General features: G+C 35.0%; 2 protein-coding genes across 2 annotated transcripts in view; one reads left to right on the top strand and one right to left on the bottom strand.

The window, feature by feature from the left end:
* Window positions 1-42866: 42866 nt before the first annotated feature.
* Window positions 42867-54147, bottom strand: LOC112019370 (protein transport protein SEC24 A). The gene is made up of 14 exons (XM_065772136.1): window positions 54017-54147; window positions 51611-52709; window positions 51386-51524; window positions 50512-50702; window positions 49652-49759; window positions 49354-49557; window positions 48939-49170; window positions 47637-47786; window positions 46960-47116; window positions 45803-45930; window positions 44852-45174; window positions 44575-44763; window positions 43562-43828; window positions 42867-43336 (listed from the first exon to the last, which is right to left on the bottom strand). Exons 2-13 carry the CDS (start codon window positions 52646-52648, stop codon window positions 43595-43597), a joined length of 3093 nt encoding a protein of 1030 aa, XP_065628208.1. The 5' UTR covers window positions 52649-52709; window positions 54017-54147; the 3' UTR covers window positions 42867-43336; window positions 43562-43594.
* Window positions 54148-62148: 8001 nt separating this feature from the next.
* LOC112010834 (protein ACCUMULATION AND REPLICATION OF CHLOROPLASTS 3, chloroplastic) overlaps window positions 62149-72089 on the top strand; it is a 27312-nt gene continuing 17371 nt past the window's right edge. Inside the window, exons 1-6 of the mRNA XM_065772161.1 lie at window positions 62149-62284; window positions 66486-66550; window positions 66704-66838; window positions 67324-67416; window positions 67570-67704; window positions 69146-69194. Of these exons, the coding sequence (XP_065628233.1) occupies window positions 62149-62284; window positions 66486-66550; window positions 66704-66838; window positions 67324-67416; window positions 67570-67704; window positions 69146-69194 (613 nt within the window). The remainder of the gene's footprint in view (window positions 62285-66485; window positions 66551-66703; window positions 66839-67323; window positions 67417-67569; window positions 67705-69145; window positions 69195-72089) is intronic.

Genomic DNA, 72089 nt, shown 5'->3' with positions numbered 1-72089 from the left:
ATGTGCCATTTTATTAGGTTTGGGATGGTATATAATCTGTTAGAAATTGACATGTCACATATATGTCTATTTTATAGAAAGGATTTGATAATCAATATATTGCTTGGCTTTAGGTTTGTAATTTATAAATAACGTCATGTTACATTATTGGATGACATTTTTCAAAAAAAAGTAGGTGAAGTATATTGAGCTAAGTGTAAATTTGTCTTTGACAATATTTAAACGTCAAACAATTATATAAGTTTTGATTGTCGTCTAATGTGTAAAATGACCAATAATGCTATATAGTCTCAACCTTTAAATGAATAAAATGACTTTGTTAGAGAGTGAAGACAAATAAATGTACCGAATATTAAGTAAAGGTTGCTTTAGTCATCTGGCTTAAATAGTAGAATTATTTAAAAAAAAATTCAAATAGTAAGGCAATGTGCTAACTTTGGCAATCATGCGTTGTCAAAGATGGGTTTGAAAATGTTGCTGATAAAAGGGGTTGGTATGTTACTAGGGATAGAGTTTAAAATTTCATTGATAGTATTTCCCCTCCCCCCGATACTGAGTCCATTTTTAAGGCCTTTTCTACTAGAATAAGCATTAAGTTATGTTTTTATATTAAGGTATATTTTTATTCTTTTTGGTATCATTTTGTTATTTAGCATTGGAGTATTTTTTGTTAAGATAGAAGTGGGATTAATTTATGATTGTGTACGAAATTTGTGAGGACTTTCTTAGTGACTTCTCCTCCACTATAGAGTTATGTACATTTTTTGTATGTACCCTTGGTCTATCTGATTGGAAGCCTTTTATTCTGGTTTTTCTTGGGTTTGAAAGGTGGTTTGGTTTGGTAATAGACACATTGTTAATTGGCTTATAGTATGCATCTTAGAGTTTGATAGGCTTCGTATTTCGGATGATGTATGTCACATTGTTGGGCTTTTCTACTTTAATGAAGATTAGGAATTTTTTTAGGGAGAATACTAAAAAAAATTAAGTATCTGCAATATTTCATTATGCGGCATTGATGCTTGAGGTGGTAGATAATTTGCAGTTGGTTCATTGTGATAATTTTTTTTTTCCCTCCAATCTTTCTCTTATCAATTATTTTTTCTTCCTCAGGTCAAAGTTGATTGATTGTGTTATGTGGAATCTACAACTGTATAGGAACCTTGCTCTTCTATAGTTTTAGAGTTAAGACGAGGACAGGTTCTATGTCTTTTTCCATCTTACAAGTTCCTAGATGCAGAATCCCCACCTTAGCTACTTTTTGGAGGGAAAGCTTCCACAGTTTGAGTAGGACTAACAAAAACAGTTCTAGCTTACAGCTACTTGGTAATAATATCTATGGACTTGAGAGAGGTTACAATAGAAAATGGACTCGAAGTCCTGTATATTTACAAACACAAAGGGAGGAAATAAAACCAACTAGCAAAGCAAACCAAGCAACATTGGGCATGAAATTTTAGATTGAGTGGTTTCAAAAAGTTATACATTTACCATAAATAAGGCAGAGATTAGTCAATTCCACAATACTGAATATTGTGAATCATAAGATTCACTTCCTATAGATTATTGAAATAAAACAAAAAATATATATGACTACCTTCAAAAGAATAATCTACGGTATGATTGTTTTTATTGTGTATGTCTTTGTGTTTTGGATTTGAGTACTTATAGATGATTTACTTTTATTTATTTATTTTATGAATAGATGATTACATAATAATGGGTGAAAAGTTTCATGAATTTCATAACTTGGGTGTGTGTATAATCTAATATATTTGTTTTTTTTATCACTACGAGGGTTGTTGCTAACAAATTATCTCTGTATCATTGCAGCTTTTTCGGAATTGTGAGCTTTTTCTTTTTCTTTTTTTGTTTTGCAATTGAAATTTAGGGTCAAGATTAAGATTCGATGTTGTTTTTATGGGTTATGACTTATGAATTGGTTTGGTTTTAGAATTTGAGATTCCCATATACTCTTGATTATGCATTTTATTTGTTGCAGGTGGAATTCTGTTTTGTTTATATATTGTGGCTTGATTATGCACTACAGCTTTTTCTTTTTTCTTTTGCGATTAAAAAGTTGGATTCAATGTCCCTTTTAAGGGTTATATATTGGTTTGGTTTCAGAATTTGAGATTCCAATGTACTATTGATTATGCATTATTATTTGACTAATATTTTTCTGACTTTCTGTTTCACAAACCAGTAGCCATTTTTCTCTTTTAAACTTTTTGATTGTAAAATTTTCTAATCTCATGGTTTAATTCATTGTGGTTCCTAGTAATGGTAGATTTGGTATTTGAAATTATCTTGCAAGTTTTAGTTCGGTGTGATTAATTGTAGTTCCTAGGAAAAGCATATTTGCTATTTGAAATTGTCATGTAAGTTTTAATTGCATAAAGTCAAATTCTTTTTTTTAGTCTCTCATAACAAGGAAGTACACACATGAGTGATTTGAAGAAACTAATTTTTAAAAATTTTAGGGGATATTGGACACTATATGCTTAAATATACTACGTTATTTAAGTTTGAATAAATGTAGTAGAAGTATGATAACTAAGTTTATGTTGGATGCAAAGTTCGTTAATATGTAAAACGATCCTGCGCATTGCGCGAGTTAAACACTAGTTAGTATAAAATCCAATCTTAGGTGAATAGTGCATAATAGAAAGCTATATTTGAAAGTGTAGATTTAATATTCTAATAAATGTAGAATCATTATCTTTTGCCAATTGAGAAGATGAGGGAACCAAGGAAGACAAAGGTAGACTCATGTAATTTTCAATTCACTATTATAGAGGAAATGACAAATGATAAAAATGATAATATTAGATATTACACGGCCTAAGGCTTTACCTGGTGGCCATGTAGTCAAATTGTGCCTAGGTTGTTTCACACTTTAGGGCAACAGCAACAACCTATTAAGGATTATTCAAAAAAATCAGGAATTAAATGCTCAAACAACAAAAATTAGACAATAGAATAAGAGGAAATTGTGATTTTCATAACTGTTCTATCTAATTAGTTAAATGGATGCAAAGAGAAAATGATTGTACCCAAGATCCAAGTTGTTTTCTCGCTTGTGTGCATAACACACTCTGCCATCCAACACCTGAAGTGGTTGAACATAAGTTTAGTTATTCACATTATTTTTATTTAAGATTAGGCGCTTAACAGAGCTATTTGTAAGGGAAAAAGAGAACACACACACATATATACATATATATAATATCATGCCGAAGTAAATTTAACTGATCATCCATTTCTTTTAGAGTTGTGGTCACATAGTTTTAGAAGTGAACTGCACAAGCCAATACCCTTTTGATCTCCCACTAATGTGATCACATATAATTTTAATTGCCAAATATGATAACATAATACCCTCAAGTAAATCTAAGGTCATCTAAACCTAAAAGTACCAGTTACAAAACCTAAATAACCTAAACCTAAATAATCTACTACATTACCTTCAATTAGCTCACCACATCGTCCAAAAGCATCCTTTAGAATAACTTCATCAGTATCAGAAGAAAGCCCTATAATCCAAAACACAACAAATAAATCCAGTCTATCATTATGACAGCAAGGTCGGAAATGTTTTTCTAGGATGTTCATGCTAGGTCCTTTCAGTCACTATTATCACAAAAACGTTAACATAAGGGAAACAACTATCAGCATATATAACATTAGAGAACTTGATAAATAATTGAGACTAAAGCCTCATATTTCGTATGATATGACTTAATTGAACTATGCCCATAACATGACCAAGTAAGAAAGTTAATTTGGAAAAACAATTGTGGGACAGGAGGCTATAACCACTATGAAATCAATACATCTTTAGTAAGACCTAATGACCAAGCATTTAGTCAAACATGTAGAGGACACTTTAATTCACCCAAATAAATAAGTGGAGCATGATCCAATATTCCATGAGATGTATCCAACTGATCATGTAATTGAATTAACAATATGTGGTTTAGAATTTTTTATTTTTTGGAGAGGAATGTGATTTAGGAATTAAATGCATAAAGTAAAATACAAAAACTAAGCTAAACAGTTAAATAACCGTATATAATAACACTTCATATAGAATCCTGTTTCATAGTTTTTTAAGAAAACAATGAACAAAATCCAAAGCAACCAACTTGTTTCATTGTTTCGCATCAGTGTTACTACTCTCAATATTTTAATAAAATGGATGCTTTAAGTTTATTGTTTAAAGATACCTGTATCAGCAGTGGTTTAGGCAGTATATATTGGTGCCAAGAGGCTGGGTTGAAGGTGGGAGATGGTCTGACATGGTGGTGGTCCTCAATCTCTCCTTCACAGTGCCTTACAACTCTCTCCCTCCCCCGTCTCTTGTGAAATCAGTGATTTCATCGAGTATAAAAATAGCCTCTTTGGTTTTCACGTTTGACAGCAGAATCAAGAAAAAACTTAATTAGCATAGTAAGAGCAACCGCATCAGCATGTCTAAAAAATTCCGTCTATTTTACACACAAAAAACCTACTTTTTCTATTTTACACTATCACTTTTACAAAACACCCACATCAGTTTATCTATTATACACATTTTTTTATTAAAATAATATTTTTCCTCACTTTTTTTTATTATTTCCCACCTACCCTCACCTAACACTTAACTTTTTTTCGCTGAATACACTCCTTCTTCTTCTTGTCCTTATCTCTATCTCTGCCTCTCTTTCTTCTCCTTCCTTTTCTTTTCTTTTTTTTTGAGAATATTTTTATTTTCTCTTCTTCTTTTACAATTTGGGTTTTATACTTTTATTATAGATGATGATTTTGGGTTGGGATTGATTAAGGGCAGTGATTTTGGGTAGAGAAAGCAAAAATTTTGGGTGGAGAAAATGGTGATTTTGGCATCTTCTTCAACATCTTCTTCTTTCTTTCTTCTTCTTCTCCTTCTTCTTTTTTCAATTTCGGTTTGATTATTTATATGAATTTGTATATGGGTTTGATAAATTTGGATCTAGATTTAGAACGATTTTGATGATTTTGTGGTGTGTCCGTGTTGTTGTGGTGGTTGTTGGCGTTACTGGGTTGCAGTGGTGGTGGTTAACGGTGCTAGGTTGTTATGATGGTCGACTGCTTCTTCTTCTTCTTCTTCTTCTTCTTCTTCTTCTTGGCATTGAAGAGTGGGTGAGAGAAGGTCTGACAAGGCAAGAAAGAGGAGAGAGAAAAAAAATATAAAATAATAGATAGAAGAGCTACAATAACCGTGCATATATCCATGGTTACTATAGCAATTTTGCATAAATGCACAATTTTACACCCACTGATGTGGGTGTTTTTTTGCCCAAAATGTGTAAAATGATCAACTTTTTCTATTTTGCAAGACTTTGCACATGTTGATGCAGTTGCTCTATCTCATTTGACCCGATACATAAATATGGTTTTAATGGGAATGGGCCCACATACATTCAACCACATGGAGAAAAATTGGGCTTCAAGTTCATATTCTAATTGAACAATTGGAAGGATAATTATGATGTGGTCCCCACATAGATGTAGACACATGACACAAAATTAGCACTCTAATTTGGAATTCTAATTTAAGTTTCTCTCAGCTTCACTTATTATTATTATTATTATTATTATTATTATTATTATTATTATAGATTTGTGGTTTTCAAAAGTTAAGTTATACACACACGCGGCCATGTGTATATATATATATTTTTTTTTTGTGTATGAGTGGAATGTCATTTCATGTTAAGTAATTAGACTATGTTTTGGGTTAAGAGCCTCGTAGCTCAACTAGCACCTCTTGGTATTTCCAACGGAGATATCCCGGGTTTAAATTCCCCCTCCTCCATTATAAGTATTGAATTGAAATAAAAATGTAATTTAGACTATATTTTTGGTTCACTTGTTTGTCCTCCTCCACTTTGTTCTTATAGAAGTTCTTAAGCAATCAAAACCCTAGCTTTTTAATTCTTGTTATATATGTTTTTGCCTAAAAATGTGTTTTTCTAATGGCAAACGGAGAGATGGGTTATGGAAGGCTAATGGGACTAACCTCAGGTGGGCAAAGTGTAAATGATTGAACCACGGGTAGGCAAAGTGAAAACGGGTCATACCACAGGTGGGTTTACTGTAATTATCCCAAACAAAAATAATAATTCATTATCAATATGTTTCATATCAACCTTAAGAATTTCCACAACAATGATGGGCCAAATAAAATTGCGTTGACAATTCTAAGTCAGTTAAGAATAACAAAAGTAAATATCATTAAAAATTGGGGAAAGAAAACAACAAAATCACTTCATAAAAACGAAATGCAAGAATACCAAAAGGAAAAAAAAAGAAAAAAAGAAAAAAAAAAGAGAGAGATCATTTCTAATTGTGTGTTTTGTTTATCTCAATGACCATCTGATTGCCGACTTAACTTTGAAAATCTCTGACAAAAACAATCGATGTCTTCTCAAAATTGTGAAAACTAAAGCTTGATAGGGGTGATTGTGTTGAGTTAATTTTTTGTTGTTGTAGATGATGGGGTGATCGTATCTAGAATGTACATTGGTAGATATAACATTGCAAAGCTTAAATAAATAATTGATGTGTGAGTGAGAGAGATATAAGGTTGTGAAAAACTAAAAATTTGGAATAGGAAACTGTTGGGATTAGTGCCCTTAAATCCTATTGTATGATGCTATGTATGATATTATGTATGACATTATGTATGACTTGATATTGTAATTAATAAAGTTGTTTTAGAATTACCTAAAATAATAGTAACATGAATATTCGGACATTATCATTTAGTCCATGAGATGCATTGTATGTGATTTATGTGATTTAGTCACAGAAGATATAAGTCACAAGTTCTTTGTAAACTCAGAATTTTAGTTCATAGTCGGTGATGAAATTGGGCATTTCATTTGTGAAGACTATAACATATCAACTAAGATGATTTGTCTTGATCATGGAAGTAGAGACTTCTAGTTAATGTGTTAATATGTTTTAAGAGTTAAGACATATTGAACTGGACCGCTGTGAAATTTATTATTCTCCTAACGACTGTCAATTGAATAATAAATCTCACAACTTATATTTGCATGAACTCTTAATCCTGAGAGAATAATGGACCTAATCATGAAGTGTAGGTTACTTTGATATATCAAGAGTGAGATCTAAAGTAACGGTCAAAACCTCAGTATGTTGGGCAGCCACATTTCGTGTTGATGGAACATATATTCTTAAGATGGAATTCATAGTCTCTTAACAGAGATTTAAAATATTCCCTTGAGATAAGTTTAATGAGTTTAGCTATTCAGAAAGTTAGGCCTAACCACTTTGGTAAGAAATTACTAAAGTATATATTTATGAAATTGGATTTCATAAATATATAATGAATAACTTAAAAAGATTAAACCGGGTACTCAAGGATTAAGATATAGTAATCTTCAAAGTGATAGTCTATATTTATGACTTTGAATTACTACGAATATTTTATGAAGGGGTTGCATGTATAATAAAGTTTTGGGATATAATTTATTAATAAGGCCTAGAGTGCAATTATATTTATATAGTGGTATTAAATATAATTAATGGTAACTTTAGATGACCGGTTTCAGACTTGTGTTTGTTACTCTTTTTTTTTTTTTTTTTTAATCTATAAAGAAATAAAGTGGGACTGTGGGACCAGGACAGTAGGATGTGAGGACTGAATTGTGAGAGTAGTTTGTGAAGGCTAGTCTTTGACTAAGTCTTTGGTCTAATTGTTTTGGTTTTATCAAAAATTTTGTCTTTGTCCCTTAGTATGATGTGGCTAATATTAGTAATATATATATGAACTTGTGAACTTTGTCTTTGTCACTTTGTGTGATGTGGCTAATATTAGTAATATATATAAACATGTGCTTGTTTGTTTGTGATTATTTTGGTTTTAGATTTTCTTTTTTTGGTTGAGAAGTCCCTTTTTTTAATGGACTCTATGATTTTGTACATTGAGAAGGGGATTGCTACAAAATTTGGTACAGAATCAATTATAGACAACTTTCGAGACTTAAAAGAGCATCGAGTTCCATTTTGATAAATGTGTTGAATGTTTAAAAAACACTTATTTTGTATGTTATACTTTGTCGACATTTTTATAATATCAAACGTTTAAGAAATACTTGTTTTATACGTAGTATTTTGTTGAATATTAAACAGGTATTAGTTTTTATTTTCATTAAAAAAAAAAATTTGTTTTAAGCTTTGGCTCCCAGGTTCAAATCTTTGTTCCGTTCTTGCCGACAAGCACTAGTTAATGGCCAAGCCCGCCCACGTGATGCCCTCTGTTTTGCCTTTTTATCTCCTCTCATCTGTTTTGCTTATTCAAGTTTATTTTTCTAGTCTTCATTTCCCATTCACTTTTCCATTATTTTACATTTCATTGTACATGATGTCGCTTTAGTTTTGTCTAATCACTCAGTCAGTAGAGGGGACAGCAAAGTTCCTATCATTCAACCCAAAGATGGCGACCTGAACTATGTGAATCATGCGCTAACAACCTTTGGCATTGTCGCATAAAAAATAAAGTAAAATTCAATTCTTATATCCTCAACTGATATAAGGGAATTGTATAACAATTATCGACCTTTTTTTTTTTTTCTTTTTTTGGTGTGTGGGAACGATTTTTTTTTTAATCATTCTTCATTAACAGAACAACTTGCGTGACGCGTAAGGCCAAAATTCAATAGCGATATATAACAAATAGAAATTGAAATATGATGGCATGGAATTTTCCTTAAAAGAATGGGGCGGACCTTCACCCTCGCGGAAAGCCTGATTAAAATGGAAATGAATTTTTATTTTGAAGAAAGACATCAATTTCATTTTTAATCAAAGAGGACCGTTGGCGGCTCTAGAAATTTTTTTGAGAGTGGTCATTAAAAAACTTAAATTATACAAAATCTAATAAAAATAAAACTTCATATATTGACAAAAAAAACACACACACACACACACACACACATGCAAACACATAAAGTCTTACAATTTTCTTCTACAAATTTTCTTATTTTGAAATCGTTATATGATAGTTTCATTATTAATATTGTAAACTACATATCTTTCAAAATTTTAGTTAAATAAATTTTTTTTTTGGACTTTTTCTTTTTGTTTGTTAGCAACTAATATATTGTTAAAGGGACTTAAGTTTAAGAACAAAGTTTAACTGCAAACTTAGTTGTAGCTTAAAGCTACAAATATCACTAAACAAATTAACAGTGCTACATATTTTGAAAATCTAACCATTGAATTGTATGTTCTCTATATTCTTAAAACACATGTCAAATTTCATACCAATCGAATGTTATTTACTATTCAATCTATAAACTTATTTTATATGTATAATTTTAGACTACAAAAATTCAAAATTTAAACATTTGATTGATGACATAGCTATTGATCTTTGATATTCTTGAAATTTTAATTTTACAAGTATGGAAAATATAAAAAGAAAATTTAATTAAATGGTGGATTTGTCAAAATTCACATCCAATAAAAAAAATTTGATTGGAGTTGTAGCCTTAGTCTACAACTAAGTTTATTGCCAAAGTTTAATTATGTTGGGCCTAAAAAAATTTAGGACGGTCACAATTTTTTTAGGATAAAAAAAAAAATCATAAATTTTTAAAATTTATACATAATTTTTTTTTTCCCCAAGTTAGGGTGGTCCTATGACCACCCTAGACTCTATGTGGAGCCACCCTTGAAAAGGCCAAATCAGCTTAAACAACATGAAGAATGTTTGGTGGCACATCTTTCATCCAGACAAGTAAATTGGGTGAAATAATTGCCCCTCTAGCAAGAAATGCGATACAATGTTCCGTTGTCGGCAAACATGGGAAAAACTAATACCAGAAAAGTGAAAAGCTAGAAGTTTTACATCATGAATTAAACCCTAGTTCTGGCTCGATTTAATGATGTCTCGTTTGTTTTGCCTTTGATTGAGAAACATACATTGTTTTTAAACCTGGACCAGGTCAACCGGTCTGGTGCCAGGTTAATCGGGAACCGGTCCTTGGATTGGTTTTATAAGAACTCGATTCACCCATGTCTTTATTTTGGTAAAATTGATGAAAATATGCTGCTGGCAGGACTTGAACATGTTCTCAGCAAGTGAAATAGCATCTCTAGCATGCAAATTAAATGACACATCACGGTTTGACCTCGGTTGAACCTTGGTCTAACCTCAAAAACCTTGAATCTCTCCCTTTCTTGGTTCATTAAAGGATTTGGGTTTCAAAACCATGGAAACACTGTTGGATCTAAATGTTATTGGAAGATAATTCATGTGGGTGAAAAATCATTAAAATCCAATGGTTGGATCTTGTAGTCAAGGTAGTCAAAGTTATTTGAGTTACAAGTGCGGAGATTAATGTTTAGCTAATGATTTTCAGGCAGTCTTCGATTCATGAACTGACCATTTGGTTGAAATAATGTGGTCAAATTGGACATGGCGATAAAATTGGACATAAGTAAGGCCTATGATAGAGTTGAGTGGTGTTTTTTGGAGGAAGTGATGAGAAAATTGAGGTTTAGTGAAAGTTGGATTGCCCTCATGATGATTGTGTCAAAATAGTTTTATATTTGGTGTTAGTGAATGGCGAACCAAAAGGATTGATTCATCCTACAAGGGGAATTCACCAAGGCGATCTCCTATCTCCCTTCCTATTCCTATTATGTACAGAAGGTCTCAACAGTCTTATCTTGAAGGCAGAAAGTGAGGGCTCTATACACAGCATTGCCTTGAGTAGAAGAAGTCCAAAACTAACCCATCTGCTCTTTGCAAATTATATATATATATATATATATATATTAATGCTAGGATTAAAGTATTCATTTAATGAAATTTATTCCTAATGAGATTAGGATTATGTAGAACTAGCTTCGGACATTATGCTCAGTCTGAAGGAGATGTTTGGTGAGCAAGGCCGTTCTGCAAGGCAAGAAACTATGAGGCAGATTTATAATACCAAAATGGCTGAAGGTACTTCAGTGAGGGAGCATTATCTTAGGATGATCTCTAATCTGAATACATTGGAAGTTTTAGGTGCCGATATTGATGGAGAATCCCAAGTGGATATGATACTCCAGTCACTACTAGAATCATTCAAGGAATTCAGACTTAACTATAATATGAACAAAAAGATTTATACATTGTCTGAATTGATGAATGAGTTGGTAGCGGCGGAAGGCATCTTTGGTACTTCTAGTGTTGAAGCCAATGTTAGTGAAGCTTCTACTTCTCAACCTAAGTCGAAAGGCAAAGGTAAGAAGAAGAAGAAGAAGAACTTCACTAAGAAAGATGGTAAACAAGTTGCCTTAGGAGTTGCCAACAAAGGAAAGAAAATCAAAGGAAAGTATTTCCATTGTGGTAAGAAAAGACATTGGAAGAGGAATTGTCCAATATTTAAGGCTGCCAAGAATAGAGGTATGAAAAGTACATTCCTTCTTGAAACATGTTTGGTACAGAATCCCACAAATTCCTCGTGTATGGATTCAGGTTGTACTAATCATATCTGCAAATCCTTGCAGGGGTTTCAGGAGACCAGAAAGCTGAATGAAGGGGAAATGTTTCTTACCTTGGCTGATGGGAGCAGGATTCCAGTTGTAGCTATTGGAGTGTTTAATTTATGTTTTGAATCTAGAGTTTTAATATTGGAAGACTGTTTGTATGTACCTAATGTTCGTAGGAATTTAATTTCTGCAACTTATTTAGGTAAACATGGATATTATGTTATCCTAAAAAACAATGTTGTAATAAAGAAGGATAAAGTGTTTATCTGTTCTGGCAATATTGTGGATGATCTTTATATTTTAACTTCTGATGAGCATGAATTATATAATTCTGAATTAGATCATAACTCTCATGTAAAATCATTAAAGAGAAAGTTTCCTTTTACTAATGAAGCATATCTTTGGCACTTGTGTTTGGGTCATATTAATCCAAATAGAATTCAAAGCCTGATCAAAGATGAACTTTTAGAGCCATTGGACTTTGATGAATTTCCAGTTTGTGAATCTTATTTAGAAGGCAAAATGACCAAACGACCTTTTAATGCAAAAGGTAGAAGAGCCCAAGAGTTGCTTGAATTAGTTCATATAGATGTATGTGGTCCTATGTCAACCCAAGCAAAAGGAGTTTATGAGTACTTCATCACTTTTACCGATGATTACTCAAGATATGGTTATGTGTACCTAATGAGACGAAAGTCCGAAGCCTTTGAAAAGTTCAAAGAGTTTAGGGCTGAAGTTGAGAATCAATTAGGTAAACGCATAAAAGCTATTCGATCTGATCGTGGTGGCGAATACCTTCTTGGGGATTTCAAGGATTACTTAACTCAAAATGGGATTATATCCCAATTGACTACACCTGGAACTCCCCAACAGAATGGTGTACCAGAAAGAAAGAATAGGACTCTTTTGGAAATGGTTAGGTCCATGATGAGTTACTCAACTTTACCAGTTTCTTTTTGGGGATATGCACTAAAAACTGCAATGCATATTTTGAATTTAGTTCCATCAAAATCTGTTCCCAACACACCTAAGGAATTATGGAGTGGGCGTAAGCCTAGTATGAAATATCTCCACATTTGGGGATGTCCAACACATGTGTTGAAAAGGAAGTCTGATAAGTTGGAATCTAAAACCGAAGTATGTATGTTTTTAGGGTATTCAAAAGAAACAAAGGGTTATTTATTCTATAATCATAAAGATAACAAAGTGTTTGTTAGCACACATGCCAAATTTTTGGAAGATGATTATATGAATAATTTTGATCCTAGAAATAAAGTTGTTTTGGCTTAAATGAATGAACCTTTAGTTGAACAACCAATAGATGAAACTAGGGATGATGTGGTTGTATTGGATACACCACAAGATACTACTCATGAGATGTCTAGTAGATAGGTGCCTCGTCGTAGTGGGAGAATTGTTCAGCCTCCCATAAGATTCATAGGTTTGGGAGAAACTTATGAAGCTATCTCAGAAGAGGCTGAATCGGATCCCTACACTTATGAAGAGGCAATGAATGATATAGATGCACATCATTGGATCAAAGCTATGAAATCTAAATTAGATTCCATGTATTCCAATCAAGTTTGGGATCTTGTAAAGGCGCCTAATGGCATTAAACCTGTTGGTTGCAAATGGGTTTACAAAAGTAAGAGAGGGGTAGATGGAAATGTTGAAACCTTTAAAGCAAGACTAGTGGCGAAAGGGTATACACAAAAAGAAGTATTGACTATGATGAAACTTTTTCACCAGTAGTCATGCTTAAATCTATCAAAATTCTCTTATCCATTGCTACTCATTATGATTATGAGATTTGGCAAATAGATGTGAAGATTGCATTTCTTAATGGCAATCTTGAAGAAGAAATCTATATGATGCAACCGGAAGGTTTCATAGCAAAGAACCAAGAGCATATGGTATGCAAGTTAAAAAGGTCCATTTATGGACTTAAACAAGCATCTAGATCATGGAACATCAGATTTGATCAAGCAATCAAGTCATTTGGTTTTGAACAAAATCTTGATGAACCATGTGTGTACAAAAGACATCGAGATAAAGTAGTAATGTTCCTAGTGCTTTATGTTGATGACATTCTACTCATTGGAAATGATGTAGGGGTAATGTCATCGGTAAAGGTGTGGTTGTCAAACCAATTTAATATGAAGGATTTGGTTGAGGCTAACTTTATTCTGGGGATCAAGCTTTGGCGAGATCACAAGAATAGGATGTTAGGCCTATCACAGGCTGGATATATAGATAAGGTTCTAGAACGGTTTAGCATGCAAAACTCCAAGAAGGGATTACTTCCTTTCAGACATGGAGTTCCTCTGTCTGATAACCAAAGGCCTAAGACTCAAGAGGAAGAATATATGATGAGACAAGTTCCTTATGCTTCTGCAGTAGGAAGTCTCATGTATGCCATGCTTTGTACTAGACTAGATATTTGTTATCCAGTTGGCATGGTCAGCCGATATCAATCAAATCCAAGACCAAAACATTGGCAAGCTGTAAAGCATATTCTCAAGTATCTACAGAGAACGAGAGATTATATGCTTGTTTATCGATGTGAGGATTTGATACCCATTGGCTATACAAATTCAAATTTTCAGTCGGATCTAGATTTCAGAAAGTCCACATCAGGATGTGTATTCACCTTGGGAGGTGGAACCATAACATGGAGGAGTGTCAAACAATCTTGTATTGCGGACTCCACCATGGAAGTAGAATATGTTCCTGCTTGTGAAGCAGCAAAAGAAGCTGTATGGCTCAAGAAATTCCTTTCTGACCTTGGTGTAATGAGAATGGAACAAGTTCCCATCACATTGTTTTGCGACAATAATGGTGCAGTTGCACAATCAAAAGATCCAATGAATCACAAGAAAGGAAAGCACATTGAGAGAAAGTACCACATCATTAGAGATATTATTACTCGTGGAGATGTGATGGTGGCAAAGATTGAAAGTGCAAATAATCTAGCAGATCCCTTTACCAAAACCTTGCCTCAAAGGACCTTCGAGTCACATTTGGAGGGAATGAGAGTTAAATTAGTGCACAATAGTCTTTAGGGCAAGTAGGAGATATGTTGGGATTAGTGCCCTTAAATCCTATTGTATGATGCTATGTATGATATTATGTATGACATTATGTATGACATGATGTATAACTTAATATCGTAATTAATAAAGTTGTTTTATTATTATCTAAAATAATGGTAATATGAATATTCGGACATTATCATTTAGTCCATGAGATGCATAGTATGTGATTTAGTCACAGAAAATATAAGTCACAAGTTATTTGTAAACTTAGAATTTTAGTTCATAGTCAGTGATGAAATTGGGCATTTCATCTGCAAAGACTATAACATATGAACTAAGATGGTTTGTCTTGATCATGGAAGTGGAGACTTCTAGTTGATGTGTTAATATGTTTTAAGAGTTAAGAAATATTGAACTGGACTGCTGTGAGATTTATTATTCTCCTAACGACTGTCAATTGAATAATAAATCTCATAACTTATATTTACATGAACTCTTAATCCTGAGAGAATAATAGACCTAATCATGAAGTGTAGGTTGCTTTGATATATCAGGAGTGAGATCTAAAGTAACGGTCAAAATCTTAGTATATTGGGCAGCCACATTTCGTGTTGATGAAACATATATTCTTAAGATGGAATTCATAGTCTCTTAACAGAGATATAAAATATTCCCTTGAGATAAGTTTAATAGGTTTAGTTATTCAGAGATTTAAACCGGGTACTCAAGGATTAAGACGTAGTAATCTTCAAAGTGACAGTTTATATTTATGACTTTGAATTACTACGAATATTTTACGAAGGGGTTGCACGTATAATAAATTTTTGAGATATAATTTATTAATAAGGCCTAGAGTGCAATTATATTTATATAGTGGTATTAAATATAATTAATGGTAACTTTGGACTTGTCAAGAGTTGACAGAAAAGCCCAAGACCCATTGGAGCTAGTGTCTTATTGGTCCTTTTGGTCCCACTCCAAGCCACACATTAAAGCCCAATTGGAAAGGTCCGATAAGCCGACCCAATTAGATAAACAATTATATATAAAGGGAGAGACATACAGAATTTTTATTAGAGAAAAAGTGAGACACCATTGTGAAGTGGTGTATATGTGCGAGTGAAACCACTCAATTATTCTCCCTTGGAAATTGATTGAGAGACCACACTTCTTGGGCGTAAAGTGGATTTGGAGTGAAGATTAAAAGTGTTCTCAAGTACTTATAATCTTTTGTTTTGAATTTCACCACACCAAGGTACGCTATCTTGTTCTTAAATTCTGAAATTTACATAATGCAAGTTATCTATCATGAATGAAATAGATCTTTGTTTATTGCTTCCGCTATGTGTTTTGTATGAGATACAAAACCATATTTAACCAACAGTTCTTAGGGTTCATGTTGTCCCAGAGGGAAATAGAAGCAAACCCAAAGAAGGTACAAGCCATACTGGAGATGACGTCACCCAAGACCATGAAAGAAGTCCAGAAGCTCACAGGAATAATAGCAGTGCTCAATAGGTTCATCTCGAAAGCAACAGAAAAATGCTTACCTTTCTTCAAGACACTGAAGCGAGCCTTCGTTTGGATGAACGAGTGTGAAAGAACCTTCCAGGAACTCAAGCAATACCTGAGCAATCCACCCCCCTGAGTTTGTCTAATGAAGGAGAAAACCTGTATTTATACTTGGCAGTGCCAGCTACAGCTGTAAGTGCCGCCTTGATTCAGGAAGAGGATAGAAGACAGCTCCCAGTCTACTATGTCAGCCAGGCTTTCCAAGGGGCAGAAGCCAAATACCCACAGATAGAAAAGATTGCATTCGCTTTGATTGTCGCTTCACGCAAGTTGTGCCCTTATTTCCAAGCGAATCCTATCTTGGTGATGACAAAAAAACCTATAAAGAAGGCAATGAACAAGCCTGAGGCTGCGGGAAGGATGATCTAGTGGGCTATAGAGCTCAGCCAATTCGACATAGAATACCACCCCAGGACAGCTATTAAGGCACAGGCACTGGTAGATTTCATCGCTGAACTTACAATCCCCGATAAGGAGGGGGATACGGATGAGGTGGAATGATGGACGATTCAGATTGACAGTTCGTCAGTCCAAAAAAGGGGTGGAGTAGGGGTCATTATCATTACCCTCGAAGGAGAGACGCTCAAGTACGGAGTTCAGTTAGCATTCTCGGCCATAAACAATGAAGTTGAATACGAAGGAGTACTGATGGGATTAAGGGTTGGAAAAGCACTAGGAGTGAAAAACTTGCTCCTCTAAAGCGACTCAAAGCTCGTCATAGGCCAAATAAAAGGGGAATTTGAAGCGAAAGAGGAGAGGATGCAAAAAATACCTGAATTTGACAAGGCTTTTAACACAAGAGTTTGACCAAGTGGAGTTCACATAGATTCCCAAAGGCCAGAATGTAGGGGTAGATAAGTTGGCGAAACAGTCATCGTCAGAAGCAGGACCAACGAGTAAAGACCTAGAGATTGAAGTCCAAAGACGCTCCAGTATCGAAGAAGTACAAACCTTCACAATCCAAAGCGACAGCTGCTGGATGACCCCAATCTTATCCTTCCTTCAGGATGAACGGCTCTCACAGGATGTCTAAGAAGCAAGGAAGGTCAGGAAGAAGGCAGCAAGGTTCATGATCTTGAACGATACCTTGTACAAGAGAGGCTTCTCCATGCCCTACCTGAGGTGTGTCAACGAGGAGGAGGCCAAATATGTTTTGGAGGAGATTCACGAAGGAATTTGTGGAGATCATGTAGGTCCGAGATCCCTGATTAGCAAAGTTATCCAAATGGGTTACTTTTGGCCTACCCTATAGAAGGACTCAAAGGAGTTCATCAAGAAATTTGTGTGTGTGTTCAATATATTACTTACTTGCCTCTCCTGGCTTTACATAGCATTTGTGTCAGTAAATGCCCAATCTGTTGGCCTCTCTAACGTTATACCACAGCTAGAGGACTTATAGCTCAATAATGACCACTTAATCCCAGCCCTTTAATGTTCGTAATAGCCATTAAATACATATCATTGGACGGTAGTAATGGCTTTGTGCTGATTTATCATTTGGCCATTAAACGCTGTCTAGAATTAATGCGTTTATGCTCGTCCATACTTTTACTTGTCATTAACATGGATGGTTTGCAATATGGTTGAGCATTTTATTGCTATCTATCATAAATGGTTTGTGCATTTATCTTCTGAGGCACTATGGTTGAGCTAAAGGGTTAAATGTCTCATTTAATTGCCATTTAACGTCCTTATTCAATGCCCTGTAACAGCTATGTAACAGTCAATTTGAGGTGGCTATAATAGTTGTGAGCTAGTGGCTGGAAAGGTTGTACGTCCGTTATACTTGTGCCATTTAAGTGAGGAATTTAAATCTGAGCATTAATGTGTGCTTACGATCATCCTTAGTAATGACAGTCGTCCTTAGTAATGACGATCATCTTTAGTAATGACAGTCATCCTTTGTAATGACGGTCACTTTATGGATTACCATTTTGCAATACTCGTCAGTAGTCAAGATTGGTTCCTTCTAAACCAAATAGTCCGCAAAATCAAGGAGAAAAGCTCAAAGTTCTTACTCGATTCCATGACATGTTGGACCAGAGATGAGAAGCAAGGGAAACTCCAAGAGGTTTTAATTAAATCCCAGGTTTTAAAATCCCACTATGGATCATCACTCCAAATTTAAGATAGTTTCGAATAGAGCCATAAGGAATGTAGAACATTTCGTACTCTCTATTTGCATAGGTCACAGGTCGAATCCTCAATCACAGTTCTGTGTAAAAGGTTCAACTTAGTTGGGATGGCATTTTTGCAGGCTCTCCCCAAGAAATTCCTGACATTCCTTGGTACCAATAGGCCCCAAATTTTCTTCCATGCACCATGGTTTTAAACTTTTAATTGGAGTTCACCAAATTTTCTTACAACACAAATCTTCATTCTTTAGACCTTTAACCCATGTTTAATTCAAAACACAATGTAATTTAACTTAAATAGGTGACCTTTAATTTGTCACTTAGGGTTTAATTTGTTATTTTTAAAAATATAAAATTTAATTTGTTACTTTTTGAACATTAAGCTAATTATAAGGTTTCTAAAAAAAGAAGATAAGGTTTAAATTGTTAAGCCTCTTTGTGGGTTCTAGTTCGCATAACTGGTTAAGTCTTTTATCGTCGAATAAGAAACCTCGTCTCTCTAATTGGATATAGCAGGGATGGGGGTGAGATGGTCCTCATCTACGAATACATGCCAAATGGGACCCTTAGTGAGCATCTCTTCAACACCAAAAACGATCCTCTCACGTGGAAACAAAGGCTCGATATATGCGTAGGGGCGACAAGTGGTTTGCACTACCTCCACACGTGTATGAAGAACCCTATCATCCACCGTGATGTGAAGGCCACCAATATCCTATTGGATGACAAAATGGGGTCTAAGGTTTCGGATTTTGGGTTGTCTAAAATGGGTTTGAATCAAACTCCTGTTAGTACCGTAGTTAAAGGTACATTTGGATATTTGGATCCAGATTATGCAAGGCGTCAGCAAGTGACCGATAAATCTGATGTGTACTCATTTGGCGTGGTATTGTTTGAATAGGGACCATTTATGAGATCATTGATCCATATCTAAAGGGGAAGATTGCTCCAGATTGTTTCAAGGTCTACGTGGAGGTCGCAGAGAATTGTGTTCGTGATCAGGGGATTGAACGGCCTACAATGAATGATGTGATGGAAAGGCTCGAGTTTGCATTGGAGTTGCAACAGAATGCGGACGCAGCACAGGAGGAAATCAATCCTAGTGGTGATTTTACCTATCAAGAGGTGTTATCATTTCGTGTTTCTGATCGTACTATTGGACCCGTGTTGGAATCGGATACTAGCTATCCAAGTCTTGATTCTGAAAGTGTCACTGGCACAAGTCGAGATGTCTTCACAGAGAAATCGAACATCACAACTTAAGTTTCTTATACGTATTTTTAGAGTGTGGGATAGTCCTAGGACAAAGCTATGACTAAGAAAAAATAATCTTAAAGGAATTACTTTCTCAGGTGCTTTGTAAGATGTGCGTGATCCAAGTCGTTTGTCTATCAGGTTTTGCCTTTTCAGGCTTTGTTTGAGTATTGCAATTTTGCTTTGTACGCATGACAATGTATTTAGTGATAATCTAATGCATTATGTGGGTTGTGGAATGTGGAATACATCAATTCTGCATATTTTATGCTGTAAGTGGTACTCCTTAATTATATTCTTGGCCTTAGAGAAGAACTTTGTTGCTGAGTATGACATACGGCACAACTGCAATATTACTTGTATAAAAGCACTAAAACATGGAAGAAAACACGAGACACGTATGTGGTAGTTCCTAAGGCAATTATTATTCAATATAATTGTGCATAGAAGGAAGATAAGTAACATCGAAATAGTTTGAAGAAATAATTTGGTATATTCTAAAGTGTGAGATGTAGAATAATTCACGGACTTAATTCTTATAAGGGGTTTAAAGCAGAACTCTCAATCAGTAACAAAACAATTACAACACTTACAGCCTATTTGGATTGAAAGAGAGGGAAGGGAAGTAGAGTAGAGTTGGCAAAAAATTATGCTAATTTTTAGTAAATTCTACTATACTCCCCTCCACTCCTTCTCCATCTCCTTCAAAAGTAGATTCTTCAACCAAAAAAATGATCCATTAGTTGGTGGGTAACTCTTTTTTTTTTTCTTTTTCTTTTTCTTTTTTCTAAATAAGTAAAATTTTTTATCTTTACAGGCTTGCCTACAATGGATCATCCTCCCTGCTCTCCGGGAAAATAGGCTCCTATTTCTATGATGCGTTCAGAATTCAGATTCTCAGCTCATCACGATAGTGGGATGATAAAGCAAAAGTTACAAGCAAGGATGCCCCTCTACCGCCCCCCCCCCCCCCCCCCAAAAAAACTAAAATATTAATTTTCGTCCTAATAGGCCCCCCCCCCCCCCAAATTATTAAAAAAAAAAAAAACTGGTATACGAATCAATTTGAAAAAAAAAATCACCGACTAACTCTCATACAAAAATTAAAAAAAAATTAACCGACAAACTAAAAACTACAAAATAAAAAATAAATATGGACTGAAAACCTAAATTTAATTCTCAAAATTTTATCCTAATCTCACTCTTCTTTCACTCAACCTCATTAAGCATCAACGCCTCCTCCATCACTATTGCTACTGTTGCCTGCTACTCTTTCCTTAGATCAAATCCGGACTATTGCTGCTGCTGCTCCTCCTCAAATTTTTGTTTCTTTGTCTTTGCTATATTGCTCTGCCAACTGATTAGCCTCTACATTTTTTTATGAACTGTGTTGACTGTTATTTGTGAGTTGTGGTTTTTAATTTTATTTTATGGATTGGTATGTTGTGTCATGTGTGGACAGTGGACCGTAGACTAGTTTGTGTTTGTGGCTTTGTATTTTTTGGCTTTTTTGTGATTGTGTGGACCGGTTTCAGACTGTGTTTGTTACTCTTTTTTTTTTTTTTTTTAATCTATAAAGAAATAAAGTGGGACTGTGGGACCAGGACAGTAGGATGTGAGGACTGAATTGTGAGAGTAGTTTGTGAAGGCTAGTCTTTGACTAAGTCTTTGGTTTAATTGTTTTGGTTTTATCAAAAATTTTGTCTTTGTCCCTTAGTATGATGTAGCTAATATTAGTAATATATATATATGAACTTGTGAACTTTGTCTTTGTCACTTTGTGTGATGTGGCTAATATTCGTAATATATATAAACTTGTGCTTGTTTGTTTGTGATTATTATGGTTTTAGATTTTCTTTTTTTGGTTGAGAAGTCCCTTTTTTTAATGGACTCTATGATTTTGTACATTGAGAAGGGGATTGCTGCAAAATTTGGTACAGAATCAATCATAGACAACTTTCGAGACTTAAAAGAGCATCGAGTTCCATTTTGATAAATGTGTTGAATGTTTAAAAAACACTTATTTTGTATGTTATACTTTGTCGACATTTTTATAATATCAAATGTTTAAAAAATACTTGTTTTATATGTAGTATTTTGTTGAATATTAAATAGGTATTAGTTTTTATTTTCATAAAAAAAATAAAAAATAAAAAAATAAAAAATCAATTTGTTTTAAGCTTTGGCTCCCAGGTTCAAATCTTGGTTCCGTTACTGACGACAAGCACTAGTTAATGGCCAAGCCCGCCCACGTGATGCCCTCTGTTTTGCCTTTTTATCTCCTCTCATCTGTTTTGCTTATTCAAGTTTATTTTTCTAGTCTTCATTTCCCATCCACTTTTCCATTATTTTACATTTCATTGTACATGATGTCGGTTTAGTTTTGTCTAATCACTCAGTCAGTAGAGGGGACAGCAAAGTTCCTATCATTCAACCCAAAGATGGCGACCTGAACTATGTGAATCATGCGCTAACAACCTTTGGCATTGTCGCATAAAAAATAAAGTAAAATTCAATTCTTATATCCTCAACTGATATAAGGGAATTGTATAACAATTATCTACCTTTTTTTTTTCATTTTTTGGTGTGTGGGAACCAATTTTTTTTTTAATCATTCTTCATTAACAGAACATCTTGCGTGACGCGTAAGGCCAAAATTCAATAGCGAGATATAACAAATAGAAATTGAAACATGATGGCATGGAATTTTCCTTAAAAGAATGGGGCGGACCTTCACCCTCGCAGAAAGCCTGATTAAAAAGAAAATGAATGTTTATTTTGAAGAAAGACATCAATTTCATTTTTAATCAAAGAGGATCATTGGCGGCTCTAGAAATTTTTTTGAGAGTGGTCATTAAAAAACTTAAATTATACAAAATCTAATAAAAATAAAACTTCATATATTGACAAAACACACACACACACACACATGCAAACACATAAAGTCTTACAATTTTCTTCTACGAATTTTCTTATTTTGAAATCGTTATATGATAGTTTCATTATTAATATTGTAAACTACATATCTTTCAAAATTTTAGTTAAATAAATTTTTTTTTTTTTTGGACTTTTTCTTTTTGTTTGTTAGCAACTAATATATTGTTAAAGGGACTTAAGTTTAAGAACAAAGTTTAACTGCAAACTTAGTTGTAGCTTAAAGCTACAAATATCACTAAACAAATTAACATTGCTACATATTTTGAAAATCTAACCATTGGATTGTATGTTCTTTATATTCTTAAAACACATGTCAAATTTCATACCAATCGAATGTTATTTACTATTCAATCTATAAACTTATTTTATATGTATAATTTTAGACTACAAAAATTCAAAATTTAAACATTTGATTGATGACATAGCCAAGGAAGTCAATACCGTACCGGAGGCTGTACCGGTTTGGCCACCGGTACGATATATTTCGGATACCGGTCAATATCGGTGTACCGTTTCGGGTTTACCGCTATTTTATATATTTGATATATGTGTATACACACACACACCCACACAAACACATCCACACAAATAAATCAATACAGAGATATACAAATACACCCACCCAATTAATAGTAAAAATAAACTAAATAATAATAAAAAATTAGTTTTTTAAGCCAATGCCAAACAGTAAAAATAGTTAGTTTTTTAAGCCTGCCAAACAAGGAAAATAAGCTAGCCAATACCAATTACCAAACGCAACATGAGTAAACCCAAAAAAAAAAGAAAAAAAAGAAAAGAAAAGGGGAACGACGTCGTTCCCCTTTTCCCTTGAAATCAAATATATCTAATACCCTAACCACCCGAGCATCTGAGTGTTTTGGCCTTTGGGGAGAAAGAAAGATGGGGAAAGAGAGAGACTTAGAGATCGTTAGAGGGAGAGTGAGAGACTGCAAGATCGGACCGTGGGAGAAAGAGAGTTTGAGACAGAGAGAGAAAGCGAGATCGAGACAGAGAGAGAAAGCAAGATCGAAATCGAGATAGAGGGATGTCGAGAGAGGGCGAAGACAGATCGAGAACGAGAAGAGGTTTCCCGGCAGGCTAGCGTCAGCTCCGACTCCGGCCAAGTGCAACAGCTTTGCGTAAGTTCTGAAAATTTGAGAATTTTTCTTTGGGATTTCTCTATCTTTACCGGTATCCATTTACCGGCCGAAACGGCCGGATTTTGCCGGTACGGCCGGTATTTTTTCCGGTACGAAATAAGGGGGTAATCTGTACCGGTGCACTGGCCGGTACGGTATATTCCGGCGGTACCGGCCGGAACGGTACGAAATTGACTTCCCTGGACATAGCTATTGATCTTTGATATTCTTGAAATTTTAATTTTACAAGTATGGAAAATATAAAAAGAAAATTTAATTAAATGGTGGATTTGTCAAAATTCACATCCAATAAAAAAAATATTGATTGGAGTTGTAGCCTTAGTCTACAACCAAGTTTATTGCCAAAGTTTAATTATGTTAGGCCTAAAAAAATTTAGGACGGTCACAATTTTTTTAGGATAAAAAAAAAATCATAAATTTTTAAAATTTATACATAATTTTTTTTTTTCCCAAGTTAGGGTGGTCCTATGACCACCCTAGACTCTATGTGGAGCCACCCTTGAAAAGGCCAAATCAGCTTAAACAACATGAAGAATGTTTGGTGGCACATCTTTCATCCAGACAAGTAAATTGGGTGAAATAATTGCCCTTCTAGCAAGAAATGCGATACAATGTTCCGTTGTCGGCAAACATGGGAAAATCTAACACCAGAAAAGTGAAAAGCTAGAAGTTTTACATCATGAATTAAACCATAGTTCTGGCTCGATTTAATGATGTCTCGTTTGTTTTGCCTTTGATTGAGAAACATACATTGTTTTTAAACCTGGACCAGGTCAACCGGTCTGGTGCCAGGTTAATTGGGAACCGGTCCTTGGACTGGTTTTATAAGAACTCGATTCACCCATGTCTTTATTTTGGTAAAATTGATGAAAATATGCTGCTGGCAGGACTTGAACATGTTCTTAGCAAGTGAAATAGCATCTCTAGCATGCAAATTAAATGACACATCACGGTTTGACCTCGGTTGAACCTTGGTCTGACCTCAAAAACCTTGAATCTCTCCCTTTCTTGGTTCATTAAAGGATGTGGGTTTCAAAACCATGGAAACACTGTTGGATCTAAACGTTATGGGAAGATAATTCATGTGGGTGAAAAATCATTAAAATCCGATGGTTGGATCTTGTAGTCAAGGTAGTCAAAGTTATTTGAGTTACAAGTGCGGAGATTAATGTTTAGCTAATGATTTTCAGGCAGTCTTCGATTCATGAACTGACCATTTGGTTGAAATAATGTGGTCAAATTGGACATGGCGATAAAATTGGACATAAGTAAGGCCTATGATAGAGTTGAGTGGTGTTTTTTTGAGGAAGTGATGAGAAAATTGAGGTTTAGTGAAAGTTGGATTGCCCTCATGATGATTGTGTCAAAATAGTTTTATATTTGGTGTTAGTGAATGGCGAACCAAAAGGATTGATTCATCCTACAAGGGGAATTCACCAAGGCGATCTCCTATCTCCCTTCCTATTCCTATTATTTACAGAAGGTCTCAACAGTCTTATCTTGAAGGCAGAAAGTGAGGGCTCTATACACGGCATTGCCTTGAGTAGAAGAAGTACAAAACTAACCCATCTGCTTTTTGCGAATGATAGCTTACTATTTTGCAGGTCTACTAGAAATGAATGCCAAAAAGTGTTGGATATCTTAGCCTCCTATGAAAGTATGTCGGGGCAAAAAATAAACTAAGGCAAAACATCCATCGTTTTTAGTAAGTCCACCACTGCTGCTATGAGTACAAAAATCAAGGAAGCTTTAGGAGTTCTTGAAATTCTACATTATGACAAATATTTGGGTTTGCCATCACTGGTAGGAAGACACAAAAAGAAGAGTTTTGATTACATCATAGAAAGAATTTGGAGGAAGCTGCAGGGTTAGGAAGAAAAACTACTATCACACGTAGGGAGAGAAGTGTTGATTAAGGCAATGGTCCAAGCTATTCCAGCATATACAATGTGTTGTTTCAAGCTTCCACTTAGCCTTTGTCATGAAATTGAAAAGCTCATCTACAGGTTTTGGTGGGGACAAAAAGGAGATCATAGAAAAATTCATTAGCTCAAGTGGGAGGATATGTGTGAACCAAAATCCGAAGGTGGCATGGGTTTCAAGGAGTAACCTTTGTTCAATGATGCTCTCTTAGCAAAGAAAACTTGGAGACTGTTGCATAATAACAACTATTTGTTTTACAAAGTGTTTAAATCAAAATTCTTTCCAAATTGTTCTATTATGGAAGCTAAGGAAGGACATGGAGGCTCGTATGCTTGGAAGAGTATTTTGAAAGGAAGGGAGGTCATTGGGCGAGGCATCAAATGGAGAGTTGGAAATGGGGAATCAATTAAGTTTTGGGGCGATAATTGGCTGCCTTCTTTACAAATTCCAAGAATCCAAAGCCCCCTCACGGCAGAGTTGCAAAACGCCAATGTAAGTTCTCTCATTAATCCTTCCACTCGACAATGGGATCTAACCTTGCTACCTAATGTGTTCAGTCATGAGGAAGCTAAATTGATTAAGAAAATTCCAATTAGCCGAATTAACTCAGCTGATGCTCTATTTTGGCCATTTGTTTAATCCAGTTAGTACACAGGCAGGTCCAAGTATTTCTTCCTAAAAACTGAAGCAAGAACAACAATTCTTTTGAACCATAACCATGTCGAGATGCTAAAACCATTATGGAAGAAAATTTGGAAGCTGCCACTATTGTGCAAATTCAGGAATTTCCTTTGGAAAGCTTGCAGGAATGCCATTCCAACGATGACCAACCTACTGCGTTGCTATGTGGTTGATGACCTAATGTGCTCTCTCTGTTCACATCACAATGAAGATGTACTCCATTCACTATGGTCATGTTCGAATCTGGAGTTTTAGAGGACACACGAGCTTCCAAGATTTCCCTCAACTGTTTCTCCATGTCATCGAGTCAAGTTGCAGCGTTCAGTTGTTTGCAATGTAGGTTTGGATGATATGATTTCGAAGAAACAAAGCCTGAACAACTCCACCAAGATTCCCATTGAACCTTATATCCCGGCGAGCCTTTAAAGCTTTAATGCAATACCGGTCTGCCCAACCAAGAACCTCCCAGCATCTATTCGGTCAAACCATGTGCAAGGTGGTTATCGCCTCCGATGGATTGGTATAAAGCCAATTTCGACATTGCAGTTTTTCAGGATGATGGAAGAGTAGGAATAGGTGTGATAATCTGTGATAGTCAAGGCTCGATCATGGTCTCTTTATCACAAAATATCCAGCTCTCTAATTTGGTAGTGGAAGTGGAAGCTATGGCAGCCAACCGTGCCATTGAACTTTCTTTAGAACTGGGATTTGACAAAATCATTTTTGAAAGTGACTATGAGATTTTTATTGATAGGCCAAGAATGTATTGACCTCTTATGATGAATTAACTAATTAATTAGCCAAGTTAATTAATTAATTTAATTTGCATGCAATAAGCGTGGTACCATAAACAAATCACCAATTAAGTTAAAATGCAGTAAAAAATAAATTGACATGGTGATTTTTTTACGAATGGGGAAAACCTATACAGCAAAAATCTCACCGGGTGATTTTAAGGTCACAATTCCCGAGAATTTATTATTATCACAGCAAGTGGTTACAAGTAAAGGAATCTCAGTAGTTTATACCAACCTACAGTTGAACCCTTACCCTAATACCCAATTGGACTTGTTTTGTAGTGACAATCTTTCCTTTCAATGTACGACTCCTAGTGCGTGACTAACCAATTCGATGTGCAAATCCCAGTATGCGGCTTAACCACCAACTTGAGAAGGATGTTAGTTACATAGTCTTCAGTTCATCAACACGTTGAAGATCACGAAGCTCATTGATTACAAAACCCTATGATGTACAAACATAGCAGCTTCTTGAATAGAAATATGAACTAGGGTATATGTCTCCAGTTCACAATTAGAGATGGCAATTTATATCCGATTTGCGGATACCCGGCCCAGCTTGACCCTAATGGGTCGGATTTTACTCGGCCCGATAAATTATAAAATCGAGTATGGGTTTTAAAAAAAAAAAACCCGAAGAAGGTCAGGGTCGAGTTTAGGTTTTATGCATACCCGGCCCGAACCCGACCCATATACACATAATATTAAAATAAGTTCAAAACCCTAGTAGTATAAATACTCTCTTTTCCTTACAGATTTCATTTCCTAAACACTAAACCTAACCCTCACCTCTTAGCCGCCCCCTCTCTCTCTCTCTTTCTCTCTCAAGCTCTCACTGCCGCCCACCCTCCCTCGCCTTCAAACGCTCCCCTCACGGTCACGGCCTCACTTAACTTCACGGCCCCACGGCCTCGTTTCGCTTCACACTCCCCTCTCGGCGTAACTCTGCCTCGCTGCCCCTTACCTCTCTCACTCCTACTCTCATTTTCTTTCAGCCGCCCCTCACCTAGTCACCTCACTCTCATTCACTCACCAACCCACCCTCACCCTCACTCTTATCACATGGTGGTTGTTTTTCACAAAGTAGAACGGATCTTGTGGTGGTGAAATTTGTCACAAAGGAGCACAGGATTGTTAGATTAGAGCACGGGATTGTTAGACCGGAGCATAGGATTGTTAGATCGGAGAGAGATCAGATGATCGGAGGACGGGATTGTATTTTCTGTTTATGATTTGTGTGTGTGTGTGTGTGTGTGTGTGTGTGTGTGTTTCTTTTTTTTTCCTTTTTTCCTTTTTTTTTTTAATGAGTGACAAATCTGTACTATGTATGTTGGGGTTTGTGATTTTTTTTTTTTTTTTTTTTTTTTTTTTTTTTTTATGAGTGAAGAGTTTGAATTAACAAAGAAGATTCAAAAAAAAAAAAAAGCTAATTCGTGTTTATGTTTGGGTTTGTGATTTGTGTTTCTGAATCTATGGTTGTGATTTTGGATGTAAATTTGATTTTTTATTTTATTTGATTTTGTTTTTTATGATTGGGTGTATTGGGCCACGGCTTTTGATTAGGCTCAGCAACAGTTGGACGGGGCCCGTGGGCCTGTGGAGCCCGTCGAGGCAGGTTTGGAGTTTAAAAAAAAAAAAACCCCCGTTTATTAAACGGGCTTGGTTCGGGTAACGGGTAAAGACCCATGGGTCGGGTTCAGCATCAAAAAACCCGCCCAAACCCGACCCATTGCCATTCCTATTCACAATATGCTTGTGAAAACTTTTGTATTAAGGTGCATCAACTGTAACGGCCCTTAAAACAATCCTTATATATGTTTAGGGTTGTGAGAAAAGAAAGCTCAAACATCTATACACAAATTACATGAAAATCATAATAGAAAATCTGATTTTTAAAACCTAGATAAATACCCTATCTATTGAGTAGTTGTCGAGCATCGAGCTTAAACAACCTTTTAAACCTCGATAGATACTAGCTGTCGAGTTTTAAAATCCAACACTTTTTCACTTGTTTCTTGACAGGTTTGCATGGCTTTAACACTTGAACTTGAAACCTTGTTCCTTGAAGCATTAAACACATCCTAGATCTACCCAATTACAAATAAAGTGTGTTTTGTCAAAAGATTAGCCAATTCTATATTGACATATGTTCCTAACATGATTCACATATGTCCTAACAGTTATATGGGCTTTAAAGGATTACTCTACTCACCTTCCGTAGCTTCTTTTGGTTTGCTGATTAGGGATGCCCAAGTTTGTGCTGGTCAGCTTAATTGGGTTAGGTTTCAACATGTTGGTAGAGATGGCAACAATGTATCTCACAATCTTGCTAGACATACACATGATGTCACAGGTTTTTCTATTTGGATGGAGAATGTTCCAGTCCATTGTTTTGCTATTTATTAGGCGGACATGCCTGTATCTTAATAAATTTTAAAGTCTTCTTTCTCCACAAAAAAAAAAAAAAAAAATGGTTATCTTGAAAACTACTCGAAGGGTTTGACTACAATATATACAAGGAACATTAGTCTGATCATATGACTTCCAAATGTGAGTGATCAAAGCTTAAAGATCTACAATTGTGCCATGAGGGCCCTACTATTATTAACGTTAGGACGTGATTCGTGAAAGTCCACAACGAGGGTTAGAGCAAAGCTATAAATAAATGAACCAATAATGTTGTTTATGTGAACAATTCAAGCTTTGCTCGAGAATGTGTTATGTATAATATAACTTGTTACACTTTCTTTTAAAAGCTACCATAATTTTTTAATGGAACTTGATGTGTATTTTTGTATTAGAACCTTATTCTCTCTCCCTTATGTGTGTGTTTCTAAGAAGAAAAAAAAACCTGGCTCAAGAAAAATGCTTATTAATATTCATTTGTATAGCAAATAAGTCAAACTTAGCTCAAGTCCAAGCTTAAACTCAACAATTTAAACATCCAAACTCAAACAAAATAATGTGTTCGAGAATATAAGTTTGTGAACATGAACCTCAATTTAGCTATATATTATATTTATATTTGTTTAAAAATATACTTATATAGAGTTGAGATTTAATTGTATATGTATGTAAATAGGTTTATATGACATTAAATTATTATTTGAAGTTCATTGATAATATAAATAGCCCATTCGTGGTAATTGTGAAGGGTAATTTTATTTATTTATTTATTTTTGTCATGCTCTTATTCTATATGAGAAAAAAGAATAAGTTAATTAAGTAACTCATGAATAAATTCAAACTTGTTAGATAAAAAAGTCCAAATTTAAATATATAATTGTGTTTATTAATGAGTTCAAACTTGACTTATGTTCAAAATAAAATAAAATAAAATAAATCTAAACTTTTAAAATTCAGCTCGACTTGACTCATTCACAACTACCGTAGGTTAGAGTCTCTTTCAGGGAGAGATAACCGATTGGGCATCTACTTTTATGAAAAGCTTGTGGATATTGGATTCCATTGCCATGTTGTGGCCATCACATAACTTTCACAATTTCGCTATAATGCTAAACATGGTTCTTTTATTTCTAGAAAAACCATTAAGCCATCTTTCGTTATTGTCTGTGATGATGGCTCTGCCATCCTGCTTATGGGTTGCCAAAAACTGATTGGTCCGTTTTAAGTTTTGAAAAACCCTCCCAAAGTTTTGAATATAATATTTTTAATCATCACATAATAAGTTGTAGCAAGATAACTCCAAACCTAGAGTCTTTTTTTTTTTTTTTTTTTTTTGCCTTGAAAACAATAATTTGCTCTTATCAGCTTTGATGACTTCAAATTCTATATTAAGGGTCCGTTTGGTTGGAGGAATGGAAAAGTGGAAGGATAGAAAATATTTGGTTTTNTCCTTTTTTTTTTTAATGAGTGACAAACTTGTATTAAAAAAGAAGAGCCAAAAAACAAGCTGATTTGTGTTTCTATGTATGTTTGGGTTTGTGATTTTTTTTTTTTTTTTTTTTTTTTTTTTTTTTTTATGAGTGAAGAGTTTGAATTAACAAAGAAGATTCAAAAAAAAAAAAAAGCTAATTCGTGTTTATGTTTGGGTTTGTGATTTGTGTTTCTGAATCTATGGTTGTGATTTTTGGATGTAAATTTGATTTTTTATTTTATTTGATTTTGTTTTTTATGATTGGGTGGTATTGGGCCACGGCTTTTGATTAGGCTCAGCAACAGTTGGACGGGGCCCGTGGGCCTGTGGAGCCCGTCGAGGCAGGTTTGGAGTTTAAAAAAAAAAAAACCCCCGTTTATTAAACGGGCTTGGTTCGGGTAACGGGTAAAGACCCATGGGTCGGGTTCAGCATCAAAAAACCCGCCCAAACCCGACCCATTGCCATTCCTATTCACAATATGCTTGTGAAAACTTTTGTATTAAGGTGCATCAACTGTAACGGCCCTTAAAACAATCCTTATATATGTTTAGGGTTGTGAGAAAAGAAAGCTCAAACATCTATACACAAATTACATGAAAATCATAATAGAAAATCTGATTTTTTAAAACCTAGATAAATACCCTATCTATTGAGTAGTTGTCGAGCATCGAGCTTAAACAACCTTTTAAACCTCGATAGATACTAGCTGTCGAGTTTTAAAATCCAACACTTTTTCACTTGTTTCTTGACAGGTTTGCATGGCTTTAACACTTGAACTTGAAACCTTGTTCCTTGAAGCATTAAACACATCCTAGATCTACCCAATTACAAATAAAGTGTGTTTTGTCAAAAGATTAGCCAATTCTATATTGACATATGTTCCTAACATGATTCACATATGTCCTAACAGTTATATGGGCTTTAAAGGATTACTCTACTCACCTTCCGTAGCTTCTTTTGGTTTGCTGATTAGGGATGCCCAAGTTTGTGCTGGTCAGCTTAATTGGGTTAGGTTTCAACATGTTGGTAGAGATGGCAACAATGTATCTCACAATCTTGCTAGACATACACATGATGTCACAGGTTTTTCTATTTGGATGGAGAATGTTCCAGTCCATTGTTTTGCTATTTATTAGGCGGACATGCCTGTATCTTAATAAATTTTAAAGTCTTCTTTCTCCACAAAAAAAAAAAAAAAAAATGGTTATCTTGAAAACTACTCGAAGGGTTTGACTACAATATATACAAGGAACATTAGTCTGATCATATGACTTCCAAATGTGAGTGATCAAAGCTTAAAGATCTACAACCCTCATGTGTGTTTGGTTGGAGGGGTGAAAAAAAGGAGGATGGAAAATGTAGTTTATATTAATTGACTATTATGTCCTTGTTATATAATATATAAGAAATAGATATATTTACACTCATTAAATAATATAAAAATTAACACAAATACATATATATTTATATTACTTTTCTTTATTATTATATATAATATTACATTATGGGCAACAAAAATTGATTATGTAGACTTCATCCACATGACCATATGTAGATTGGAAAGATATTTTCAAAAAAAAAAAAAAATTTATTCACATGGGCGGTTGGGCAAACTCGGCAAAACAATAGATTAATGAGGAATATAATGAAGACAAGGAAAAAAAAAAAGTAAAAAAAGAAGAGAACCTGGAGTAGTTCACGTTGCTGTGTTGTGAGGGTATTTGTGTAAATTAAATCATTCAGCATCTTTTCCTCCCAAATTGGGAGGATAAAAAAATGTGGGCCCGGATGGATTATTTTCCTCTCTATTTTCTGTCTCTCTTGTTCTCTCCTGAACCAAACGGTGGAAAATGGCATTTTCCACCCTATTTTCCTCTCTTTATTTTCCATCCTCCCTGTTTTCACCCCAACCAAACATACCCTAAGAAAAGACTTTAAAAGTTAAACTTTTTTTGTCTTGAAAACAATAATTTGCGCTTATCATCTTTGATGATTTCAGATTCTATCTTAAAAAAAGACTTTTGATTCTCGACATGGAACTAGTGGGATAAAGCAGAAGTGGTAGGCAATAACCAATAGGAAATGGCCAAGCCCACGTGATCACCTTTGTTTTTTCTTTCTATAATTCTATCTCTTCTCTCATCTGAAACACTTTTGTTAGGTTTTGAGTTTGTAATGTTGGCAAACCATGACAAAAACTAAGTCTCATTGGTTTAGAATGGTCTACATTGAAGTCCAAGACAAAAAAACTCAAGTTCGGGATGAAAAAAATGAGTTACAATCTGTTTCACTCGATTCATACTCAATCAATTGAAAGTCGTTCGATTGGTACTCGATCGATTGAAAGTTGCATATAAGCAAAAAATCAGTAAACGTTAACTTGACTGTTTGAAGCCTAAATCGCAAGCCGTTTTTTCCAATATTTAAAGGACATTATAAGCTAACCCTAGAGAGGCTTTTTAGAGAGAGAAGAGTGTGCCTCTTTTGGAGATCTAGGGTTTTGTACCCAAAAACTCTCTAAAGTCTTCTACCGGTGTTATTCCTTGAAGAATCTCAAGATGCGGTGTTGTAGAAGTTGTTGCATACAAGATTAACGTCAAAGGAGATCCAAAACCTTTGAGTGGAGTCTCAAAGTCACAAGCAGATGAGCTTGTGTTGTTGCAAAGGCCTAATAGAGAAGGAGTCCGTAGATTCGGAGCTTGCACGTGGTCGTGTCAGTAAGTTCTACATGTGGTAGCAATAAGATGTTAGTGGTCTAAATCTTATTGTAAACTTCAATTCTCTTTAGTGGATTTGCTTTTTACCTTGAGAATAGCTAGATTAAATCATCCCCAAGTTTTTTATCAGTTTGGTTTTCCTGGGTCATCATATAATTATGTTCTTTATAATTTTCCGTTGCTTTATATGATATGATTGTTTTGTTTTAATCTAAATATGAATAATAAACCTAAGTATTCACTTGGTTAGTTAATTAGGTTAAACAATCTAGTTTACAAGGATCTAAAAACGTACAACTTTGGCATAATCACGTTTCTTTTTCTCCTCCTTAATCGATCATCTTTCCCATTCACTTTTTCCATTATTACCTTTCATTCATTGCCCATCAATCATGTTGCTTTTAGTTTGGCCAATCACTCAATAAAGGGCACTACAAAGTTCCTAATCATTCAACCCAAGAATGGCGACCAACTAGACTACGTGAATCATGCTAAACAAGGACAAAATTGGCCTTTACCCCTTTCTATCAAACAATCCAACATTTTTCCCCCTTTCCTAAACTAATTAGGGAAATGCCCATCTTTTGAAACTCGATTTTCTCAAAATCAAGTTTTAAATATATATATATATATATATTCTAGAGCCCTATAGTAGCGTTTTAAGAAGCCTATAGTGACGTTTTGGAACTCAAGTTCCATGAACTCGAGTTACATGCAATTTATTTTATTTTATTATTACCTATAACTCGAGTTCATGGAGCTCGAGTTCCAAAACACCATTATAGGCTCCTTAAAACGTCACTGTAGGCTCCTTAAAACGCCACTATAGGGCTTAACTCGATTTTGAGAAAATCGAGTTTCAAAACTGGGGCATTTCCCTTATTAGTTTGGGAAATGGGGCAAAATGCTGGATTGTTTGATAGAAAGGGGTAAAGGCCAATTTTGTCCTGCTAAACAACCTTCGAAGCTGTTGTGTTGAAAAATAGAGTAAAAATAAGACCTTATACAATCAATTGACAAGGGAATTAAATAGCAATTCTCGAATTTTCTTACAATGTTTTTTTCCTCGTGTTTCCACCAGGGAAGAGGATCTCGTACCGTACCGGCCGGTACGGCCGGTATATACCGTACCGGCCGGTGAACCGGTACACTTACCCCCCTCATTTCGTACCAGATTTAATACCGGACGTACCGGCATTGTACCGGCCGTACCAGCAAATTTTGGGTGTTCTGGCCGGAAAATAAATACCAGCCGAAACACGAAAAGTCTCATTTGTAAGGAAAGAAAACAGAGAAAAAGGAGAAAAGGAAGAAGACGATGACGAAGCAAGGGTTGCGTCGTGAAGCAACTGCTTCTTCTTCTTCAGTTCTTCTTCTTCTTCTTCTTCTTTCCTTTTTTTCTTCTTCTCTGTCAGTCTGTCCGTCTCCCTCTCGTCTTCTTTTTTTTTGCCGAACCTTTTTTTCTTTTTCTTCTCTGTCCGTCTCCCTCTCTTTTTTTTGCTGAACCTTTTTTTCTTCTTCTTCTCTGCCGGACTGTCCGTCTCCCTCTCTTTTATTTTTTTGCTGAACTATGTATGTGGTCTGGTTTCTCTTCTTACTTTCTCTTTCTTTGTTTTGTATTTGCTTTTGAAGTTCCTAAGCTCTCCATGTGATTATAGTACACTGCCACCAGCTGCCAAGCATTGGAAACATTGAAAAGCTTTTAATTTTTGAATAAAAGGTGAGCTCCCACGTTAAAGCTTTCCACCACTTCTTTTCAGCTTTGGCCTTTGAGTCCAAATATAATGTACGTGTATTGCCATATTGCCACAGTATTACAACAAATTTATATTTAGACAATGCTAATATTATAACATTTTAAACAATTTTTGTTATAATTTATCGTGTGAGGAGTTGTAAGTGATGAAAATGTGAACTCACATACACTCACAATTTTTTTCACCCCACACACACACACACACACACATATATATAAACAACTTTTATATTTATTATAATATACACATACATACATACATATATATATATATATATAAAATAGCGGTAAATCCGAAACGGTACACCGGTATTGACCGGTATCCGAAATATATCGTACCGCTGACCAAACCGGTACAGTCTCCGGTACGGTATTAACTCCCTTGGTTTCCACATTCCATACCGTTTTTCATTGGCATAACGTCAACCTTATTTATTTTAGAATGATATTAATAAAGTGTTTCTTGAGTATCTGGTTATTCTTTAGGTTTATATAGTCTACTATTCAATAAACATAAGGTATTAAAAAGGAAAAATCCTTTAAAAATGGCCCATGTTTTTGTTTAGCGATTTTGAATATAGAATCTTATAACCAATTTGCATGATGCATGTATAATGAAAAATCACATGCTAAAAAGGTTTATATGTGTATATATACACACACATACACACACATATAATTGCTAATAAATGAAGAATAATTAAGTATGTGTCTTTACACAACCAAATGAACTAACAAATCGTTGTAAAGTATCCCTGGGGTGCCCGCTCTTAAAGACAATTATAATCCAACAATATGGCTGTTGGAAGTTACTTCAAATTCTCTTTTGAATCTGAACTTTGTGTAGGTTTAATGAGATTACATGAAAGCAAAAGGGTCCTTATAATTGTCACCCACCGTAATATGTCCACATGTATATACAATTTATGCCACACTCTTTGCAAAGTATATAAATCATGATCAATGGATACTTCATTTTTTTTTTTTTAATTATTATCTACATCATTTTGTAGTTGTTAGCAAATTTAGGCCTCCAAGGATTTTTAAATTCTTTAGCCTAATTTCTCCTTTGTCGCTTTTATTTTTAAAAGAATCTCCTCTTCATTTGTTAATGCTTGATAAAAAATTTAAAAAAAAAATTAAAAAAAGAAAAAACATAGAACAAAAACAATATAAGAAGATTTTTAAATACGTTCTCTTTATGTAAAAATGACAAGCCATCACCAAGCCAGCCAGCTTCCACAAATTATTCAGGATGCTATCAAAAGATTTGCAAGTCCTTTCGTTTCCATCAGATATTGGAGCACTTTGCCAAAGTGGGAAAGAGATAATTGGATGAATGTCCAGCCTTCAAAGCATCTCATTCTCATCAATGGTCATACTCACCAAGGACAATGGTTTGAAGGAAATTCTCACTTGTCCTTTAAGAATCCTTATGCTCTTGCTGAATGTTGGAGAAATTATTTTAATAACCAAATTATTGAGGTTGCTCAGAATCTATGGAAGGATTATCATTTCATAGGAAGCACTAATAGAATTTCTATCTTTGGTCCCAGACCATATGCTAATGCCATTGCTCACCTACAGATAACTGATCATTGTAATCCAAGAAATCTTCTCATCCCAGGGAAAAGACCAGTATTTGAGCCTATTTTATATTGTGGATTCTGTAATCAATATGCTATTTACCATGATCATCCATGTGATTCTCCATAAGGTTCTTTTGATCCTTTTGATGGATATCCATCCGATACTCCTTCCACTGATTAATAGTTAGTGTCCGCGGGCTACTACTGCTATTACACTATTGTTCTAAGATTCTTGTCAGCTCGATAAAGTTATTCCCCCATCAGAAACTGTTCGGTCAAGATACTCTTAATTTTGCAGTTGACTGAAGATTAAAATATTCAAGAATGCCTGCTGAGTCTCTTAAGAAGTCCCTGTGTAATCCCATGCGTCTGACAAAGCCCATGCGCCTACTGTGAAGTTTCATGTGTACCATATTCCCCTAACATGGTCATGTTTTATATTTTGTCCTGGTCTTGCCATGCTCCTTCCGACAAATATCTCCACAATATTCTTAGAGAAGTTTCCCCACATTTGGAGATTCTTTTTGTACTTTTTTGAACTAAAGTTTCAAGTGTTCCAAAGCTATTTTCTGCATGATTTGTACAAGCAAAGGACAAGCAAAGGACAAGCTTCATGCTACGGAAGTTTGGAAGACAATGATGAAAATTTCACTATTCACTGTACTGTTCACTATTCACCAATTACTGTTCGCAGTTTACTATTCACAGTCATTGTTCACTTTTACTGTTCATGACACTGTTCACTCCGAAATTTTGCCTATTTAAGGAAGTTGTCCCTTAAGTTGAATTCAGAATTTTCTTTAGAATTTCCTTCTTAGAACTCCCTTCTTTTAGAGAGCCTTCTTAGAAAGAGAGTTCCTTGTTTCTACTACTACTACCTTGTTCCTACTATCTCTACAATCCTTGTAACTAAGATTAGTTCAAACTTTGTAACTGTTAACTTGTTTTGAGATCTTGTATTAACTACTACTATTGTAAGTGTTTTGCTCTACTTTCAATAAGAAGTAATTTCAGTTTTATGTTTATTATACTACTTGTTGCTACCGCCATCTTGGACGAACTACCGTCATACCGAACGGTTTTAAATTGCTTTCATTTATTTTAAATTGTTTTGATATATATACTGCTTGGCTGGTTCTACCGCCTTATTATTGTTCTAATTTGTGCTTACATTACTTTCTTTACTTTTACTTTCAACATATATTATACTGTGCTTCCTTCTCTTTCCTTCAGTTGTGTGTCCCCTTCCCCCTTTATTATTATTATCATTTATGACCTCAAATAATGCACTTAATAGACATTTGACAATTCCAAAATTTGATTGCAATTATACTGAAGAAGCTCATTGCTCTAAAGAAGATATTAATTCAACTTAGTAATTAGTATGATAAGACTAATTACTAACATTAATTACAAACATCCATTATAGCAGGTAGGTTTTATATATACATGATTCTAAATAAGCATACTTTTCATTTATTTGGCTCTTTTTCCCCTCCAGACATTATGTAACACACAAAATAAATCCAAAAATCCTGGTCTAGAGCCTTTCTTCATATATCTAATTAGGAACCCAAAGAAAGGGTATTGTTGGTAAGGAAGTGTTATATATAGGGACAGTTCATGGCTTAACTTTGAGAACCTTAAAAGCTTTATGCATAAGTGTGTCGACAAGTAGCTATTGCATTTACTTTTGTCCCATCAGAGGACACCAAAGGAACCATGCAAGTTCCTGCCTCATGGATTTCATGGCTATAAAAAATAGCATACACATAGTTTTGCTTATGGCACACTACCTCCTTGTTTGCATTAATCCTATGCACTCTTTTTACCATAAATTATTTTAAGATATATTTGTTTAAGATTTGTAACAGAGATTTCAATGGATAACTGGTTGGTATATAATATTTTTGTTCATCATAATTTATTTGAATGGGTTTTGAAAGTCATGCCCATAGAATGATTTGGAATTTTAAAAGAATATGAAATTGGTAATGACTATTTTTGTATGTGACCTGAGGTGAGTATATGCAAATTTGGTTGAGGTTAGTATTGTTGGCATGTCATGCACAAAGTTTTGTAATTGATATTGATTAAGCGTTATAAATTTGTCACTAACACAATTGCACTTGATGATCTATAGGTTGACAATGATCCATATAAATATATACTACGGTGGACCCCTTAGCAATGCCAACCCTTATGACGGATTCTCATTTCAAGGTCCAGGTATCTAGTGCTGCTATATGATGATACGCCGTAAGCTAAAGACCCTGAATGATTTGAAAGTAAAAATTATGGAAGAGTTGCAAGTGAACCCTGCTTTGCATGACTTACATATTACTTTCCGTTCTCCAAATGAAGTCCTCAATCAATGCATTAATTACAGATATATGGCAATAACAGAGGACAAACATGTGAAATTCATGTTTAGTAAGATGCAGAAATGGGAACAAGTAGCAGACTTTGAGTTGTACGTCACCTTGGAGCCGCAAGCGGAAGTCAGTGTAGAGGAAGAAATTGTACAAACAACTACATCTCTACAATTTGCAGTCCTAGATGATCGATGCACCACATTGGGAGGCTATACACCCCTTTTTCAAGAGACACCAACAACAATTTATTTGGTCATTTATTTGGTAAAATGACCAAATAGAAATTATGGAAGAAATTGTACAAACAACTACATCTCTTGGTCATTTATTTGGTAATTTTGGTTGTGAGAGACCCCAATTTAACCTTATTTTGGTTTTTGCAGGAAGAAATTATGGAAATGGAGAAAAACCAGGTAGATGTCCCCTTTGAGTTGTCTCATTATCTTACATTCTATATTTGATACAAAGTATTCCATCAAACTTAACAAACACATTTTCATATACCCATAACTTCAAAAATATTTATCCACTCTTTAGTGTTTCAATGAACAAATCACTCCATTGTTATCATGATCTTTGTTACAAGTTAAAAGAAGTATGCTTATTGGGAAAGAAACACAATTTTTTTAACCGTTTATCCTGCTACTTATGCCATGCATGCTAGTGTAAACATTGCCATAATAGCAATCAAACCCATTACCCACCATGTTTACAACGAATACATACATCAAAATTTGATTCTCTTGGCTCTCACAATTCAATTTGGTTATCTTAGTCCAATGCTAAAAGACTAAAACAGTCAAAACTCTCTAAATCTTATCAATGGTAATGTCTTTAATTATCTAAATGTAACCTTTATAAGAGGGTGTGCAACAGTCAACCAATCTAACTTAACCCAACTAATGGGCATGACTATGCATTCAAACCTAGTAATATCATTGACAAACTTAGAATTTTAGAAATGGGAAGCAAAAAAAAATCAACATAATGTAAAAGGGTAAGAAGAGAATATTCAGCAAGTGGTCAGTTTTAATTTTACCTTGCCTTCCCAAACAACGCACGATTGATGTTCTTTTAGAAACCTTAACACCGAATTCTCAATGGGACTAAGACCGAACTCATCAGGGATCTGAGCAGGAACAGCAGTCATATTGTACAAAGTTTAGGGAGTCAAGAGTAATATAAGCACATGTTGAAGATAAATTGGCAAGGATCTCAATGTATAGCCTAATTTCTTGCACAAACGATAACTATGACAATCAACCACAGGGAATAAAGGTACATATAAAAAACTCAATATGCTGCCAAAAACTTAGTATGAGCTAATTAATTAAGCCTTCTACATTTCTTCATTATAAGCTTTAGGCCAAATGTAAAACAAAATGTAACCTTTTTTTTTTAAGGCAAGAAAAAAGAAAATGTAACTTTGAGTTGACTTGGGATAATCCTAATTTTTGGGGATTTATAGTGTCGAATTGGTTTATTTTTAAGTGGTAATTTAGTATAATTTAATTTATTTCTATTGGTTTATTTTGTTTAAAATATAAGCAAAACAAAAAATATAACTATCTAAGGTGGCAAGTTGTTAATAGTGGATAATAAATAGTATTTAATGATGAACTCTTATGAGATTCAATAATAATATGCGAACTCAACAGGTGTGAAATTTGTTGTCAAAAATGTTGTATCAATAACATTGCTCAATTTTATCACACAAGACTAGTTTCTCTATGTAAACTCCTAGAATTACACAAGGGTTCAAAATTAAGACACCCATCATATATATAATTTCTTCATTTGTGATCTTAATTCCTAACTGTGATTTTAATATGTAACTCCCCAAAAAAAAAGCTCTATTGAGCACATTTTATTAAAGGCCAGCTAGATGACCATAATCAAAATCCTACATTTTACTTGAATTGAACAAATCATTTCCTCACAAAAATTTGGTTATACAAAGTTACAAATACCTCACAATATCAGATATGGTATTTGCAGCAAACTCTGCACCCACCCAAATCTATCAAGTACAATGCATGCCAATAGAAAATCATTCATTACCAATAAACCCAGAAAAAAAAAAATCAAAGCAAACCCATATATGATGCTATCAGTTGCAAGGAATAGAGAGAGAGTCCTTACTTTTGTGAGGTAGTCGGAGCCAACCAAAATCAGTGTCTGAGGGAGAAAGGCTGAGCGAGGCGGAGACGGAGTGACAAGAGCGAGAGGCAGCAACGGCGACGGAGCGAGAGGGAACGAGAGTGAGAATGAGAGGGAATGAGGACTAAGAGCGACGGCGACGACGACAGAGCGAGAGGGAATGAGAGTGAGAGTGAGAGAGAGACTGAGAGTGAGAGTGAGAACACTGTGTGTTTTGAACTTAGTTTTTGAGTGCGTGCGATTTGTGTTTACTTAGTTTTTGAGTGCGTGCTATCTGTGTTTTTTGATGGACACATGGATGGCTGAAAGGAAATCGAGTTCAATAGACTCATTTTCCATATACGAGTACAATGGACTCGATTTTCTTTAAACCAAACCGAGTCCAATGAACTTGATTTCTGGGCCTACAAACCGAGTCCAATGAACTCGATTTCTGGGCCTACATGGACACTTTGTCCACCTCAGCTGTCGGCAAGATAAGAAACTCGAGTACAATATACTCGACTTATATAACCCAAAAATCGAGTCCTCTGGACCCAAATTATTAGAAACCAAATATGTTTGAAACGTTGCCTAACTAATAATATAGTTTGGGTTTTATAGTTATTTTCTAAAAAAATCCTAGCATCTTTCATAAGAACTAATTGATCCTTTGCCATTATGGAAGACCCTCTAAACCAAAAATTTGGTGTTGCTTTGTCAAGAATTCAAGCTAAATTGAATATTAGTGATGTTATGCATACTCATACTATGGAAAAAGTTCATTAGTAGATTTGTTGGAGAATCAGATAGTCAGTGTTTATGCATCTAATCCAATTCTATAGGAGAGTACAAGCACCCGAAAAACTGTAACAATCCAATATTTTGTTTTACAGTTGCTTATCCGCCTTGAGCTAGAAGTTGGACGATCCACCTAATCAAAAATCTTCAGCCTTATCAATATGGACTGATTGGGACCATTGACTACCTAAACCGGTCTATTTTATTTAATTGTTATTTCAATTTAAGTGGTGCATCAATTTATCTAAATTCGATGAAATTATATAATGATTTTTCCCCCTTTAGGAGATTAGACTTTCAGTTAACATTACTTACTTAGATTACTGGTTCGTTATTTTAGTTGATGAAGATTATCCGTGCCTAAACTGTATCAACTGGTCGGCTAGCACCTTCAAAACTGGTATTTAGAGTGGCAGATTAGTGAAGCATTGCGACTTTCAAAGACCCATTTTGGAATTTAAGGGGAGGACCAGCTGAATATTCATCTTGGGTTGCCAATCGGGTTATTCACAAACCAACCTACCTGATGGTTTGGAGCCAAAATAACAAGACATGCAGAGCACAGGAGAAATAGATTCATGTAAGCCAAAGATAAGGAAACTAATGTTTCTTCAAATATTATCATTGTAACAGAACAAAACCCAATAATTTAATGAACAAACTTTCCATCTCTTCCAAACAATTATGCGTTCTTTTGGGGGGGGTGGGGGGGCATAATACAACACAAACTAGAATTTTTTTTTTTTTTTTTTTTAAGAAAAAAAGAAAAAGTAGCTAAAGTAGTTAAGATATCGCATTCAAAATTTTTTTTCTATTTTTCTTCTCAATTTAAAGACAAGAAGCATAAAATTATATCACTAGCTAATATCCCCTAATTATTACATCCTGTGATGGACGAAGAAATTGTTCAACGTCTGGTGACCAGTTCATCAACTCAACCATCAACACTTCTCGAGGGGAACCAATGTCTGAATTCAAACTGATAATTATATTGAATGAAACATTCCATCAATGTACGGACGAGGAGCAGAACAAGCATGTTAAGCCCCCTGCAGAATTCAAGTCAAGGAAGACATCAAAACATGAAAATTATTACTTTTCAAACTGAGTTTTTTTTTTTAGAAGTATTTTCAAACAGAGATGTTCTCAATAAGCCGTTTATAATTGTAATCCTAAAACACAACCTAAATGATTTGACACACCATAGTTCCTAATTGAAAACATTCTGAAGCAATGTCCCAAGTAGACCCAAAATTAACAGAAGAATTCATTACCTATATATTACAAAAATTGCTGAACTTGGTATACTATGGATTTTGCTGAACTTGCCGGTGTATTTGTAGAATCCAATCTACATAACCATTAGCACCCCCCATCTGGTCCTCAACAAGATTGGAGAGAAGAAGGAAGCCTTCTCTGGGCTGTTCGCCTTGTCTTACAAGATGACACAGATGATAATATGAAGGGTCACTTTCTCTAAATTTCTTAAGTATCCTCATCAGCTTCCTTGACATTTCATTTTCACGCTCAGAAAGGGTAACCTGATTCAAACAAAAATACAGCAACAGAGGAAGTCAGTTACAGATTCATTATGAAAGGAAACAGGTTTTTTGGGCATGCATTTAAGGCATTGGATGCGTATAGCAGCCCCATCCAAACTAATTAAATAAAACTCAGCACCAAGATTACAAATAAAACCATTTAAGCGAATACTAAGGGTTTTTCTTTTTGGTTTAAAACTACAGAACTTTGGAAGAGTTGTTAGGGAGACCCAAAAGCAAGTCAGCTGCAGATAGAGTGACCAGTATTTGATGCTTCGTAGAAAAATTTTGTTTTATAAGGAAACAGATGCATCTGAAAATTCCAAATAGAACCAAGAAAAAGCTGGTCTCAAGATAAACAAAACTAAAAATCTGTTTATCAAAACAACATATCAAGATTGGACCCAAGCTGATAAATTATTAATTTCCCAAACAGCCTGCCCTGTAGGACAAGCAAAGGCACATCAAAGTCCAAAGTGAAAGGAAAAAGTACATGCTTTGATTCAAATTGGGGAACAAAAGGACGTAGAAGAATACCTAAAATAAGTTATTAAAGTAGTAGAAAATGACATGTTAATTAAGGAGATAATAGAGATTAAGATCTTGGATATGATCAAAAGGCAAAGATCCATAACTAACCCCAAAAACTGGATTAACACTTTTGTTGATCTTGCTGTTATTGCAGTACAAGGCTATTATTTTATTTTATTTTACTTTTAGACTTTTATTTATGGGATCCACCATACCTTTGACAATTCTGCTGCAAAGTCTGCACCAAGTAAATTCATGGCCACGTCAGGTGAAAGAGCTCTACCAAACCATATATTAAAGCGAAAACCATCATCATATAAATAAAGGCCTCTGGAATCTAAGTTCTCAGCAGCCAGTGATAATCTTTTCTCAAGGTTTTTGAAGTCATCGACTTGAGCAGATGCCTGCAAACATGAGAAGTAAAACCAATTCTGAGGATGTTCTAATATAAAAATCATCACAAGTGCATAACTGAATCCAGTAATTCATTACCTTCAAAAGATACTCGTCCAGTCGAATCAAGCTAGGATATAGAAGCTTCAACAATTTCTTTACTGGTAGAGTCATCATTGTGTAACCTGCTGAACAGCGCTCATCAAGTGGAGCATCAGCATATCCTCCCCGAAGAGGTGTGGATCTACAAAGTGCTAATCCGTACAAAGGCAAGAACTTCAGAGACTCTGGAAATATTATCCTGCCTCCTAACCGATGTTGCACAGCATAAAGATTTCGATACTCTTTAAGGGCTTTAACAATTCTTAGTTGCACAGAGTTTCGTGCATCTTCCAGTTTACTGGACAACGTTTTCTCAATTGCTGCAAGTTATTTCAATAAATATTATTAAAAAAACAAATCAAGATCCACAATCACACATGACATCACCAGAAGAAGGGACCTGTTTTACTGTACCTAGCCTGCTAAACACAGAAACAACAGCACCAACATCAGCCTGGCGATACATCTCTCCAAGATCTGCAACCACTGGTGCAGCTGCTGTGTGTACTCTAATACGCCTTTCTCCACATGATGCAGTATATCTATTTATTTGTTAAGGACACCTTGAAAACTTGAATGTCTTATGAACACATCCAAAATAACAGTAACTAATGGAACACCTAACTAGCGCTCATCAAGTGGAGCATCAGCATATCCTCCCCGAAGAGGTGTGGATCTACAAAGTGCTAATCCGTACAAAGGCAAGAACTTCAGAGACTCTGGAAATATTATCCTGCCTCCTAACCGATGTTGCACAGCATAAAGATTTCGATACTCTTTAAGGGCTTTAACAATTCTTAGTTGCACAGAGTTTCGTGCATCTTCCAGTTTACTGGACAACGTTTTCTCAATTGCTGCAAGTTATTTCAATAAATATTATTAAAAAAACAAATCAAGATCCACAATCACACATGACATCACCAGAAGAAGGGACCTGTTTTACTGTACCTAGCCTGCTAAACACAGAAACAACAGCACCAACATCAGCCTGGCGATACATCTCTCCAAGATCTGCAACCACTGGTGCAGCTGCTGTGTGTACTCTAATACGCCTTTCTCCACATGATGCAGTATATCTATTTATTTGTTAAGGACACCTTGAAAACTTGAATGTCTTATGAACACATCCAAAATAACAGTAACTAATGGAACACCTAACACTGTAGAAAGTCAAAGAGTCATGCATAGCATACTGAGAAATAATGTCCCAGTAGAAATCAAATGAAATAGGGAAGATCAAAGTTTAAAATTTAAAAAAAAAATAAATAAATGCTATCCAATTTTTTTTTAAAGCCTAAGAGATGAAATCTGACTTAAAAAAAGTCTCCTAAATATCAAGGAACATGATTATCACAAGAAGGAAACCATGCAATTCATAGTTTGCAGAAATTGTGAAGGAAGGTTACAATGAATAGCTGACTAAAACAATTACTCAAAATACCCATGAACATGAATTTCAGCACAAAAATCATCAAGTGAACGGGTTTGTTGAAAACATACATTTACCACGAATGACTTTTCTTGTTTCAAAGGATCTCTTAGGAAAATTTAAAAGGGTGAGGGGAGCTTATCAAACCTTTTTTTTTTAATAAGTAATATATGATTCCTCAAACTCTGCCTATGTCTATGCTTAGTGTCATATTTTGTTAACAGCTAGTCCCAGGCCCTGGAAAATGAGGAAGGTTGTGGTAGATTGACAGCTAGCGTAAAATTTAGTCACTCTATTATAGTTTGGTCATGTTTAGAGGAGCAACTAATGGCTCTAGTAAGAAAGAGTAAGTTCATCCAAGTTGAGGGAACAAAAAAATGTAAGAGGAAGACCAAAAATCAGTTTAGTAGAAGTAATAAAAAAAAGACATGTCAATTAAGGAAGTAACAAAGAGTATGACTTTAGTCAAAATAGAATGGAGGAAAACAAAAAATGTGGCCGACTCTAACTAATATATTGAGGACTCATAGCCAACCCCAAAGTTTTGGGACTAAAACTTTGTTGTTGTTGTTGTCGTTGTTGTAATATATGACTCCTCAAACATAGAAACACCTTATGCACGTCTTTATGCACTTCAAATCAAAATACACATCAAATATTTCCAATACAAGGATACAGCAAAGCAACTTGGAAATATACTGTTTGAGTTGTCAATAATGTCTCTTCAAGAGTCAACTGCATTGCGTATGCTTTATCACAATCTACAGCTGGAAGTGCCATTAGATCTGTAGATCTCAGCATAAAATTTCCATGATAAGAGGTAAATCGGACACCTAGAAGCACAAACAAACATAATCAGCAGATGAACGACTAGCATAACCATCAACTCATATGAAAATATTATATATGATTGGGATAGTGTTCCATTGGGCCTAACTATAAACATCAAACAATGATATTATACTCTACCTAAAACTATTAGAATAGATCTACACAATTATAATGAGGTAATACATCTTTCTTTTTAAAATAAGTGATAATGAGGTATATATCTTTACTTTAGACAATATAGCATATGAAAGCTTGAAAAGAAAATACTATGTTCAATTCTTATAGGAAGGAAGACATCAAGCTTTTGTTGTTTCCTTCAATATTAGTTATTTAATAGGTCACCAAGCTACTAAATGCTTTAAAGTGTTATAGAGAATAACCATTTAACACATAGAGTTATAAGGCCTATCATTCTCAATATGGCACCCATCTAATGATGCATGTGTGTATGCATGATGTATACATGTATGTACTAATGCATGTGGTTAAATATAGGATAAAAATTGTCATGAAGAGGATGACCTTTTCCACATCTTATGCGCATGACAGATTCCCAGGCAGTTTCCCTTGTAAGGTCTCTGGCTAACTCATGCCTCAACTTCTCTCCATGAATGGCAGATTGGAAGCCTGGATAATAACACACCTGACCTCCAGTATATTTTGCCAGAGTTCCTACATTAAAGGATGGTAAATAATGATAAATATTACATCAATAATATTTCAAATACCAAGCAAGATTGTACATTATAAGTCAAAACTTTTGCAGCCCAGGAATTGAATAAGCTTGTAGATAAATGGAAGAGGGTCAAAAATACAAATGAACAGAGAATGGTAAAGACGCCCAAAGAAAGTAGAAATAAAAAACTGAAAGTTGACCGTTTACTTGAAATCAATATGTACACTTCATTACATTATCAGTCAACATTACAAAAAATGACCAAAAAAGAGAGCATCCCGCATTTTGTATTTCAGACCCTAAATTTGAGTCCATAAGTGGTATTATCAGTACATCCTCTGCATAAGTGGATTATGATTTATGAACCACCAATTGAAGGAAGATTAAGGAAATCTTTTAAATCACAAGTATTACAATAATCAAGTAGATATATAATAGGCAAAGCTTGTATAATCCACCTAATGTTTACAATTTTGAACTGTCTACCTCAGTATCTTGCAGGCCATGCGCACTACATAAAAGGTACTGAAAAAGGTGTGCATACACATATTCCAATAACAACAACAATAACCAAGCCTTAATCCCAAAATTTTAGGGTCAACTATTGATCTTCAACAAATTAATCAGGGTCAGCCACATATGCATACTCCAATCTTCTCTAAAACATATCAAGAGATGCAGAATGAGACACATACAAGCTTTGAATGCCATAGCTGAATCAAAATACATCATAGAACCATACTTAAAAAATAATTCATCACAAAAACAGAAAAGTATAACATGTTTGAAGTTCATAGCATATTAACAAAGAGTCCAGAATTATCAACAGATCTCCAAATTTTCTGATATCAGCTTTGAATTTAGTCGCCCTTAACAGAAACATAGAGTAGAATGAGACACATACAAGCTTTGAATGCCATAGCTGAATCAAAATACATCATAGAACCATACTTAAAAAATAATTCATCACAAAAACAGAAAAGTATAACATGTTTGAAGTTCATAGCATATTAACAAAGAGTCCAGAATTATCAACAGATCTCCAAATTTTCTGATATCAGCTTTGAATTTAGTCGCCCTTAACAGAAACATAGAGTAACGGAAACCAATTAGCAAAAAGCACAGTAACGGATCTCAAAAACATGTACCTAAAGAGGCTATATCAGTGTACTTGTCACTGAAAGCGTATACATTCACTGCTATCTGGTACTTTGTTAATTCAGCAGCCATTTGCTTATAGAATTGATCTTCAGGAATTCTTAACATGTGTTCTTTATCTGTTCCATAAACACGAAGATCATCTCCACGCAATTTTAAGCGGCCAACACCAAGAGATGGAAGTGTGTTCTGAAAAATTAACAATTTCCCCCCAAGCTGGCTCTGCTCACACACACACACAGAGGATTAATTCAGTGTGATAGAATAAACAAAGAACTTAGGGAGGCAAAAACAAATAATTTGAAGACCATATTACTCTGGAAATACAAACATTGGCAATAAACTAAGGTATAACTTATATATGGGCAAAGTTCAAGAAGGTGTGCAAGGAAAAAACTAACATACCATAACCATGAATGCCGCTTTAAGAGCAGGACCAAAAGCAGATTCCACATTCACATTGTCCTGAAACATGGAAGGCAAGCTATCTAGGAATGTTTCCACCACACTTCTGGATTCGGACAAATTGACAAGGAGGTCATCTGGCAATGGTACAAATATGTCATCCAGATCTGAGACAACCATCATTTGCGGCTGTGTCAAAGACGACTGCACAGGAAAAACCCACAGGACATTCAGCAAGTTTTTGACTGAAGAAATAAAAATTAAGCTATATCAAACAGTGGCAACACCAATTGCATGCCTTCATATTATAAAAATGTATTGCGCTGTCAAATGTCGCAAATCCAATTTGTGTTCTGGGGTAGCCAGGCAGCTCATCCAAACAAGATCTGATCGTTTGGGCCACAACCTGCAAAAGAATATTAGATGTCAACATAAATAAAAACTATGCACATGCATGCGTATGCACAAAACACAGAGGCATTATTTATTATTAATTTCAAGACCCAAACAAAAGACAGACCATTTTTTGTTCAGTTACGTGAATGGACAATAATCTGCTAACAAACAAAATTAAATGAAAAAACACCTCACAAAAAGAAGTTTAATAATCACCACTCCTGTTTTGATGGGGTAACTGCAGACCCTATCAGTGCCAGACAAGAGATCATGCACGAGACGAAAATCTCTGGCCAGCCTACTTGTCATACCATTGCTTTATTAGTGATAAATATACTAGGCTACACCATCCCAAATCACAACCCTTCCACAAGTTGAACCCAAGACCTTCCCCTCATTCAGAGAGGGAGAGGTACAACATGGCTACAAGAATTAACAGTGCTTGCTCATCATACCACTTGGACAAAGCATGCAATATATATTACACAACAATGGATGATATATTTAATTAAGCACAAAATGAACTAGGAAACTCACAATCAATTATTCCTTTTTAGATCCAGGAACATGTGTGATTATACTAATGAATAATACTTAAATTTCACAGCAATATGAGATGATATAGTATCAGAAATATTAGACTATTAGTCTTACAATTTCTATAGCTGTATATGAACTGTGTTTCATATGAATAAACATGATGCCATGATATAACACAAGATGAGTTGCAGCAAAATTCTCCATATAAGTGAAAGTTCTTACCTCAATCATACCACTTCTGACAGCAGATACAGAGACGTCAATGAGGAAAAAGTATACTGGAGGCATGGGAGGCCGCATCATATATTCAGTTGGAGCAACAAATTCCACACTACCTTTCGTAAGCTCAGGTCGCTGATCCAAATCAATTCTTTTACCGGTGGCATCTAAATGGGCAAAATAGTCTCCAGGAACTGAAAAAGAGAGTCAACAAAAATTAGTATCTATGCCTCTAAAGAACAACAATTGAAGAGCTCCACAAACCAAGCCAACCATGACCCACAAAATCAAGTCAACTTGTAACTGAAAACAAGTAGAGTCTAGCAAAACCAAGCAGCAATTGAAATCAATACACTTTGAATTTTTTTATAAGTAATACACCAATATTATATTGCAGTACTGGTCAATTTATCTTGATAACAAAAACAATACAACGAATTCAGATTTTTGGTAATATTATTCAAAAGTGTAAACACGATATTATAAACCTCAGCTTAGAAGAAGCTACAGGATGCCAGTCTCAAACATATTTTCTAATTTGTTTATGGATACTAAAAATTGTATTAATAATTTTTTTTTTTTTTTTTTTTAAAAAAGCCCCTCAGTTAACAAGAAATATACTAAAAGAGCAACAAAGTTGAGAAAATAAACAACTATCTATGAAAGGAAGCAAAGAAGAAGATGAATGGTTGGATACAACCATCCACTCATGCAAGGACCATCAGGACATTTAGATTTTCTTTCAACACCACCCAACCAACACTTAAATAATACTTCAATTATTTTTATCCAAATTCATTAACAATCTTCCTTTTCCTTTTTCATTCTGGGGTTTGCAGGGGTGGGGTGTTGTACACACTAATAGGTTGAAATTTACCATCATTTAGCAGAGAACAGATGTTGCAACGCCACTTTCTCCCAGCATCTGTAAATGTGACATATGGATTCACATATGTGCGACATCTTCTACAACGAATAATGCCCGTTGAAACGAAATTAACCACTGGCACTTCTTCCTGAAAAGGTAAGAACAAATAAAAGGGTAATCAAAGTATCTCCAATATTAACCATTTCCTATCATTCTGAGTTTAAAGATACTCACCCCATCAGGAGCTTCTGCAAGTGGACACACAACTGCTCCAAGAGGCAAATGCCACCTTGAAGCCAAAGACTGGGAATTTGGAATACCACTGGTTGTAAGTCGTAAAAATCGAGGATTGCAATTCATAGGATACATCTCAGAAAACAATTTTGGCTCCACATCACCTTCTAATGGCCTTGGTAGTGCTTTAGGATCAACTCCTGGATCAATTGACCCAGGAACAGACCCAATAGAGAGAGAGCTGAAATCTTCGATCAAACCTTGGATGGAACCAGGAGGTCCAGAGCCCGGATACTGCATTTGATCCCTTGACTGCAGACCCAATGGCGCTGCCACTGGTGGAGGTGGAACATAACCTCCTTGGTGAGAAAGAAAAGCGGTGGAAGAAGTCGGCGGGGCAGGTGCATAACCTCCTTGGTGAGAAGGAAAAGGAGACTGCATAGGTGGTGGTTGTAAATCAGCATTAGACTGCATCCGAGCATATCCAGGAAATGACGATTGAAAATTTGTCATGGGCGCTGGAAACGATGAATCTGAGACGGAGTAAGGAACATTCACATTAGGTGGTGCAGAGTTTACACTTTGAGGTGGAGCTCCCATTGGCACTGGTGGTATCTGCAGCTGTGGGCGAAAGGAAACTGGTGGAGCAGGAGGTTGAGCTATTGGTTGCCCCACAGGCAGGACACGTGAAGCGGGTGCTTGAACTGTTGAGGGAAAAGGTGGTGTTGGGAAACGCTGGAACGGTCCACCAGTAGGTGGTACATTTGATGCTGGTGGAGGCACAGATGGATCATTATATCTAGGTGGTGGTGGAAGTCTAAAACCAGAAGATTGGGATCCAGCCAAAGGCCCAGATGATGAAAAGGGCACTGTGGGCTGAGGAGCAGCTGGTGGAGTAGGCCTGAAACCAGAGGCCTCTGATCCAACCAAAGGACCAGGTGATGAAAAAGGCATCACATTCTGAGGAGGAGCAGCAGCAAAAGGCGTAGCAGCAGGTCTAGCAGGAAAATTTGGACGACCAGGATTTTCAGTCCCCATGGGTTTTTAACTTTTTATCAGCAATCACTTGATATTTCTGTTATAGCAACACTCCCATGACCTAAACCAACAAGCACCATAAGAGTCATTATGGATAAAGAATAAATGTATGCAGAATAGAACCCATGAATCAACCTTAATAGTTAACTGCTGAGAGAATAAGTATTTGATACACTGTTAGTGAAATGCTAAGAACTTAAGCAATTAATATACTGGGCAGTGAGCATGAAAATGTCTGACCTCTAACTAACACAGCTCCTATAGAATCATAGATAACAATTTCAGTGATAAATCACCCACAAGAAAATAAAAGTACAACTATCAATATAAAAGCAGTGTTTATTTAAAGTCAGACTCAAAGAATAAATCATGCATAGAATTTATTAGCACAAAATTTCCAGAAGAAGTTAAAGGTCACATTCAACTTTTCTCAGGTGCCTTCTCTGCTACACATTCTAACATATGCACGCAGCAAAATAAAAAATAAATAAAATATATAAATAAAAAACCATAGCTGTTTATTCTATAAATCCCAGCCAATAACTTTGGACGATATGCAACATTAAGCAAGCATCATTAAAAACGAAAAGTGGGTCACCATAATTGCAACCAAATAAAATGGGAGAGCATACGCATTTCAAGTTGGATTCATAGATTCAATCATGCACAGAACCTATTAACACCCAATTCCAAGAATATGGTTCGCATTCATCTATTCTCAGGTGCATCCTTTGCTAGACATTCCAACATATAAATGCAGCAAAAGAAGACATAGTTGTTCTCACACGCAATGATGCATATCTATAAATCTCAACCAATAACTTTGAACAATATGCAACATTAAGCAAACATCATTAAAAAACCAAAACTGGGTCACCATTATTGCAACAAAATAAAATGGAAACTGATCAGCTATAGACTAACAACTAATATCACACTGTTTAACAGTTCCAAACCACAAATTGGATCACAATAACTAACAATCACAACCCCAGAGTCAACTAACAAGTAAAACCATAGAGTTCCATACAGTCCAAAAATACATTAAACCCAAATTCAAAAATGCCCACCTGACCAAACTGGTCAAATCGTCAATACAGTGACCCAAAATTCAATGACTGAAATCAAAGTAACAAATCAATAAAAATAACGAATACCCACTTGAGTATATGAGCCAAAAATCAAATTCCTGTCCTAAATTTATTAACTTGGAAACAGATACGCATGTAGCAATCAAAATTGAGCATACGAAAAACACATGCTTTTTCATTTTCTTACTTTAACAGACCCCCAGAGAGAGAGAGACAAATTTCAGAGAGATCGAGATCGGCTAGAGAGAGAGAGAGAGAGAGAGAGAGAGAGAGGCACCTGGGATGGATCGGAGGGGGGCAAGAGAGAGCGAGAGGCGTCGTATGGAGTTAGATGTAAATATGCCTTTTTTGTTGAGCTTTTTACGACGACAAATATACGAGAGTATTCAGTTTTGCTTTAGAAGATAAGAATTTTCTTTTCTAACTAATTTTAGTATGAGTTGGATTTATAATTTTATATTTTTAAGCTCATTTTTGTTTCGGTGTAAAACATTTTTAAATGTAAAAATATTTTTATATAATTTTACATACAAAACATTTTTAGTAAAATCATTATATGAATTTTGTGTAATGTGTAAAATTTTTCAAGCACAAATTATCAAAATCGATGGCTTAGTCATTGAAGCTGTTGGTATTGAAAGTTTAGAATCTATTTGGATACCGCTTATTAGAATTTTTTTTTCTCAAATAACGTTAAATATCAAAAAATTTAGTTAGTTGTCACGTTTCAAAATTATATTGGAAACTACCATCTCAAGTGTCTAAAACTCAATTTTAAAACTCAAGTTCCAAGATAAATATCGAGTTTTTAAGTCTCGATTTGTAAGCGGTGGTAGCTGATGTGGATGAAAATTCACGTGGAACTCGAGTTTTTAAAACTCGAGTTTCGCTTTTAAGAATCGAGTTTTAAAGACTCGATTTTCACCATTTTAATCAGACCCAGCGATCTTGGCTCCAACATTCTTCTTCCTCTGTTCTTGGCTCCGTTCTTGGCTACATCGTTCTTCTTCCTCTGTTCTTGGCTCCAGTGTTCTTTGTTGTCAAATCGCTTCTCCTTCGTCGTCAGATCGTTCTTCGTTCTGGGTTTCTTCTTCTACATCTTCATTCTGTTCTTCTTCTATTGGGCTTCATCTTCGTTCTGTTCTTGTTCTTTGATTTTCGATTGGTTCAGGCAACGGCTAGCCAATCCCAAACCGAGACTCAGTCCACAACTTCATAGTTAAGGTTTGGTTTTTTTTTTTTTTTTTGGTTTTTAAAAAAAATTTCATGGTCTTTGCTCTACAAGATTTCTTCTTCTTTGTTCTGCTAGCTTTCTTCTACTGGGTTTCTCTTCTTTTTGTTATATTGGGTTTCTTCAACGATGTTGGGTTTCTTCTCCTTCTTGTTTTCACTAAAAAAATCGAGTCTTAGAGAGTTGATTTTGATTTGATAGAACTCGAGACTTTAAAACTCGATATCTATGTGGCATTTTCCTGTCCAAGTCATCAAGTATAAAGCAAGTCTTTGAGACTCGAATTTTATATACAACTCAAGTTTCTAAAACTCGAGATGCTAGTTTGCTAAAACCTTTCAAACATGTATTAACTTACTATTTTGTCCTCCCTTACTATGCTAGTCTGCAAAATCCCTCTTGCTTATTACTGAAAACTGAAAACACTATAACAAAATAATTTTTAAATGCGTGAATAGTACTGTAGGACCCAGTTTTAAAGTTATTTTTATGGAAAAAAAAAAGTACTTGTGGATCCCGTGATTAGTGCACAAGACCCACTACAAACGTTGGATGTTATCCAAACATACACTTGGTGACTGAACCTTTGGACTAGTGGATTTAATGACCAAATTGTGGGCACCAACAATCAGGTAGGTTGTTGCAGCCATAGTTTTAAAAATTAGATCGAACTGGTCAATTCAATTGATTCCAATCAAGAACCAAGTACTAATCTAGTCCGATAAAAAGCTCCAAAACAGGTCAAAAATCAACCAAAGTCGATCAAAAATAGGTAAAACTAGGAACTGAGACCAAAATTGGTTCTTTGACCACACCGGTTTTTAAAACCATGGCTGCAACAAAACAACCACTAGGTGGGAGGAGAGCCAGTGTGTGTTTTGTAAAATATTTTATGAAGCTAATAAAGATAAAATGTTTTACAACATTTTATAAAGCATTTTGCAGTCAATGTAAACATTTTCAAGTTTGATCAAATTTTGCAATTGAACAAACATGGTAAAATATTGAAAATATTTTTCCATTAAACATTTTACAGTGAAACAAATGGAGCATAGTGCCTAAAATTTTATCCAATTTGATTTAAAATTAATCAAGTTCATTTTTGTTAAATCAATTTATTTTTTGCATAAGTATTCACTCATTAGCCCTAGGATGAGAAGGCATACTAAGGTCAACTCCAGACCAACATACTAGGAGATTCCAACCAAAGCCAAATTCAACATAAGTTCAACCACCTTAATGACCTACTTTGTTACAAGCTTACACTACTAAGCTCGGGTTAAATAAATTTTATTTTAGACTATTATATAACATTAGCAATTTATGTATAAAACTATGAGTAATTTATTTATTATGTGAATCGAACAATGTTATTAATACATTTTATAGTGTATTTTAGCTATTAGTTTATACTTCTTATTTTGCTATATCTCTAAAATGTTGTGTTTTTAGTCCATGAATTTTATACACTGTATAACATATTAAACATTCAAACTAGTGATTAGGTGTTGATTAGAAAATCAAGAGTTGTGGTTCTAGATAGCTCAATTAATAAGTCTTTTATCCTTGAATGAAAGATCTCGAGTTCGATCCCTGCTTATACAAAAAACTAATCGGTGTCTCTTGGTCTGATGATAAAGAACAATAATTAAGAGTACAATCTATAAGTTAAAGACTATATATATGTATAAGAGTTCTTTTACGTTTTCAAAAAAAAAAAAAAAAAAGTTCTTTTACTACCCGAAAGCCCTCCAAATAAAAAATGACCACACTTTCACACGCCCAAACCACCACAAAAGCCACCCCCACCACCTTCCACAAATAAGAACTAAAGATATAAAACTATAAAGAATGTGATCTACAAGATTTCCTTGCCATTAATTATGATAGAAGAAAGAACCTGTAGAGCCACACAACCTTGTATAGGACTTGGGTTGGATATTGTCGTGGGAAGTAAGAATCTAATTAATGATTAACTAGTCACTAATCTGTGCGATGCACAGGATGGTTAAATAAAAAAGTAATTAATCAACCTCACTGTAAAAGAAAAGGCTAAAGGAATCGATAAGAGGTTGATTTGTCCATCAAGGAAAAAAAAAAAAAAACTATCTGCAAAGAATTGCAACTGTTTGTGTGTTTACCTGGCTTGGCTCAAAGATAGAATCCAAATTTAATTTTGCAACAGTAAAAACATACAACTTCATATTAATTGTAAATCAACCTCACTACACGAATCTAATTTTTGCTCTATTGTATTTTTGGAGATCATACTCCTAAACATTCAATGTGTCAAGAATTTCAATAAACACTATTGCCACATCTATCTTTGTTCTAAACATTTAATTTACACATAAGCCAATAGCAACTGCAATTAGACAATCTTGACCTAAGCATTCTCCTTCTAAAATCTCATTTCTTTCTGTTTGGACATATGTGGTTCACTTATTAAGAACATATGTCATTGTTTTATGTAATTGGCTAATCCTTTGACAAAACGCATTTTACTTGTACTTGGGTAGATCTAAGATGTGTTGAAATACTTCAAGAAACCATGTTTCAAGATCAAGTGTTGAAGCCTTCAAGTCTATTCAAGAAAACAAGCTGAAAGTGCAAAGTCACTAAACCTCGACAGCTAGCATGTGTCGAGATTTAAGGAAGCTGTTTTGCCCGTGGCTCGACAGTTGTCTCGATAGATGCTTTACAGCTTCTATCTGTCAAGGTTTATAAAATCAGAATTTCTGATCTGATTTCTTGGGATTCGTGGATGTATCTTTGGGCCTTCTTTTCTCCTAACCCTAGACATATAAAAGGATTGTTTTAAGGGCCGTCAAAGTGTACACAAGTTGCACAAGCATTGAGAAAACTTTGTTCAAGCAAATTGTGACCTGAGACAAAGTTTTGACCTAGTTCATCTCTTCTGAAGAAGTTGCTATGTATGTTCACCTTTAGGTTTTGTGACCAAGCATCTTCTTGATTGTCATCGTGGATGAACTAAAGAACTTTGTAGCCAACAAACTTCCTCTAGTTTGTGATTGAAGTCGCGTACTAGGATCCACGCAATTGGTTAGTCACGTACTTGGGAGTTATGCATAAAAAGAGGAAACTGTCACTATAGAACAAGTCCAATTAGGTATTGGGGTAAGGGTTCAACTGTAGGTTAGTAAGGTACTTGGAATTTCTTTACTTGTAACCGCTTGTTGTGATAATAGTGAAATTTCAGGAGTGGTGACCTGAAAATCACCCGGTGGAGTTTTTGCCGTCAGGTTTTTCCCATTCGTAAATAAATTACCGTGTTATTTATTTTTCGCTGCATAATTAGTTTATTGGTAATTTGTTTGTACTACCACGCGTTTACTTGTTAAATTAATTAATTAATAACTTGGCTAATTAATTAATTAATTTAATCACAAGAGGTCAATACGTTTTTGGCCTATCACTTTCCTTTAAACCTGCACGTCAAAAGTGATTTCTAGCAAATATTACATTTACACAAAATCTAAGCAACCTAACTTACCTTACATCTTATAATTAAGCTAATAAAATCTTATAATTTCATTTTACAACTATAGTGTCTTGCTCATTAAAAGGTCGTACTCAATGCACAAAACTTTTGCTCATTAAAATGCATATGAGTAGGTTTTGCCGTTCGTAGTTGTGTGCTCTTACTATGCAGAAAAAGAAAAATAAAAATAAAAACACCTTAGACTTTATTGGATTTTGACATCTTATAACATTGCACATCATCAAACAAAATCAGCATGAGATAATGTTATTTCTATGAAGTGAATAAATCTGAAACAAATTAATGCGTAAAATTCTAAATAGAATTACAATTCAACCGAGCATCAATAATTGCATGAATTAAAAACAAAAGATTCAAAAGCAAAACTCAAAGCTTTTTGTCATATAAGCAAAATCACAAATTCTCTTTTTAAATAGCCTGCATTTCCTACATTTTTTTACAATAATTGAAAGAATAAAAAGAATAAAAAGCTCTAATTTATTTTGATTCAACTGCATGCTATGAGGATATTATTCTTAGTAATATCATGGCTTACAATTTTGTCAACATGATTCACACACACTCACATGCAAAAAGAAAGAAGTGAAAGGATGGTAGTCATATCCATAAAATATAATGTGATCACTTAATTTAGTGCCACTAAGCACCCATTCTCTTGCAATAAATTCATCAAAAAACTGATATGCATCTTCGACTAACATTGTTCTTTTCAAAGTAAGGAAAATAACCTCCAAAGACTTTATATGCTTTCTCACCGAAGCATCTCTAATAAAGCTAACACAAAGTGTGTAGAAAATTATGAAAGCATAAATTGATTATAAACCAATTGAAGAATGATCCATACATGCTAAGAACTACAGTAATACAGAGAAACAAAAATATCCATATTTAGCTGGGATATTGCAAGCAGAAGAACAGAGACAAAGGCAAATGCAAAACTTAAATGATATGATCAATACTGGCTAAGAACTACAATAATTCTTTGCATTGGAGTGGTAAAGGTTGAGCATGAGAAAATCAATTCATAGGTATAAATAATTATAGATATAAACATGTTCGAAACTCTGTTTTAAAAGAATTCAGCCCCAAAAAATTACAAAAGGCTACAAATATAATTCCTATGTCAATATTTGTTGTTGAAATTGTAACTTGGTCTAAAATATAAGTTAGATAACTCAGTTATATATGATTATGCAAGATGGGCATGGTATTAGGTATTATAAATTTGAGGAAGAGATTCAGAGAGAGGGTTAAGAGAGACTTAGCAAATAGCAAGCTTTAATGAATGCCTCTATCATTATGCAAAATCAAATGGCATATTACATATTTTTAAATGAATTTTAAGTTGGATGATACCAAAAAAAATTCAAAACTAATGATGTAAACTTTTTTTTCCTACAAAAGAAACAAAAACATTGAATTTATGGCTTGAGTGAAACTTACAAAATACAATTTGTGTTTGAACAAAGTAAATTAGCCAAAGAAACTCTTAGAATAATAAGGAAGAAAGGACAAACACAAGCATCAAATCATCAACAACAGGTTATTAGCTTCCAAAATTAAAACTTGAACTCCTAATCCTTTATAGCTAAGACATAGGCATTGGTCCATGCTAATCTCAAAAAAAAAAAACTAAATACAAAAGCTGCTGCTCTTGGCCTAATAATCCTAAAATAAGTAAGATTGCTGAAAATAATAACATGTAGATAGTCTTTCAGTTGAAATTCTTACCTCAGGTTCAAAATTTGCTCTTCAAAGAAGGTTGGCTTCAATTGCAGATTCTTTGATTTTAGCACTAGGATTCAGATTTTGCTCTCCAATCAATCTCTCAAGAGAATGAGTCACATAATAGGTCAAGTCGGGACCGTGGGTATTAAATCTTCTTAGGCTTATTAGGTTTCATGTATTATCGGGTTTTAGAGAAAAAAAAATCAGAATTTTTTTTTTAAATGATGCTAACGTGGAAAATTATGTGCCAAAAGAAACTTCGGTTTTATATATATATATATATATATATAGATGAGAGATGAGGCTAGAGAAGAGATAAAAGGAGATTATAAAACAGAAGTTTCTCTGACCTAGGGCGACACCTTGTGAAACCGTAGCCACCAGGAGAAAAACGTGCCTACTCTTTGGAGTGAGGCGGTTAGCGTTTTGATATTCCACAAATCGTTTCAACGCTGAGACGCAAGATGAAGGCTCTGTCTGGCCTGCAGGAGAAGCTCTCTTTGACGGAATCAGAAGGAAAGAGGTTTCTTATGGAGGATAGTGAAGATGAACGTGAGTTTTTCTTGGCTGCACGGTTTTACACAAATAGGGTACTGAGCATGGAGGTGATTGCAAAAACACTGAAGTTATTATGGCGAACAAGAAAAGGTTTCGAAGTCAGGGACATGGGCAATCATATGGTCTTGTTTATCTTTCGGGATGAAAGGGATGTGAAGCAAATTCTGAAAGGGGAACTGTGGTCTTTCGATAAGCATCTTGTGGCTTTGAAAAGAGTTTAAAAACACACTGATATGGACAAACTTCTATTTGAGACTACTTGTATATGGGTTCAAATACACAACTTGCCTATCAGGGTATCTCTTAGTATTGTAAAGAGTATCGTCTCTAAGGTTGGTTTGGTGATTGAGTGCACATCTAGGGAAAAAGTGTATGAAGGTAGCAAATTTATTCGATTACGGGTTGAAGTAGACGTGACAAAGCCATTGTGCCAAGGAAGAAAGATTGCTTTTAGGGGTGGACAAGAACGTTGGGTGAGTTTCAAGTACGAGCGATTGCCCAATATATGTCATTGGTGCGGTAAACTCACGCACATGGATAGGGACTGTCCCATTTGGGAGAAAGGTAAGCATATTTTGAAGGAGGCTAGGCAATAATATGGGTCATGGATGAGGGCTACAACACCTAACTTGGCTAGAAAATCAGTGGTTAGGGTGGCTGGTTTGGAGGACTATAACAGTGATTCAATATGCAGCAAGAAGTCCAACGAAGGGCTAGAACGTGACAATCTAGATCGTGGGGGAGTGATGGTTCTGTCCACTGAAGTGGATGACCTGATTCAGAATGGGATGGAGGTGCCACGGAATTGGGTAGAGGTAAATGAGATTGGTTCACGGGTAGTTTAGACCAAGCAAGGTATAGTGGATGATGAGAATGTTTCTCTAGGTCATGATGTGAGTTTAGAAGCTTTGCAGAATGATAATGTTGTAAGTAGGGATAGGATGGCTTTGGTTTCAGAGTTTCAAGTCCAACGGGAGGAAATTGATAGAGAGATAGCACACTTTAATAAGTCTTAAGGGGGTTTGGAGGAGAATGTTGTGGGCTTCTCTTCAGAGGCTTGGCAAACACTTCTACCCAGAGATGGTATGGGCGATGGTCTAGCAGATGGTGTGGGTCAGGATAGGGTAAAAAAGAATGGAAAAGGCAAGCCAAAATCAGGTTATACCCGGTCTATTATTCAGAATCAAGCTAAGGGCAAGGGAGACTTTAATGTGGGCAGTCCAACAGAAGGCACATCTTCAGATCCATTAAAGAGATCCTTTAGAGAAATGGATGGGGTCAGCAAGAAGTTAGAAAGTAGCAAGAAGCAAAGAGGGGTGGACTCTAATGATTTAACGGTGGAGGCTGCGTCCCAGTCCCACCGATAGCAATGAATCTGTTAGCATGGAATTGCCGGGGGCTTGGGAAACGCCGTGCAGTTAATGAGCTTGGCGATATTATCCAAGCAAAAGATCCCGAGATTGTGTTTTTGTCAGAAACTTGGTCCACTAAGAAGCAAATGGAATGTATTAAAATTAAGTTGAATTTTACTGGGTTGTTCACTGTCAATAATGACGAGAGGGTGGGGGATTGGCCCTTTTGTGGAAGAATAGTAATGTTGTTTGGGTCGATAGTGTTTCTAGATATCATATAGATGCCATTATTAATGGTGGAACAAAGGATGCATGGAGACTGACAAGTTTTTATGGTGAGCTGGATACAAATATTTGTAGTGAAGGTTGGAATATGTTACAGATGTTGAGTTCAAAGCCGAAGCTCCCATGGTGTTGTTTTAGGGATTTTAATGAGCTTCTGTAAGTGGAAGATAAAAAAGGGGGTGCGCTGCGAGCTCATAATCTCATGTAGGCCTTTAGGGATGTTCTTGATTAGTGTGGTTTTGTGGATTTGGGTTACTCGGGTCCGAATTTTACCTGGCATGGGTGTCGTAGAGGTGAGCTGATATGGGAGAGATTGGATCGTGGAGTAGCTAATTATGAATGGCTTGCTCGATTTCCTACAAGAAGGATTAGACACTTGCATTGTTTTACTTCTGATCATCGCCTGATTCTTTTGTCCCTTGACTCAAATGGGAAGCACCAACGATGGAGACGTAAACCTTTTCAGTTTGAGGCTATATGGTTAACTAGTCTGGATTGCAATGATGTTATTTCTAGAGCTTGGGCGATAAACCATGATGGTACTCTGATGCATGTGGTATCGAAAAAATTGAAAACTTGCTAGAAGATGTTAACTGCTTGGAATCGAGACCATTTTGGAAGTGTGTTGAAAAAAAAAAAAAAAAAAAAAAAAAAATTTTAAAACTTACGAGGTTATATATATATATATATATTTAAAATTTTGATAAGTAAGTGCAAACTTGATTAACTAGAATGAGAAAAAAAAAATAATAAATGAAACAGTACAGGTCGTATACTGTAAGGGATAATCAAACAAAAGTACAATAATCTAGAAAATACAGTATACTAGAAAATGAATGAGCACTTAGTGTAGCCATCCAAGCATGTACAAGTTATGCAAAAAACTCAGCTTGGAATGTTGTTACATAGTGAGAGTTGTGGACAATATGGAGAGGAATATTTGGACTTCTGAAGGTTTTAAATGCCCTCAACATGTAATAAAGCAGATATTTTTGAGATCCTCTTGTGAAAGAAATTCATGTTGCTGATGAATCCATGGAAGATTGATTTGTTACTGCTTTGTAGTTTGCATATTCGAGGCTTATTTTATTGGGCTTACATGTGAAGTGAAGTCCAATTTAAGTAAAATTCATGTGATTTTAAAGGTCTAGTTATGTGTTTCTTAGGGTTATAACTGTTTTTTTATTTGGGTTTTTACTTAATAGATTATGGTCAATTTGAATTTAGGGGCAAAATTATAATTACTGCAATCCCTACGAATTAAGGGTATTTTGGTAGTCTAGAATTTTCTTAGAATTCCTAAGTATCTTAGGTTTATTTTCTTTGACTTCAAGTTAGTCTTTTATTAGGTTTTTAGTTTATTAGTCGAACTAGGAGTCTTAATACTACTAGTACAAAAAAGAGTCCTTATATGTATTTGTGCTTAATGTGCTCAAAGAAGAGATGAAGTTGATTAATGCAAATATTGAACGTTTTGAGTATTGAGGCATGTTTTGGCCATCTTGTATTCTTTTCTCCCCTTCTCCTCTCTACTTCTCTTTCTTGAGCTGTTCATGGATACTGTTCATACAGCCCTTAAACCCCATAAAATTCTCTCTTTCTTGTTCTTTATAATCCCAAATCAAGTCCTTTATTTTACCTATTAAAACCTAAAACCCCACATTTTCTTCTACCAAATAGCTATCAAATAACTTATCAAACCATCTTTTAATCCCCAACACAACCCCATAACCCTCTCTTCAACCATTCTAAACCTTAGATCCAAATATTCTCCTAATGTTAATCCCCACAAGCTCATGTAGACAAATTCCCCAATTTTTCATATGTCAATTCCTCTTACCTATTTTTTCAATTTATAGATGACATAAACTCTAGGAGCTACTTTTATTTATTTTTTATTATTTATTTATTTTTTATTATTTTTTATAAGCAAAATAATTTTATTCAAGAGGAAATGATTCACATAGACAAGATGTTTGCCTTCCGTAAATTTCTTAGGTGTGAAACTAAATATGTGGTCAAATTATCTTTGTATTCTATACTTGAAATGTGCTGGGATCAGTCAATTATTTTGGAAATTTTCATACTTCATTATGTAAATGTATATGAGATATCCATCATGATCAACTTGTTGCAGGAATATTCTCATGAAAGATTCAATGAAGGTGCAATTACAACAAAGCAGGTCCGGGAAAAGTTTATTCTTCTTTCATGTTATACCTGAATCTCAAGATTCTATCATACTTACTCTTTTACTAATTTTGTTGAGTTGGGCCCTTTTTTTTTGGAGATGTTTCACTCTGCACCTCCAGTTTTATTTAGAACTCTTAATATATATCCCAAAAAAAAAAAAATTAGGCATGACTACTTTTAGTTGAAATACAACTGAGACAATTACAACTGGAATATCTTATGAGCTTCCACAACCTAATTGTATGGGTAATATAAAGATGAAAATGAAGATAATATCATTAAAATCATTACAATGAAGAAGAAAGGAATATGAAACTTTAGAATCTCACTGAGTCTTGGGAATCTTACCTAGATGAAATTTGGAGTCTCACTATAAAAAGAGGGGGTGTGGAAAAAGTTTGTTGAATGAAGTTCTCCAATTGTCGCTAGGGGATAAAAAAAAAAAAAAAAAAAAAAAATTTCTTCAATTGTCTCACAAATTTGCACTTAGAGGAACAATTTTATTGCCAGAAAAACCAATGGGGGAGAGTACTTGGGAGACTTAAGATGCGATCAGGGATGGTATTGTTACTTTTTTTAGAGGGCTGTATTTGGAAACGGAGACGTGGATACCTTAGCTTGGAGGAGTATAGTTTAGGACCTGGATAGAGAGTATGTGCATTGGGCCTTTGGCTAGAGAGGGAATTTACTAAGGAAGTTGTAGAGGTGCTTAGACATCTTTGTGGGGATAAAGCACCGGGTCCTAATGGTTTTTTGTTATTTGGTGTGTTCTGAGTGATGCCGAAGCCCGTGCAGGAGATGGTGGTGTGTTGGATGGGGAGCTTTTTTTTTTTTTTTTTTTCATAAAAGAGAAATTTTATTGAAAGGAAATAAACTTACAGACACAGAACAGAGTTTAAACGATAAAACAGGAGTGACTAAACCCTTGATTTAAAGTACAAACCAAACTGAAAGAAATAAACACATAACAAAAAAAAAAAACAAAAAAAAAAAAACAAAGCTAAACAACACGAGTTGGCCAAGAGACTACAAACATAGACTTCATGACACCAAAAAGTAGGCCAAGCTTATTTGCAGCACACCACATGGGTAGAAACAAAACCCATGGAATTCCAAAAGAGGCATTGTAACAAAAATGTGGGGCATGTATTATAGTATATCTCTCTCTCAAACTAAGAAGCTCCCCTTTTTGCCAAAATATCTGCATAATTGTTGGCTTCCCTCCATTTGTGCTCAACACGAACCACCCAAGGTTTGGCTAGGAGCCACCCGGACGAGCATGGTTACACTCTGCTCAGTAGCGTGAACAATATCTAAATTGCATCTATGATACTCCCATAGAACCCAGATACCATCTGACATCCCATTGGGATCAACTCGAAAGTGATGAGGCAGCGCCACATGGTTAATCACATGCTCAGCATGTGTACCACTAATCTTAGGTTCCAGAATGACAAGGATTTCAGGATGATGGTTATTCACAAGATCTTGAGCATTCATGCGAAAACGAACATTAGCAACACCTCTAACATTACAGGTCACGATCTTCATTAATGATGATGGAGGATTTGGGTTGTGACTCTTGGGAAGTAAGGGAGGGATTTGGAAAGCTGTTCCCCTGTGCCTAATGTGGTGTCTTTGGAGGGAACAGAATGCTCGGTGCTTTGAGGGGCAAGAATACAGTGTGGCAAAGCTGAAATATCTGTTTCTGCAGTCTCTCTTAGTCCTTTCTTTTTTGTTTTTGTGCTTTACTCTATGTATACAGCCCATGTACTTGGGTAGCACCCATTTTTCTCGTTATAATGAATTATTTACTTATAAAAAAATATTCATCACTTCAAATAATCTATTGCTCCATTGGGTTACTTTTTTGCAGATCTTACTCCAAGAATTGTTGAAGCTCCACTATCTGTACAATCAGTTCCAAAACCTATTATTCTTGTTTGTACATTCCTTACCTATTACTCTTTTATTTATGAGTCTATATCTGTTTGGATTAATTCTGTGCCTATTTTTCACTAAACATTGATAAGCAATTCTATGAAATACTTACCGGCAATAAATACTTATCTGCTTTATTTTGTTCTTCTCTAGGTTGCTAGTGCAGGGGATGAATTTGATCACGTTACAGCAGTAGATATTCTGAGGACGATAAATTCTGCAAATGGATTTATCGTTGTTATTATTTTGAAGCCATTCAGCTTTGAAGGTCAGAAGCGCCAAGATGAGGTATTGTGTGCTTGGGTACTATGACATGCATGCTCCTTTTAAAAAAAATGTTAGTTACTGATGCAAGAGGCAATAAGTAGACAGATTTATTGTTTCTCAAAAAAAAAAAAAAAAAAAAAAGAGTGGACAGATTTATTATATTTTATTTGATTTTAAGTATCAGGAGCAATTTTGTAATTGATCTTCATTAATGATGATGGAGGATTTGGGTTGTGACTCTTGGGAAGTAAGGGAGGGATTTGGAAAGCTGTTCCCCTGTGCCTAATGTGGTGTCTTTGGAGGGAACAGAATGCTCGGTGCTTTGAGGGGCAAGAATACAGTGTGGCAAAGCTGAAATATCTGTTTCTGCAGTCTCTCTTAGTCCTTTCTTTTTTGTTTTTGTGCTTTACTCTATGTATACAGCCCATGTACTTGGGTAGCACCCATTTTTCTCGTTATAATGAATTATTTACTTATAAAAAAATATTCATCACTTCAAATAATCTATTGCTCCATTGGGTTACTTTTTTGCAGATCTTACTCCAAGAATTGTTGAAGCTCCACTATCTGTACAATCAGTTCCAAAACCTATTATTCTTGTTTGTACATTCCTTACCTATTACTCTTTTATTTATGAGTCTATATCTGTTTGGATTAATTCTGTGCCTATTTTTCACTAAACATTGATAAGCAATTCTATGAAATACTTACCGGCAATAAATACTTATCTGCTTTATTTTGTTCTTCTCTAGGTTGCTAGTGCAGGGGATGAATTTGATCACGTTACAGCAGTAGATATTCTGAGGACGATAAATTCTGCAAATGGATTTATCGTTGTTATTATTTTGAAGCCATTCAGCTTTGAAGGTCAGAAGCGCCAAGATGAGGTATTGTGTGCTTGGGTACTATGACATGCATGCTCCTTTTAAAAAAAATGTTAGTTACTGATGCAAGAGGCAATAAGTAGACAGATTTATTGTTTCTCAAAAAAAAAAAAAAAAAAAAAGAGTGGACAGATTTATTATATTTTATTTGATTTTAAGTATCAGGAGCAATTTTGTAATTTCATAATACTCTAGAATGAGCTATGCTAACAGTCCATTAGATCTTCTTTTGGGTTTTATTTAAGTTTGTTATTTAGTTGGGCTTAGTAGTAAAAGTCTAAGAAGTCCAAGTCCAAGTCTTATTAGGGTTTTAAGAAATCCTAGTTCAACTAGGATTAGGTATTAGTTTTCTATTTAAAGAGTTGTAATGCTTTCTATGGAGATAATTAATGTTTTCAGAATTTAAGAGCTAGGAAGCTTTCTTATGGTTTGTGTGATGCAACCTTCTCCAATGTGTGATGCAAAGGAACCCTAGGTGTGATGCTTAGGAAGTCTAGTTGTGATGCCTAGAATTATCCATTTTCTTTAATTATACTATTCACGGTTACTATTCACATAAGTGTTCACAATAACCCAAATCCTGATTTTAACCTTTGTTTTCATTCCCAAATCCTACTAATCCTTGTCCCCTCTGGAAACCCTATAATCCCTGTTATTCTCTAGCCTATTCCCCATCAAAACCTAACCCTAATTCTTCAAAACCCTAGCTATACCAGATCTGCCCCTAGTGTTCTAAATCAGATTTTGTTGTTCCCCCTTGTCCTACGTCAGTTACGAACTTGAGTTTACTTCTGTGATATGCCATGAGTGCAGTACAACTTAAAAAGTGGTCAAAATTTATCGAGCTTAAATTTTGATGTTAAAAGATAATGCAAATTAGAGTTGTCTATGATGTGAACTCCACATTAAATTCATATCCCACCAGGGTGGAAGAGTTGGTTTAGGCTCTGGAAAAGGAATCAGAGGTCCCAGTTTCAACTCCCCCGGACCTTTAATGCACATATTTTGCAATTATTGCATTTATACCATGATTGGAACACAACTTGTCAGGGGGTAAAAAGTATGATTGGAACTCATAAAACCCTTGTCGCTCCTGGAGTGACTTATAAGAAAAAATAAATAAATAAGAAGAAGAAGAAATCTGTAGTTTTTGTTCATGGTTTATTAGAAATTATCTAAGATAATGCATCTTCCTGTATCTACTCTCTAGTTTTTTTCCTTGGTGTATTAGATTATCCACAGCATTCTTAGCCTAGAAAATTTCTAGGTTGTCAGCTTAATCTTTTCATCAGTTTCAAACCTTCATTTTGTTGTGATCCATTGTGGTTTAGATATTACACAGCTGTGGAGATATTAAGTTTACCATTATGATTCATGAATAGTTTGTCCTTTTGATTAACCTTTATTGTATCCTAAACATTGTGAATCTATACTTAATTTGCAGGTTAAACGTTTGGTAGGAAAGCTTCAGGAGCATACAAATTTGTTTATTGGTGAGTGATGTGTCATATCTTGTATTATAACAACTCTGTTTACTGGTTTTGCAGTGAGCATTTGTTAAAAGAATTGAATAAATCAATTTTATAAAATTCATACCGAAGATCGAAATATACCATACTGATTGACCTAGTTGTCAAAATGCGAATCCTATTATGAATCAATTTTTATTTATTTATTTATTTTTGTATCATGTATCATATCATATCATATATTGTAAAATATAAGAACACTTCATATAATTTATAGAAAAATTATAGATATACATTTATAAAAGCTATATTGCTTATAAACTTGGGACATTATCAACCAATGACCAGTTTTAATTAACACTTACTATTATAATGAACTAAGGCAAAATGCATGTAATAAAAATAAATATTTGATATGGGATAATATTTTCATTGTATATGTACACATTTAGTTACATTAAACTAATTTTTTTCATAAGTCATTTAGTTATATTTTACTGATAAATCAAAATAAATAAATAAATAAAATTATGTGTGCAGTCACATGGCCTTAATCTATTTCCTTATAATATATAATGCCTGTCCATAGTCCATTAACACAAAGTAATCCAGTACGGAGTTTCTAAATTTGCTTAATCCACATAAAATTACCGACCAAAAAAAAACATTTAACCTAAGTCAAAAGTTGGAGATAACCCACTTCTTTGGACCAGGAGTGCCTCTTGTGGTCCCCATGATTAGAGTGGGGAAAAAAAAAGGAGAGGAATCAAAAAGGACCAAAAAGAGAGAAGTGAAGAAAAGAATAAATGAAAAAAGAAGAAAGGACAGGAGGGGACTTAAGTTGGAGAGATTAGATATGAGAAAGAGAGACAGAACCTGAATTGGATTTGAGAAAAAATTGGTGAGGAGAGAAAGAGTTATACTTGAAATATGAGTTAGAAAGCTTAAAATGATCATGTTTTATTAGGCTTAAACTAACCGCCTAACAACTTTCAAAAAATCTACAAACAAATAGTAAAAGACCAATATAAACCCACATGTTATTTATCGAACAATATGTCTTTTCATTGATTCGGCACAATTCAATTAATAGACATGTCTAATTGTACCAGTCAGGAGAAATCTGACACCAATGTACAACATGACACTATTTTGCTCGATTCGACACAAATCATCTATTGTCCAATACTAGCTACTATGCTGGCTGGAATGGATGAAATACATTGTACTGGTCGCCAAAATGCTATGTAAACCCACTTGAAACAAACCGGTTTAAATAGGGTGTTTGAGGTGTTTGGCCGGTATACTTATTTTGGCTAATAGTTATACAAACAACAAAGCCATAGTCTTGAACATTTCATCTACACTTATTTTATGATCATATGTTTCTTGATAGCCCAAAATCAAATACAATATAGCATAACTAGCCTATGGCAGCTTTGTAAAACTTTCCCTTCAACTTAATAGGTATTCTACGATCTCACAATATTTTTGATTCGCTTATGCACATTATCCATTCTTCTCTTATCCTATGATCCACATCCTCTTCAGTCCTCAATCCTTATTTATCTAAGATACTGAAAGTAATCACTTTGGTATCTCTTGACCATCAAATTTTTAAAACTAATACATCTTTGTTTCTTTGTCTATGTCAAATTTTACTCAACGTTGCAGTCCACACAAAGAAAATCACCTTCTTGGACACTTTGTGGTCCAAATACATTTGCATGGAAGTATTTTATAGTACTTCTCACATTCATAGTGTGAATGAATGCTAAACATCGCAGTGCTACTAGTTCTCCATCTCATGCAATCAGCCCTTCTAGAAGAGAAATATGAGAATATAAGTAATCTATCAGAGACTCTACCCCTTCCATCCCCAATGGTAGAAATTATGAATCAACCTGAGATTTCAATAAGAAGTCCCATCCACCCATATAGAGAACAATAGTACATTCAAGCTTTCTTTATCCTCCACCATTGAAAATAAATCGAGTTATACCTCTAGGCTGTCCGACATCACTTTCATGGTTATGAGATTTCTATGGAGAAGGATGCTTTATGGAGGAGGTGGTGGATGCCAAATATGGTAGTCTTTTTTTTTTTTTTTTTTTTTGGGGTGGGGTGGGGGGGGGGGGGGGAGGGCATTTGTGTTGGTGTCTAATCTAGTGCAGGGGCCTTATGGAGTATGTCTTTGGAAAGCATTAGGAAGGGTGGATGTGTTCCGTGGTTGTGTCAGTTTTAAGGTGTGAGATGGCTCTTCAATTAAAGTTTCGCATGACCTGGTTTATGGAACCTCTAAAAGATGACTTCCCGATCTTTATGGCATCGCTTCACATAAGGAGCTTTAGTGGCTGAATTGTATCTCTCGTAGAGACATTACCTTTGGAATGTTAGTTTTGTTCAACTGGACATAATTAGGAGTTGAATCAGTTGCTTCTTTCTTTGATCTAATCTATTCTAGACTGCAAAGACTGAGGGAGTAGATCAAATTGCTGGAATCCCTCTTCCAAGAAGATTTTCGATGGTAGATCCTATTATAGGGTGTCCTTCATTCTACTACCCAACTCTCTTTTCCTTGGAAGCCTTTGTGGAAGTTGAAGGCACCAACAAAGGTTAGTTTCTTTCTCTGGATTGCAGCACTAGGTACTATCTTGACTACTAATAATTTGAGGAGGTGTTTAGTAGTGATTGATTGTTGCTACATGTGCAAGAGGTATGGAGAGACAGTTGATCATTTATTCTTGCATTGCCCCACAGCTTGAGAGTTGTGGAATATGGTGTTTTCAATATTCGAAGTTCACTAGGTTATGTGGAGTGGGGTTGTTGATCTCCTAGCCAATTGGCCATGCAAGTTCAACAAGTATAGGTTAAGGGCGATTTGGGTTGTGATCCCTCATTGCCCCATGTGGGGTATTT

Source organism: Quercus suber, unplaced genomic scaffold (assembly GCF_002906115.3).
Source record: "Quercus suber isolate HL8 unplaced genomic scaffold, Cork oak 2.0 scaffold_54, whole genome shotgun sequence".
Classification (NCBI taxonomy): Eukaryota; Viridiplantae; Streptophyta; class Magnoliopsida; order Fagales; family Fagaceae; genus Quercus; species Quercus suber.
Note: the sequence above shows the minus strand (reverse complement) of the source record. Positions and strands in the feature narration are given on the sequence as shown.

What these genes read in the sequence shown, in the direction of transcription:
- LOC112019370 (XM_065772136.1), bottom strand. Translation starts at nt 52,648, where the DNA reads ATGGGGACTGAAAATCCTGGTCGTCCAAATTTTCCTGCTAGACCTGCT. An exon ending in TATTTCCAAGTTGCTTTGCT is followed by an intron (nt 45,931 to 46,959) that starts GTATCCTTGTAT and finishes ACAAATAAATAG; the next exon opens with ATATACTGCATCATGTGGAG. An exon ending in TTCTGTGTTTAGCAGGCTAG is followed by an intron (nt 45,175 to 45,802) that starts GTACAGTAAAAC and finishes AATAACTTGCAG; the next exon opens with CAATTGAGAAAACGTTGTCC.